This window comes from Trichosurus vulpecula, chromosome 4 (genome assembly GCF_011100635.1).
Source record: "Trichosurus vulpecula isolate mTriVul1 chromosome 4, mTriVul1.pri, whole genome shotgun sequence".
In the NCBI taxonomy this organism is placed as follows: Eukaryota; Metazoa; Chordata; class Mammalia; order Diprotodontia; family Phalangeridae; genus Trichosurus; species Trichosurus vulpecula.
Window position 1 is genome coordinate 45,697,100 of NC_050576.1, and position 60,948 is coordinate 45,758,047.

At 34.6% G+C, this 60,948-nt stretch overlaps 2 protein-coding genes across 6 annotated transcripts; both read left to right on the forward strand.

Annotated features, from left to right (window-relative positions):
- Window positions 1-8,503: 8,503 nt before the first annotated feature.
- Window positions 8,504-55,156, forward strand: LOC118847592 (SSX family member 2 interacting protein). 5 transcript variants are annotated; one of them, XM_036756130.1, is made up of 14 exons: window positions 8,504-8,560; window positions 15,572-15,705; window positions 17,812-17,981; window positions 18,179-18,391; window positions 20,674-20,784; window positions 22,481-22,616; window positions 30,699-30,774; window positions 30,867-31,044; window positions 45,267-45,417; window positions 46,797-46,933; window positions 47,106-47,279; window positions 49,459-49,573; window positions 50,986-51,148; window positions 53,932-55,156. In XM_036756130.1, exons 2-14 carry the CDS (start codon window positions 15,663-15,665, stop codon window positions 54,101-54,103), a joined length of 1,839 nt encoding a protein of 612 aa, XP_036612025.1. In that variant the 5' UTR covers window positions 8,504-8,560; window positions 15,572-15,662; the 3' UTR covers window positions 54,104-55,156. The 5 variants fall into 5 exon arrangements, with proteins under 5 accessions (XP_036612025.1, XP_036612024.1, XP_036612026.1 ...); XM_036756129.1 differs by having other exon boundaries at window positions 53,929-54,802; XM_036756131.1 differs by having other exon boundaries at window positions 47,109-47,279; window positions 53,929-54,802.
- On the forward strand, window positions 42,646-43,617 carry LOC118845908 (smad nuclear-interacting protein 1-like; the record flags this gene model as incomplete). Its single annotated transcript, XM_036754015.1, is given in 2 exon segments — window positions 42,646-42,965; window positions 42,967-43,617. Coding segments are annotated over 2 exon segments (954 nt in total), but the record flags the coding sequence as incomplete, so codon positions are not given.
- Window positions 55,157-60,948: the final 5,792 nt, after the last annotated feature.

The following is a 60,948-nucleotide window of genomic DNA, read 5'->3' on the forward strand; positions in this document are numbered from 1 at the left end:
AATATTGTGAATATTCTTGTTTGTGGAGTAGGATAGACATAATTTTTGCTTATAAGCAGTGAGTGGCTCTCTGGCTAAAATAACTCAAATATTTTCTAGTTTATTTGTTTTAATTTAAATATGTATATTCAAATTTTTATCCTTCATTTCAAGCCACCTTTTACTCTTAATTCATTTCAAGCATTTAGTGCTTAGGACTTTTTGCTAGGAATACTCAGAAATGAAATAGCCCTGTACTCAAGGAACAAACGTTCTGGGTGGGGAGGTAGGAAATTGTGGTCACTGAAGTACATACAGAGTAAAGGGGGGTGGAATGCAGAGAAGTTATCTTTAACAACTGGGAAGATCTAGAAAGGTCTCTTAAGGTTGTGGCACGGGTACCTAGAAGGGAGCTAGGAACTCAAGGAAGTGAAGGTGATGGGGGAGAATATTCCAGGTTTTAGGGGATGAAGGAAGGGAAGGGAGATAGCTGTACTAGGGCAAGGAGAGGAGAAATGGAATGCTTTGTGTTATTTCCATTCATTCAACAAATATTTCCTGAGTTTTATTTGGTAGTGCCCCATGGTGCACTATATTCTTTTGGAGAGACTGAAATAAGGTCTCTGCCTTCGGGAAGCTCAGTCCAGGAGGAGGATAGGAAAGTAATTTTTATTCATATGTTCATTTGTACTCATACAGCATGTTACTAATGTCTTATTAATTAAAATTCATTTCTTAACCACTTAACCATATTTAAGCACTGTCTTAAGGGGTTCCCATTTTAAAGGCAGGGTAGGGGTGAGGAGAACACATAGAGATTTCAGCTGCAAGAAAAAAAAATGGAAGGACTTCTGATAAAATCTCAGATTTTCAAAGTTGGAAAGGGACATCATTATCATCTGGTAATCTGCTCTTACTCCCAGTGCAGGCAGGGTTCCCCTCCCTCTATGACTTTGCAGATGGATGTGTGGAGTGTGTGTGGGGGGGGGGGAGGGAATCCCACAATCTCACAATCTTGGGGAGCCCTACACTCCTCTGTACAGCAGAGCTGGCTGACCCTTTACATCACTGCTTAGTTCTGATTGTTAATAAGCTTTTCCTTGTGTAGAATAATCTCTTTACCTATAATACCTTCCCATTCCTGTTTTTAAATTCATGTACCTAGGGCCAAGCAGAACAAATCTTGGGAGTACCTTGGAAGGTACCCTTGTATAATTTCAGAAAGAAAGGCTATACAGCCTTCCAGTTTATTTTGCCCAGTCTCTACCTATTGGAAGCTATCTTTTAAATTTTTTCATCTAAAAATGGGGCTAAGATTTTAAAAAATCTAATATTTTGAGAAATGGCCCACATAGCCATATTTTTATTAAACATGAAGTATGCAACTTTACCATTGTTATTTATTTCATACTTTTTACTCAGAAATAAAGTGTAAAGGAATATAAAAGGTAGTAAAAAGTATACTCTGAAACTCCACAGAGATGGACTTGCAGTAATTGACTCAGTGAAATTTTTCTGGACCCTATAATTCACCGATTTGAATCTCTGTGTGGAAAAAGTGCTTTGGAGCTTAGAAGGTTATGAGAATGCTTGTGTGGCTCTCTGCAACAAAACCTTCCCTATGCCGTTGGGAATACAAGAGAAAGAGGATACCTGTTTTCTTTCTTTCATGATTTCTTTGTAGGTCAGTTTTCCTTCTCTTATTGCCGTTTTTGAAAAAAGTTTAGAAAAAAGTTAACTTGGGCTCCCCACTTGTCTGAGTAGGATGAGGGAAATGCTTTATTTTTGTGAAGGAGAATTTTGGATTCTTAAGGACTTTTTTAATTTTTGGTTGTCATTTTCAAATTTACCTTTAACAAAAATGACAACTACCTTAATCTTGACCAAATGCCTACTATATTATATCATTAGTCTTAACAGTATTTCTTCCGAAGCTTTTAGGATAAAGTGAATTTGTGGTAGTGGTAAAACTTTTTAAAGCAGAGAATTTTTGTTGTTAAATTATGCTTTAAAAGAATCTTGAGGTTCTAAGGAGAATATATATGTATATATACATATATAATAGTAGAGCCCTATTATAAGAAGCTTTGTTGTTACATGACATGTATACATACTATCATGCCCTTGCAAATAAAATTATATACAATGAATGAATAATATGATGTGATCAGTTTTACAGTATTTCTCTGAAGCTTTTAGGACAAAATGATTGTATGGCAATAAGAATTTTTTTAAGTAGAGGGTTTTTTTTCTTTGAATCATTTTATCATATAATGAATCTTGAGTTCCTAAGGAGAATGTAATATTAGAGCCCTGTAACATTTGTTATTACATTAATTAGTATGTGTGTATATATATGTGTGTATACATATATGTGCATATTGTATACATATGTATATATACATGCATACAACACCATGCCCTTGCAAATAAAATTATATGTAACAAGTGTTTAATATGATGTGATTAGTTTTATAGTATCTCTTCTGAAATTTTTAGGGCAAAATGATTTTGTGGCTCTGGTATGTCTTTTTAAAGGAGAGATTTTTGTTTATGTTATAATTAATCTTGAACTTCTGAGTAGAATATAAAAATTTTACAATAGGATTCTATTATTACACAAATTGGTGCATATATATGTATATGTGTTTATATATATTTTATGCATATGTATGTACACACAGCATCATTCCCATGCAAATAAAATTTTATGTAACAAATGCCTAATATAATGTGACTAGCTTTTTTACATTATTTCTTTTGGAACAGATTTAAAAAATTTGAATTATAATTAATGTTAAGCTTTTAAGTAGAATATATGAAAACTATTTTAATAAGATTTATTATTACCATGAATTAATGTGTGAATATGTTTATAAGTGCATACACATACCATCAAGCCTTTGCAAATAAAATTATATATAACAAATGTCTAATATAATGTGATTAGTTTTGCAGTATTTTTTCTGAGGCTTTTAGAAAAAGCAAAAGATTTTGTCACTGGTAACTTTCTAAAAGAGACATTTTTTGTTTGTTTGAAATTTGTTTATGATGACACTTGAGCTTCTAAGCAGATTATAATAATAGAATCTTATAACAATATTTGTAATTACACGAATTAGGCTATATGTTATATATAATATTTATATAAATGCATGTATTTGTATGTATATACATACTGCATCATTCCCTTGAAAATAAAATTTTATATGAGAGATGCCTAATATAACATGACTAGCTTTTTAAATATTTTTTGGAACATATTTTTTTGTTTGAATTATGTTTTAATGACTCAAGCTTTTAAGTAGAATATAATAAAACTATCCTAACATGATTTGTTATCAACATGAATTAGTATATTTATATACAGACATACCATCATGCCTTTGCAAATAAAATTTTACATATAACAAATCTAATCTGACATTTTAGATATCTATTTCTTCTGAAGTTTTTAGGACAAAATGATCTTGTGGCAGTATTAAATTTGTAAAGCAAAGATATTTTTGGTTTGAATTATTTTGTAATATAACAAATCTTGACTTTTTAAGTAGAATATAATAGAACTATTATAATAAGATTTGATACTAATTTGAATTAGTATATACATATGTGTGTACATATATTTATATTTTTACCACCGTGCCTTTGCAAATAAAATTATATATGACAAGTGACTGATATACTGTGATTAGGTTTTTTTTTAACAATATTTTGAAGTTTTTGACTGAAATGATTTTGTGGCAGCTTTAACTTTTCAAAACAAATTTTTTTTGTTTGAATTATGTTACAATGTTATCATGAATCTAGAGCTTTTACATAGAATATAATAAAACTATTGTAAGAATTAGTATATATATATATACCCACACCATCATGCTTTGGGAAATAAAATCATATATAACAGATGCTTAACATAATGTGACTACTTTTTAAAAATTATTTCTTCAAAAGCTTTGAAGACAAAATGACTTTCTGGCTATGTTAACTTTTTAAAGCAGAAATTTTGTAGGTTCAAATTATGTTATATAATGAATGCTGACCTTTTAAGTAGAATATAATAGGACTTTTATAAAAAATTGTTATTAACATGAATTAATATATATGAATATATGTAAATATGCATACATACTATCATGCCTTTGCAAATAAAATTATATACAACAAATGTCTACTATAATGTGTGATTAGTTTTGCAGTTACTCTTCTAAAGCTTTTAGGACAAAATGAATTTCTGTCATTGTAAACTTTTTAAAGCAGATATTTTTTCTTTTTAAATTTATGTTATAATTAATCTTGAGCTTCAAGATTTGTTGTTAAAAGAATTAGTATATGTCTGTGTATATTATATACACACCATCATTCCTTTGCAAATAAAAATATACTAATGCCTAATATTAATATGATGAATTTTTAACAGTATTTCTTCTGAAGCTTTTAGGATAAAATGATTTTGTAGCAGTGTGAATTTATAAAAACTTTTTTTTGAATTATGTTATGATAATCAATTTTGAACTTTCAAGTAGAATGTAATAGAACCCTGTTATAACAAGATTTATCATTAAGAATTAGTATGTATATGTATGAATTTATGTGTGTGTGTATATATATACACACAGACATATATTTAGACACACATATACACAAATGCTATCATGCCCTTTGCAAATAAAATTATATAAAACAAATACCTAATAGAAAATGATTAGTTTTACAGTATTTCTTCTGAAGCTTTTGAGACAAAATGATTTTGTAACAGTGTTTAACTTTTTAAAGCAGGAATTTTTAAAAAATTATGTTTTAGTGAATCTTGAGCTAGATTCTAAAGAGAATATAATAGAATCCTATTATATAACAAGATTAGTTTTTACATGAATTAGTGTATACATATATGTGTGTATATGTATATATACTATATATGTAACATACATATCATTCTCTTTCAAATAAAATTATAACAAATGCCGAATGTTAATATGATTAAATAGTACCTCTTCTGAAGCTGTTAGGACAAAATGGTTTTGTAGCATTGTTTAACTTTTTAAAGCAGATTTTTTTCTTTTTTTTTTTTTGAATTATGGTGAATCTTGAGCTTCTAAGGAGACTATAACAATAGAATACTATTATAACAATATTTGTTTTTACATGAAATAGTGTATACATATATATTTGCATGTGTATATATAATGTGTGTATATGTAATATATATGCAGTCATTCTCTTTCAAATAAAATCGTAACACATGCCTAATTAATGTGATTAGTTTTGATAGTATTTCTTCTTTATCTTTTAGGACAAAATGGTTTTGTAGCATTGTTTAACTTTTTAAAGCAGATATTTTTCTTTTTTTTTTTTTTGAATTAGAGTGAATTTTGAGCTTCTAAGGAGCATATAGTAATAGAACCCTATTGTAACAAGATTTCTTTTTACATAAACTAGCATATGTGTGTGCATAAGTGTATTTATGTGTAAGAATATGCATGTGTATGTATTACAACCATCATTCTCTTCTATATAATATATAACAAATGTCCAACATGATGTGATTAATTTTATAATATTTCTTCTGAAGCTTTTGTGGCAGTATGAACTTTTTAAAGGAGAGGGTTTTTTTTTAAATTATGCTGTAATATAATCTTGAGTTTTTAAGGAGAATATAATAATAGAGCTTTATTATAACAAGATTTGTTAACTTGAATTAGCATATATGTATGTGTATATATATTTAGATTTATATAGACATATCATCATTCCCTTGTGCAAATGAACTTACATATGACTATGTCTAATATAATATGTTTAGTTTTACAGTATCTCCTTTGAAGCTTTTAGGACAAAATGATTTCGTGACAGTATGAATTTTTAAAAACTTTTTTTATTTGAGTTATGTTATAGTGAATATTGAGCAGAGGAGGATATAATAAGAACTTTTTATAAGAAGATTTGTTATTTCATGAATTAGTATGCTCTCTGTATTATATGTTTGTTTGGATATCTGTATCTCTATGTATACAACCATCATGCCCTTGCAAGTAAAATTATATATAACAAATGTTTAATATAATGTGATTTGTTTTCCGGTGTTTCTTATGAAGGATAAAATGATTCTGAGGCAGTGTGAACTTTTTAAAGTAAAGGTTTTTCTGGTTTAAATTCTGTTGTAGTATAATGAATCTTGAGCATCTAAGGAGAGAAAATAATAGAATTCTATTGTAACAAGATTTGTTACTGCACAAATCAGCATATAAATGTATGTATCTCTATATATAATTTATAAAAACATACTCTTGCAAGTGAAATTATATATAACAAATATCTAGTATAGTGTGATTGTGATTAATTTTACAGTATTTTTCTTAAGCTTTTAGGATAAAATGGTTTTGTGGCAGTATGAACATTTAAAGGAGTGATTTTTTTTGTTTGAATTATGAAATAATGAATTTGATGTAAAGAGAGTATAATAATAGAACCTTGTTATAGCAAGATTTGTTATTGCATTAATTTGTATGTATATGTGTGTAAATATATATGTATATAACCATGTTACTATGAATAAAATCACATATAACATGTCTAATATAATGTGAATAATTTTACAATGTTTTTTCTGAAGCTTTTAGGATAAAATGATTTTGTGGTAGTGTGAACTTTTTAGAGTGGAAAATGTTTTGGTTTGCATTATTAATTTCAGCTAAGGAGAATATAAAAGAAGCCTAATATTAAGAGATTTGTTACTGCATGCATTTTTATATATGTATGTATGTATACAACCATCGTGCTCTTGCAAATAAAATTATTTATAATTATTGTCTAATGCAATGTTATTAGTTTTGCAGTATTTCTTCTGAACCTTTTAGGATAAAATGATTTTGTGATAGCAAGAACTTTTTGAAGGAGAGATTTTGTTCAAATTGTGTCATAATGAATTTGAGCTAAGGAGAATATAATAACAAACTTACAGCAATATTTGTTATTGTATGATTAGTATATATATTTGTATAGCTATAAATCTCTATACAACCATCACATCCTTGCAAATAAAATTATATAAAACAGATGTCTAATACAGTGTAACTACTTTGACAGTATTTCTTCAGAAGCTTTGAGGATAAAATGATTTTGTGATAGTAAGAACTTTTTAAAGGAGAGGTTTTGTTTGGATTGTGTCATAATGAATTTGAGCTAAGGAGAATATAATAGTAGAAACTTATAGCAATATTTGTTATTACATGAATTAGTATGTATATTTGTACAGCTATATATGTATACAACCATCAAGTCCTTGCAAATAAAATTATATAAAACATGTCTAATACAGTGTAACTGCTTTGATAATATTTCTTCAGAAGCTTTGAGGATAAAATGATTTTGTGGTAGTAAGAACTTTTTAAAGGAGAGGTTTTGTTTGGATTGTGTCATAATGAATTTGAGCTAAGGAGAATATAATAGTAGAAACTTATAGCAATATTTGTTATTGCATGAATTAGTATATATATTTTTATAGCTATATGCCTATACAACCATTATGTCCTTACAAATAAAATTACGTAAAACAAATGTCTGGTAGAGTGTAATTACTTTGACAGTATTTCTTCAGAAGCTTTGAGGATAAAATGATTTTGTGGCAGTGCAAACTTTTAAAGGAAAGATTTTTGTCTATGAGAAATGTGTTGTAATATAATGAATCTTGGTCTTCTAAAGAGAGAGTATAATGATACAACCCTGTTTTTATTGCATTAATAAGCATATATGTATATGTATGTATATAACCATCATGCCCCTGCAAATAAAATTGTATATAACAAATGTCTAATATAATATGGTTAGTTGTAGTGAAGCTAAAACATTTAGGATAAAATTATTTTGTAGCAATATGAACTTTTTAAAGAAGAGACTTTTTTAGTTTGAATTCTGTTTTAAAGAATCTTGAGCTAAAGAGAATATAATAGAACATTATTATAATAAGATTTATTATTACATGAATACATACACTTGTTATGTATGTGTACACATTCACATATACGCACATACCTCATCATGCCCTTGAGAAGAAAATTATATCCGATAAATGCCTAATACAGTGTAATTTTTTTGAGCTTTTAGGGCAGAATGTTTTGTGGCAGTGTGAATTTTTTAAAGCAAAGTTTTTTCTTTTGTTCAATTTTTATCTGAGTTGGCTAAGGATTTGTCCAAAATGACTGTCTTTGGAAGTTAGAATTTGCCTTTTTGACTGTAATTGTAGCTGAATTAATAAACACATCATTTTGCTTCCTCAATCTCTAATCCCTTTTTAGAGCGACTGAGCTATAATTTTCATTTAATAGAAATCTTAGTATAATAGAGTTTGCACCTTTTAACAAAAGAAGATGTTTTTATACTTTTAATATGTGAAACAAATGAGAAGCCAAAATAGATTTTTGGCTTTCAAAGGGCAATTTGTACAAGAATATAGTGTAGGAAGGCATTTCAAATAGTAGTGCTGAGAATGCTCTGCAATTTGATTTTTTATTTCCTCTTTAACAGGACTACAGTGGAGACATCATTTCTGAATTTATAGATATAAGAAAAACCAAGTTCACAGGTAAGAATGAACTAGTTTAAAAGACAAGACATTTTATTAATGTTTGATTCATTAATTTAAATATAAAATAAACTAATACAAATTCATTGGCTTCCTCTTGCCAGATTTGGAGATGTCTAATTTTCTTCATTTTATAGCAGTGGTCTTTTAAACATTTTTTATTGTGCTGCCCCTGTCAGTCAAAATTTTTTGAGCACATGTTCCCAGTATATGTTTGCTTATTTCATATACACATACACACATTATATACAATACACATGCAAAAAATATAAAGAGAAGATGAAAATAAAACTGGTTTAAAAACTTAGTAATGAGTAAAAATTTTTCTTCTTTTAAAACATTAATAATTTTTAGTGAGTTGTTGTATGATTGTGCTTTATTTTTGAAAGTCTTATTTTAACCCTGCTTCTAAGCTAAGTTTATTTTGATAGTAAGTTTTAGTGGTTACAACTGGGAAAAGATAGCTTCAATGTGGATTTAAATGCAGGACATAATTGACTTCCTTTTACTAATTTGTGATGCTCATTAACTAGATATGTAAAGATAGTTGTTTAAATTTGCGTAGTGAATTTCCATTTTTCCTAGTGTCAGTCAGTTGTACTTGCAAACTAATTGCAAGGTGTTGGATTTTTATGTTTTTACCAAATGGGTTCAAACCCCCCTACTCCTTTGAAATGCCTCATTTGGAACATTTTTGATCAGATTTGATAATTTTTTCTCTTAATAGTATTTTATTTTTCCAATTACATGTAAAGATAGTTTTCAACATTTTTGTAAGGTTTTGAGTTCCAAATTTTCTCCCTCCCCCTTCCCCAAGACAACAAGTAATCTGCTATAGGTTATACATATATGCTCATGTTAAACATATTTCCATGTTAGTCATGTTATGAAAGAAGAATCAGAACAAAAGGGAAAAACCGTGAGAAGGAAAAAACAAAGTGAAAATAGGATGCTTCGATCTGCATTCAGACTCCATAGTTCTTTCCCTGAATGTGATTAGCACATCCTGGATCTTTATATTGCTGAGAAGAGATAAGTGTACCATAGTTGATTATTGTACAGTATTGCTGTTACTATGTGGAATATTGTGCTTCTGCTCACTTCACTCAGAATCAGTTCTTTCTAATCTTGGTTGCATTGGTTTTGTTTGTGCCAGAACTTTTTAATTTAATGTAATCAAAGTTGTCCATGTTGCATTTCGTAATGTTCTCTGTCTTTTATTTGGCCATAAATTTTTCCCTTCTCCTTAGATCTGGCAGGCAAATTATTCCTTGCTCTCCTAATTTGCTTGTGGTATTACCTTTTATGTCTAAATCATGTACCCATTTCAACCTTATATTGGTATAGGGCAGGGGTAGGGAACCAGCAGCCTCTAGGTCCTCAAGGGCAGCCCTTTGACTAAGTCCAGACTTCTTGTGTGGCCCTTTGGTCAAAAGGCCACATTTGAGGGCCTAGAAGGCCACATGTGGCCTTGAGACTGCAGTTTCCCCACCCCTGGTATAGAGTGTGAGATGTTGATCTATGCTTGGTTTCTGCCATATTATTTTCCGTTTTCCCAGCAGTTTTTGTCAGATAGGTTCTTATCCCAGAAACTGGAGTCTTTGGTTTATCAAACAGTAGATTACTATAGTCATTTACTACTGTGTCCTGTGTGCCTAACCTATTCCACTGATCTACCACTCTATTTCTTAGGCAGTAGCAAATAGTTTTGATGATTGCTGCTTTATAATATAGTTTTAGACCTGGTATGCTAGGCTACTACCTTCCTTTGCATTTTTTTCATTAATTCCCTTGATATTAACATTGCATGTTGTTAACAATGAATGTTGTTAATATTTTTTCTAGCTCTATAAATTAATGTTTTGGTAGTCTGATTGGTATGGCACTAAATAAGTGAATTAATTTAGGTGGACTTGTCATTTTTATTATATTAGCTCAGCCCATCCATGAGTAATTGATATTTTTCCAGCTGTCCAGATCTGACTTTATTTGTGTGAAAAGTGTTTCGTAATTGTGTTCAGATAGTTTTTGGGTTTGTCTTGGCAGATAGATTCCCAAATATTTATATTGTCTACAGTTATTTTAATTGGAGTTTCTCTGTCTATCTTTTACTTTTGGACTTTGTTAGTAATATATAGAAATGCTGATATGGATTTATTTTATATCCTACAACTTTGCTAAAGTTGTTAATTGTTTCAGGTAGTTTTTTTAGTTAATTCTCTAGGATTCTCTAAGTATACCATCATTTCTTCATTGCCTATTCTAATTCTTTTGATTTCCTTTTCTTCTCTTGTTGCTAAAACTAACATTTCTAGTACAATATTGAATAATAGTGGTGATAAATGGGCATCGTTGTTTCCCCCCTCTATCTTACTGGGAATTCTTCTAGCTTATCCCCATTATATATAATGCTTGCTAATGGTTTTAGATAGATACTGCTTATCATTTTAAGGAAAAGTCCGTTTATTCCTGTGTGCTCTAGTGTTTTTATTAGGAATGGATGCTGTATTTTCTCAAAAGCTTTTTTTCTGTGTCTGTTGAAATAATCATATTATTTCTTTTAGTTTTGTTATTGATATGGTCAGTTATACTGATAGTTTTCCTAATATTGAATCAGCCCTGCATTCCTGGTATAAATCTCACCTGGTCATAGTGTATCATTTTGGTGGCAAATTGCTGTAATCTCTTTGCTAATATTTTATTTTAAATTTTTGCAGCAGTATTAGAGAGATTGGTCTATAATTTTCTTTCTCTATTTTGGTTCTTCTTGGTTTAGGTATCTACACCGTATTTATGTCATAAAGGGAATTTGGTAGGACTCCTTCATCTATTTTTCTAGGTAGTTTATATAGTGTTGGAATTAATTGTTCTTTAAATATTTTGTAGAATTTATTTGTAAACCCCACCTGTTTCTGGAGATATTTTCTTAGGGAGTTCAATGATGGCTTGTTCAATTTCTTTTTCTAGAATGGGGTTATTTAAGTATTTTATTTCCTGTTCTGTTAATCTGGACAAATTTATATTTTCGTAAATATTCATCCATTTCATTTAGATTGTCAGATTTATTGGCATACAATTTGATAAAATAGCTCTTAGTTATTGCTTTAATTTCCTCTTCATTTATGGTGAATTCACCCTTTCATTTTTGAAACTGGCAGTTTGGTTTTCTTTTTTTTTTAAATCAGATTAACCAAAGATTTGTTTTTTCATAAAACCAGCTCCTTGTTTTATTTATTGGTTCAGTAGTGTTCTTTTGATTTTATTAACCTCTCCTTTGGTTTTCAGAATTTCTAATTTGGTATTTATCTGGGGATTTTAAAGTTGTTATTTTTCTAGCTTTTTTAGTTGCATGCCAAATTAATCGATCTCTTGCTCTATTTTATTCATATAAACATTTAGAGATATAAAATTTCCCCTAATAACTGCTTTGGCTGCATCCTATACGTTTTGGTATGTTGTCTCATTGTTATTCTCTTTGATGAAATTATTGATTGTTCCTATGATTTGTTGTTTGACCACTCATCCTTTAGGATTAGATTATTTAGTTTCCAATTAATTTTTAGTGTATCTTTCCATGGCCCTTTATTACACATAATTTTGTTGCATCACGATCAGAAAAGGATGCAGGTAATATTTCTGCCTTTCTGCATTTGATTGTGAGATTTTTAAAAGCCATAGTACATGGTCAGTTTTTGTGTCGGTGCCATGTACCACTGAGAAAAATATATTCCTCTCTTTCCCCATTCAGTTTTCTCCAGAGGTCTATCATATCTAACTTTTCAAAAATTCTATTCATCTCCTTAACTTCTTTCTTGTTTATTTTGTGGTTAGATTTATTTAGTTTTGAGAGGGAGCAGGTTGAGGTCCTCCTAGTATAATCTTATTGTCTGTTTCTTCCTGTAATTCACTCATTTCTCCTCTAAGAATTTGGATGCAATGCCCCTTGATGCATATATATTTAGTATTGATATTACTTCATTGTCTGTGATACCTTTTAGCAAAATGTAGTTTCCTTCCTTATCTTTTTTAATTAGATCTCTTTTTGCTTTTGCTTTGTGTAAAATCAGGATTGCTACCTGTGCTTCTTTACTTCAACTGAAACATAATATGTTCTCCTCTAGCCTTTTTCCTTTACCCTGTGTGTATCTCTCTGCTTCATATGTGTTTCTTGTAAACAACAAATTATACGATTCTGATTTTTAATCCACTCTGCTATTTGCTTCTTTTTTTATGGGAGAGTTCATCCAATTCGCATTCACAGTCTTGATTACTGTTTCCCTTCATCCTATTTTCCCCATTTGTACTTTTCTCTCTCCTTTTACCTTGTCCTTCCTTCTGATCACCACCTCCCTCAATCAGCCCTCCCTTCTATCAGCCCCACCTTTTCTTTTCCCCTTTCCCCTCCTACTTCCCTTATAGGGTAAGATTAATTTCTATACCCGACTGCATGTTTATGTTATTCCTTCTTTAAGACAAATAATGAGAGTAAGGCTCAAACAATGCTCACTGTCCCTTCTTTCCATCTATTGCAATAGGTCTTTTGTGCCTCTTCCTGTGGTGTAATTTACCCTATTCTGCCTCTCCCTTTCCTCTTTTCCCTAGTACAATTCTTTTTTTTCACTCCTTAATTTTTTTGTATCATCACATCAAAGTCAACTTATTACCATACCTTCTTATACCCATATACTTCTTCTAACACCCCAAATAGGGATACAGTTCTTAGGAGTTTTAAGTATCATCTACACATACAAGAATGTAAACAGTTTACTTATTGAATATGTTGGGTTTTTGTTTGTTTGTTCTTTTGTTCTTGGAAGCCACAGGTGAAAATTTGCTGGACAGCTGCCACCTAATGCCTGGATTCCAACTGTTTATTCTGCTGAGTAGTCCCCCACTCTTATACCTTCGCTCCCAAAGTGAGAAGTACTTCATATAGTCTCTGGTGTTCTCAGAAAGACTGATGTGTATCATATTGTGTAAGACAAAGGATTGGTGTCAGATTTGGATGACAAGTTCTAGAAATGGTGTATTGGGACTCTTGAGTCCAAATTGAACTCCAGAACAGTCTTAGTGGAACCATCTCACATACTAACCTTTGTGAAAGATGAAAACTCAACAAAATGTACTATTTTACTATAGATGTTTTCCTTATTTTAATTTTTAAAGATAGGTCCACTTTTAGTACTCATTCTACAAAGTAAATTTGAAGTTAGTAAACAGTATTGAGTTTTTTAATCTTAATTTCCTTTGACATGAAGATGTTAGGAGGTAAAACGATGAAGGTTTTCTCATTTTAACTTACAGATTTTGCTGACTGGGAAGCACAGAGAAGCACAATTATTTTGACATGGTTTTTACAGAGTGAATATTATGCTTCCCTTTTCCTGAATTCAAATAAAGCAGGCTATCACTTGTCTCTCCCATTTGCCTAAAAATAGTACCTAGACATAGAGGTAATAAAAATGATAAGGATGGATGGCCAGTAGAGGAGGGATGATCAGCTTAGATTCAGGGATAATTTGAAACCTTTCAATAATAGGATCAAAAATGAAAACCTCTGCTTTTAATGAGCTACTATATTTTATTGGGGGAATCTTCTCTTTATCTCCACCTGTCACTGTTTCAAAGAGTTGTATACAGAAAATAGGAAGAAAACAGAGGTTAGCTTCCTCTTCTTAGATCTTCATGGCATTTGGAGAGTGATCCAGGAGGAATTTCTAGGCATTGGTTGGCTTGCCCTTTATCGCTGTCCTTCCCCCTATACATGTTCTTTTATTTCATGTAGAAAAGTGGGTCTTTGTTCTTTAAAAAAATTATGTACTTGCTATAATGTCACCCTAACTGAAAAATGAATATTTTATTATTACATTTTATACATGCCTCTTTCCATTGTATAAAGTAAATAACCAGGAAAATAGCATTTTGATATTATGGAATTTTGTTTTACCCTGTTTAAAAATACTTTTAAAATGTATGTTAATATGTCTACATACACTCTTAACAATATTACAAGTAGGATCATAATTTAGTTCACTATGTTTTTTAATGTTGTTGTAAGTAAAATCATGATTTCAATACTTGGAAAATTCAGAATTACATAGCATGGGGGAGATTATTTTTGATTTAGCATGCAGCATTAAAAAAAACACTTCTGGTGCTGTAGGTTCTAGACTCCTTAGCTATTGCTACAGAACAAAGAATGGGCTTCATTTGTCCATAGAATAGGTTTTCTGGTCATTGTTGTTTTTTAACCTCTGGTGGACATATGTTTGAATCTAAGAAGAAATAAATATAAAAAAAATCTATTACAAAGTACCTTCCTGTACTAAAGAGGTTCATTCTGTAGGCTGCATCATCACCTTCATAGTATATACATTTTATTATAATGAATGAAGGCATTTATTAAAAATACCCAAGTGCCACACAATATAACATGTAAAACCTATAAGGTCATTGAGGGGTAGGGAATAACCATTTAACCGAGTGCTTATTATGTGCCAGGGACTGTGCTAAATGCTTTTTAATAATCATCATAATAATAATCCTAGCTAACATTTTCATGGTGCTTACTCTGTGCCAAGTATTATGCTAAGAGTGTTACAATTATTATCTCATTTGATCCTCACAACAACAGACTGTAAGGTAGGTGTTGTTATCCCCAATTTTATAGTTTAGAAAACTAAGGCAGATGGAGGTTAAGTGACTTGCCCAGGATCATGCATTTACTAAGTGTCTGAGACCAAATTTGAACTTAAATCTCCATGCCTGCAGGCTCAGTAGTCTCTCTACCCTACCACTCAGTTGCCTCTTGTCTTGAGATAGTAAGCCCACCATAGTAGGATTCTACAGTATATGCTGATTTATGTCTGTTCTTGTTCTAAATAGTTGTTACTTCCCTGATTTTTTGAAGACCTTAAGTTTAATCATATGGTTAGGTATTAGGTTTTCATAGTCTGTATCTTATGGCTATATCGGTTACTATTGTTGCCAGAATGTTCTTTCTGTTTTTAGATGATGCCTACATAGAAGATTTTCAAAACAGTTGGACTGAATGCATTATTGCTGAGCCAGTCACTCAGGTATCCCAGCTGTCTTGGTTGCTATGGGAGATTGGAAGACTATTACAGTGCCAATTCCATCATCAGGTAATTATAGTTTGTAAAAGTAAAGTGTAGCATCTTGAGTGAACGTAAAGTCTTATCTGGATTAAATAGTTTGTTGAAAACATGGCTAAAGAGATACCTAACCAAGAGGTAATTGTGTGTTACACATTTTTTGACATGCCCAATGCTGGAATCTGCTTCACTTAACTTTGCATATTTGTTACGGTTTTTTTCTTCTTGTTTTGTTGTAATTCAGTGGAGGATAGGGAGGAGATGGGAGGAAAAAATATAACTATTTGTAAATATACAGTAAAATTACATTTTTAAACAATCATGTTATACAGCCTCACCTTGGCTCTTCTTGCAGCAAGGCAGCCAATTTATTCCTCCCTAATTGATTGCCTAGCTCACGCCCCATACAAACTATTACAGAGTTTCTCTTCCCTCTATCTACCTCCTATACCTACCTCTGCCCTCTCTTACTTCTCTCTTGTCTGAGGACTTTACCCTTTACTGAGATAATTGAAGCCATTTAGTAATAGCATCTTCTTTTCCCATTCTCTTCATCTCAAAACCCTTTGACATCATCTTCTGTCTTCTCCTTTCCACTTTCTTTGACAAAGATGTGGTCCTCTTTGCCAAGGCCAAAATCTCTCCATAGATACTTGATTGTGAGCTTCTTGAGGGCAAGGACTGTCCTGCCTTTCTTTGTATCCCCAGCACTTAGCAGTGCCTGAGTAGGCACTTAATAAATGCTTATGGACTGACTGCTTCATTGGAGCCGGTATTTCACTAAGATTTGTACTCCCTCTCCATCAGTTCCTATAAATCTCCTCCAAGTAGTCCACTGTGTCCTTGAGACTTTCATCTAGATTTCATAACATTGCATCATTACCAGGGGGTCACATGGGCTGTCAGTTGGTTATCCCTTTCACTATATAACCAATCCTTTTTTTTTCACTAATCCTATATTGTAATAGCTAACATTCATGTATTTTTATCTCATGTATATACATACATATATACATGCATGTATGTATATGAGATCGGGACTATACACATTGTCTCCATTTTACGGATGGGGAAACCGAGGCTCAAAAGGTTAAGTGACTTGGTGATAGTCATACATATGTGTTAGGTGGGGCTTGAACTTGCTTCTTGTTTGATTCTAAGTCTAGGACTTTCAGTTTTATGCTGTGATGTATAAAATAATCTAATTGTCATTTCAAGTGCAATTCAGAGGGTGTTATATGTTGCAATGATAGGTAGAGGTTGAGATGAATGGTGAACTATAGATGCTAAGATATTTTTGACAGTTCTCTGCCTTCTAGATACTCAGGGACAGTATCACAATTGTCTACATATATTACCTCTTGGTCAATTAACAGTTCCTTGAACACAGCACTCCATTGCCTGGAATGCTCTGTTCCATTACTTCTGCCTCTTAATTTTTACAGCTTCCTTTAAGACTCAGCTCAGGGGCAGCTAGGTGGTGCAGTGGGTAGAACTCTGGCCCTGGAGTCAGGAGGACCTGAGTTCAAATGCGGCCTTGGACACTTGATATGCCAGCTGTGTGACCTTGGGCAAGTCACTTAACCCCAATTGCCCTGTTGTCCCCTCTCAAAAAAAAAATGACTCAGCTCAAACCCTACATGTTACAGATCTTTCCCAGTCCTTCCTGCTGTTAGTTCCTTGTCCCTTAACATTATCTTCCATCTACTGGATATATTTATTTACATGTTATCTCATCCATTAGATTATGAGCTCCTTGAGGGCAGGGACTAACACATAGTAATTGCTTAATATAAATGCTTGTTGACTATCTGACAATGTTTATAAATTGTGTGTGGTATGGGTTGAGTAGATTTTTGTCGTTCATTAGGACCAAAGTGATGGGAATGAAGTGTTAAGGTGCAAATTAAAGCTTTATACCTTAATTTAATGGTGGTTGGGATAGAAGGAGAGAAAATGGTTTAAAAACTGTTCTATACATCGGCTCCTCGTGAGAACAAATATAACTATTTTTCTAATCAAAAATTCTCATTTTTATTTTATTTGGAAATACTCTTAAAATCCACATAACTTAGAGTGCTTTTTTGGTAAATATTCTAAGTAATTTATATTAAGTATTTTTTTCTTGACTTTCAGAAAGCAAAAATATTTCTCAGTTTACCTCAGAAACCAATATGTCTCCTTCAAGTTTATACTCACAGCAAGTTCTGTGTCCTTCTCTACCTTTGGCAAAGAGTGTGCACAATTTTTTCAGGGCTTTCTGCACAGAAGAGAATGTTGACCAGAGTATATCCTATCTTGATCAGGTAATTTTAAAAATAAAGAACTGGCAGAAATCAGTTTATTCAACCGTAGTGTCTAATAGCTTGAAGAGAAAATTTTATAGTAAGGACAAGTATATTATGATGTTTAAGTGTTTCGGGGATAGTTTTGAAAGTCATTATCTACTTCTTAAGTTTGTTCAACAAATGCTTTTAGAAAAAAAATATTTTTCTCCTACCAGGAGCTGACTACTTTAGGTTTTCCTTCATTATATGAAGAGTCCAAAGGTAAAGAGGTTAAAAGAGACTTAAATATAGTTGCAGTTTTAAATTGTATCCATGAACTACTTGTACTTCATCGAAAGAACCTTCTAGCTCAGGAAAATGTGGAAACACAGAATTTGAAACTGGGAAGTGATATGGACCATCTGCAGAACTGCTATTCCAAGCTGAAGGTAGAAATTATATTCAATTTACATTCAAATTATGTTATGTAAATTAATGCTAGACATTTTCAATTGTTTTATTTGCCAAACATGTTAAATAAACTTTAGTGATAATTATCTTACTATTATTGCTTCTGTGTTAATGCAAGTACTTAATGCAAGAAGGCAATGATTTCTACATCTTAATAATTATAATGAAGATGTTTACTTTATGAACTGTTTCTGTGACCATCTGGATATAGCAGATACAGTTAAGGAATAATAATGATGAAATTTATGATTTTAAAGAACTTGTTTCCTAACAAAGTGGATGACACTAATGAAAACAGTCCTGTTTAGAAGCTAGAGCTGAAACGCTGAGAAAAAGCATTTGTATTTAAAGGCTGCTTGTACCAATTGAGCCAATGCTTAATGTAATAGTGGGCTAGGAGTTAAAGTAATCATAGATGATGAGCTATTCCTTCCAGAAGTCTCCTGGGCCTTCAGATGATAAGACTGTGGCAAAGTGTTATAGTAGCTCTACTTGTCTCTTTTTTTAATGGAAGAAATTTTTTTTCCGGGTCATTGATTTGCAATATCACAATAGCATTAAGAAAAAAACATCTTTTGAATTAGTTGTATAATAGATGTCATGTATTTTCTTTTGTTTATTAGGTATGTTATATAATAAAAATCACAATATTCAGTCTGAATATTTCTTAATATAGTCTTATGATCGAATCATCTTCCTTACATATCTATCTGTCTCTCTGCCCTGCACCCCCAACACATACAACTTCCTCATATCTGTCTCAGTCTGTTCCCTGTTTCTCTTGAACAATAACAAAAAAATTAACTTTTTTAGTATTCCTTGCCAGGAAATGGTATATTGTGGATGTTAGGATGGTGGCTGATCTGTCCCTTATGTGACCCTTTGGATTCCTTTTGGATTTAGAGAGGCTGCTTCTTGCTCAGCTGCTAACACCTGCTGCCTGCCTGGCCCTCTATAGCCTAATATTGGAGAATAGTATCAGTTGCTTTTTAAAACCATTTTCTCTTGAGCTCAACTCATTCACAGTAACAGTTTTCTTTTTTTGTTGTTTATTTTTGTTTTAAGAGTGCTTCCTCATTCTTTAACATCCTGGAGATCTTTTTGAGATTAGCTCAATGTATAAAGCTCATTGTACAGAAAGTTCACAGTTTGGAAAATACCACAAAGCCTTGGTCAGTGCTCTAATTAGCGCACTATCTATCCCCCACAGGACTGTCGAAGTTGCAGGCCTGAGTTAGCTGTTTAGAGGCTTTCTAAAAGGTCTGTTAGGGTTCTGGGCTGGTTCTGTGGTTCTGGAGGATCCATGATAGTTAATTATGAGAGTCACTTCACAGGACTAAAATTTATTTGGAAGACCTCAGAACTACAAAAATGGATCCCTGAGTTCTATTCCTTCTCCATTTTTCCAAAATTGGATTGAGACAGTAATTGCTAGAACTAGAGCTAATCTACTTTCCTCGATAGTTTGGGCCCAGAACATAAAGGGGGAACAGTAATCTAATAGTTATTTCTCTGCAGGATTGGAAAAACAAACATTTCAAAGGGTTCTCATCAACTGAGCATATAAGATGTGACTATAAAGTATATACATATGTGTGTGTGTGTGTGTGTGTGTGCGCGTGTGTGTGTGTATGTATGTATATTTAAATCCACAAACACCAAAACTTATGCACCCCAATGCATGTTGTTCCCTTCAAAGGTAGGCACTTTGAGCTGTTATATATTTTGTTCTAATCATGTTCTTGTGTAAAACATTTTATAATTCCTCTTTGGGAAATTGCCTTTAGAGTTAATAAGCTGTATAAGAAAATCAGTTAAATTACTTTATAGTCACACCTAATTTTGATTCAAAAACACGTTGTCAACTATCTTCACCAAGTTTGACTCTTACTCATTTTTGCCTGTTTCCAAAACCAAATTGAACCTGAAAGAGTTAAGATTTGTCTCTTCTGAAAATGCTTAAGAGACTATGGCATAAGCTTTGAAGCCTATTCGAGGAGTCACAAAAAAACATTTTGAGAAATGGTGGCATTATTAGAGTGGAAGTGCTTAATTTGCAAGGAATGACGCTTCTTTGGCTGTATAAATCCTGCTGTTTAAACCCAGTCATCTTCCTTATTTTATAGCCAGTCTTCTAGACTACATCTTTTATTTTAGAGGGCAGAATGTCAATGTATCTATAACTTATTTAGACTCTTAAGAGTAAACTAGATTTGAATTCTATGTCAACTTTACTTAAGGCTGAATATGGATGTTTTAGGAACAACTAGAAACATCTAGGAGGGAAATGATTGGGCTTCAGGAGAGAGACAGACAGCTGCAAGGCAAGAACAGAAACTTGCACCAGTTACTTAAAAATGAGAAGGATGAGGTGAGTCCATAGCTATTATTGATTAAGTCCTAGTGAAATTTTTTCTGCTAGTATAAGGTATATGGATTTTGTGCCCATTCTTTCCTTAAAGAAGGAAAGAACAAAATCTCACGCCCCACATTGCCAGTTGGTGTGCCATGTTTCAGTTTATTCAGTAAAGTTTTAACTCCGTATTTACCATCCCTTTTGGTTTACTTGTCATAGCTAATTGACTTCTCTTCCCTGGCTAACTGCTCTTCTGACTTATTTTCACTTCTTCTTAAAGTTAAGCCTCTAATGTCCACCAGATGTTTCCAACTCCTGTCCCATGCTCCTTTTCACCTAATTGATACCCTCAAAATTGCCACGTATTGGTGATTTTTCAGATAATAAGGATTAGTGCAAAAATATTGAATATTGTCTCCCAAGTATCATTTTAGTCACCAGGCCATAATGTCTTAGTTCCAGCTTTTTATCTAGACCTGCTGATTTGCAACTTAAGTTTGTAGAATTGGTTATTAGAGTTCAGATTTTTTATTGATGTATAAGAAAGCTATTGTCTTAATTGCCCTACAACATAACCTGTGATGTGTGGTAATTCAGAAATCCAGAATTCCTGTTTATTTTCAATAATAGTATAAAATTCTAGTTTGAGAGAATAGTTAAAAAACAATTTTTGGAATGATTTTACCTCAATACATACACATGTGTATATTATATGTATATAATACACACACATATTAATAGGTGGTAAATAAGTGGAAACTATGTAATACTTTGGTTTAAACAATTTTCTATAGAACTCTGAGGTAGCACTTTGGCTTGAGGGTAGTAAGACCTAAATGTTCTCATTTGGAGAGTGATTATAGATGGAAATATCATCTGTTGTCATAGGAGTCCTACTCTTGACACACAAATACTAATATTGAACAAGAGTTCTGTACTTTTTTCCTGTATAGACACTGGACTTATATTAATAATCTGTGAGCTATGCTTTAGAATTGGGGGGAAAGGTTAGACTATTCATTGTGGAAAGGTCTTAAAATAGGAAAATTGTGGCCTTTATGCGTGTGTGGCGGTGGGGGATTACATAGCTAGAAGGACTACTTCTGAGTTGATGATTAAAACAATCTAGCATTTTTTCATCATTTTTGAATAAATTAAAAAACCCCAAGGATTTGTGATTCATCCAGGTTGTATAAGCAGATTACATTTCCTCCACAGCTTATTAGTGGTGTGATGGGTTGTTTTGGACAGAAAAAAACCTCATCACCTAGTGGTGACCCACCATATCAGTTAATGAGCTCTTTGAATTTAGCTAAGCTGTTCCTTGGACAACAGGCACAAAGTCTTTGCCCCTTCGTTTGAAGCCTTCAGTATAATCTTATGAAGCACCTTTGAGATTCAGGCAATCACCTCTGTGCCATAATAAGGCAGTATTTCAGTTGATAAAAGAGAAAGTAAGGCTTATAACTAGTATAGTGGTTTGCACACAGGAGGTATCTGAATTATTTCTTGAGTTGATATAAGATTAATTTTTTAATTCTTTCGATTTGGCCTCTTTCCAGTTAATATAGACTGGTGGGATGAATGAGATAGTCCTCATCCAAAATACCCAAGGGAGAAAGGTTTTTTACTTATTTATTTTTGAAGTTATTAATACAAATGCATACGTTGTTTAAAGAAACCTATTTAAAAGCAAATACCTTTTTTTAAGGTACAAAAATTACAGAATATCATTGCGAGTCGGGCAACTCAGTATAATCATGATATGAAGAGAAAAGAGCGTGAATATAACAAGCTAAAGGAACGTCTTCATCAACTTGTTATGAATAAAAAGGATAAAAAAACAGGTAAACATCTGACAAGTAGTAAAGAGGTAAAGAAGTTGTAATTTTGGGGGGGATGTGTTTATTTGAGAACTCAAATATAAGGGCTATGCACATTAATTTGAAGTGTTGTCTTTTCATGCTTTATACATTAATGGTTTTAGATGAGGAAAATCCATAAAGCAGTCAGAGAGTATTGCTTTGTGGAAAAGGAGAATTGTCTACTTTGCCTGTGAGCAGCTAATGGTTGTTTATTTTTTAACACCGAAGAGGAGGTATAGAAACAATAAGTCTTAAAGATAATATAAAACAGCCTGCTCTGAATTCATTTTGGTCAAAGACCATTACAAAACTGATAAGGCAAGGAACAGTTGTGACGTGCTCTTCAGAATAAGTTAGAACAGGGTGAGAGTAAATTACAGAGTAAGAAGGATGTGATTTTTTAAGGGTAAGTCCATAAACACTTGAGTGCCTTCTCTGTGCCTTTCATTGGGATAGTTGTTGGGGGAAACAGATAGGCGAAACGTTTGTCACTTGCCTCAAAGACCTTATAGTTTAGTAGAGGAAAAAATATAATTTAAATGGCTACTTATAAAAGGAGTGTTAAATCCTATGAAGTTAGATCACTTCTGGCTTCAAGAAATCAAGGAAGAAATTAAAGCATATCAAGTGTTGTCCAGACTGTAGCTCTGGCTATTTTTTTTTAAATCTGTTTAGAAGTTTTTGTGTTAGGCAATAAGCAACCTCTTATAGTATTGTTTTTTTTTTAAATTCAATTAATAAACATTTATTTTTACTTCATCCCCCTTCTGCCCACATGCCAGTTAAACAACCACCAAAAAAAAGAAAAGAAAAAGAAAAAACTCCCATAATGTATGCCTAGTCAGGCTAAGCAAATTTTTTATTGGCCATGTTAAAAATGTGTGTTTCTTTTATTATGAGTCCATCACCTGCTTATGTGATTCATCTATAGTCATGTGGTATAGTGGCCTGTTATTGCATAGATTAGATTTCCTAAATTCTTTCAAAGTTATTTTTTTAATGTTGCTGTCATTGTATAAATGTTCCCTGTTGCTGCTCACATCACTATGCATCAGTTTATATGCATCTTCCCAGTTTACTCTGAAACTGCCCATTATTTTCATCATTTCTTATGGCACAGTAAATAATATTAAATTACATTCATATGGCATAATTTGTTTAGCCATTCCCCAATAAATGGACAACCCCTTAGTTACCAGTTTTTTGCCACTACAAAAAGAGATTCTATAGATATCTATAAATATTTTTGTATATATCTCTTTGGGTTATGTGCCTAGTTGTATTATATCTGGGTCAGACTATATGCACAGTTTAATAACTTTACAGACATCTTTACAAGGTGTTTTGGAATAGCTAGACTAACATGTAGCTCTACTATGTACATTATGATCGTTTTCCCCACCACCGTTTGTCATTTCCACTTTTGTCATTTTTGCCAACCTGATAGGTGTGAGGTAGAACCTCAAGTTGCCTTAATTTGCATTCCTCTAATTATTAATGATTTTGATCATTTTTTTCATATTGATAGCTTATATTTGTTTCTTTTAAAACTTCATATTCTATGTGTAGCTACTGGTGAATGAAATATAAATTTGAATTAGCCCTTTATATCTTAGATGTGATATTTTGTTGCAGAAACTTTCTACAGAGATTTTTTTCTCCAATTACATGTTTTCCTTCTAATTTTAATTGCCTTGGTTTTTTAGGCAAAAAACTTCTTAATAATAACAATATGTAGCACTTGAAGATTTGCAAAGTGTTTGCAAATAATATCTCATTTTATCATCTCAACAACCCTTGTAGGTAGATGCTATTATTATCTTTGTTTTAGAGATAAGGAATTTTATATAGTCATAATTGTGCTTTTCATGTTATTTGATCCTATCCCTTGTTTGGCCACAAACTCTTTCCCTGTTCACAGATCAGGAAGATAATTTCTTCCTTGCTCTTTTGCTTTGCTTTTGAAGTCACTTTTTATATCTTAAGTCAAGTCTCCATTTGGAATTTATTTTCATCTATGATATGAGATGTTCATCTATATCTAATACCTACCAGACTGCTTTCCAGGTTTTCTAACATTTATTGCCAAATAGTGAGTTTTGAGATTTATTGAACACTATGCCTCCTATGTTTATTTGCTCTTATCATGTGTAACTAATCTGTTCCACATGATGAACTGCTTCTGTTTTTTTAACTAGTACCCAGTTGTTTTAATGATCATTGCTTTATAGTATCATTTGTAATGTAGGGAGAGATCTGGTACTGATGGGTGCTGCTAGGCCCTGTTTATTTCCACTTTTTTTCATAATTTCCCTTGATATTCTTAGCAGTTGGTTCCTCCAGAGGACCATTATTTTTCCTAGCTCTGTAAAATAATCCTTTGTTAGTTTGATTGGTTTGGCACTGAATAAGTCAATTAGCTCAAGTAATATTGTCATTTTTATTATGCTGGCTCATCCTACCCATGAGCAAGTAATATTTCTCCTACTTACTTAGAGCTATCTTTGTTTATGTAAAGAGTATTCTGAAGTTGGATATGTAGTTCCTGATTGTGTCTTGGTAAATGGACTCCTAAATATTTTATATGTTATTTTAATTCAGATTTCGCACTCTGTTCCTGAATGATTTTGTTGATAATATACAGTACTAGTGATGATTTATGTGGATTTATTATATTCCACAGCTTTTGCTTTTAACTTTGTGGATTATATCCTGCAACTTTGAATTTATAGTTACAATTAATTTTTAGTTGATTGTACGGTTTTAGATTGTATCATCCTGCAGAAAGCTATGGTATAGTTCCTCTTCGCATGTTTTATTTTCTCGATTTCTTGTCATCTTACCGCTATTAACTAGCATTTTTAGCACTATGTTGTTAAACAGTAGTCATAATAATGGACATTCTTGTTTTTCTAATTGGAAAGTCTTCCAACTTTTCTCATTTACTTTTAATATTCTTGGTTTAAATGATAGGACTGTTTGCTATGTTAAGAAAAATTTATTTCTACCTTTTAAAATATTTTTAATGTATCGGGTTTTTTTTTTTTTGGAGGGGGAAAGCAGGGCAGTTGGGGTTCAGTGATTTGCCCAAGGTCACACAGCTAGTAACTGTGTCAAGTGTCTGAGGTCACATTTGAACTCAGGTCCTCCTGACTCCAGGGATGGTGCTCTACTCAACTGCTCCATTTAATGTTTTTAATAGAGACATTGGGCTATGTCAAGTCTTTTCAGCGTCTCTTGAGATAATCATGTGCTTTTTGTTATTAATGTTACTAATATGGTATGTTATATTTATGTGTTCCTTACATTGAATTAGCGACTCCACATTTCTGGTATAAATCCAAATGCCTATAGTGTATGATCTTGAATACTATATTATTGTAGCCTATTTGCTACTATTTCATATTAAGATTTTGGCATCAATGTTCACTAAGCATATTGATCTGTAGTTTTATTTCTCTGCTTTATCTCCTATAGTTTAGTTATAAAGACCATATTTGTGTCATGTAAAGAAATTAGAAGGGTCCGTTTCCCCTCCTATTTTTTGCAAACAGTTTATGTAATATTGGAATTACTTATTCATTGAATTTTGATAGAATGTTTTATAAATTCATCTAGTCTGGGAACTTTTATCTTTGAAAGTTCATTTTTGACTTTGTTTAATTTCTTTTTCTGATAATGAGGTTTAAATAGTCTTATTTTCTTTTGTTACCCTACCATTTTATATTTTTGTAAGTATTTGTTAATTTATTCTAAGGTAAAAGTTTTGTTGGCATATTATTGGATAAAGTGGTTTTTAATATTTTTATTTATTCTTTAATTGTTGTTAATTTTCCATATCCATTTTTTCTTTTCCTTTTTTTAATCATTAACTTTTTATCAATTTTATTAGTTTTTTTTTCTAACCAGCCCCTAAGCTTACTCATCAATTCATTTTTGTTTTATTTTGTTTTCAGGTCTCTTTGATTTTCAGAAATTGTTTATTTTTGAGGGATTTTGATATCTTGCTCTAATTCTTTTAGTTGCATGCCCAACTCATGGTTTACTTTGTCTCCCTTTTGTTGATGAAAGTGTTTATAGATATATTTTCCTCTAAGGACTATGTTAGCTACATTCTAAGCATTGGTATGTCGTCTCATTATTATCATTTTATTGAAATTTTCTGTTGTTTCTATAATTTGTTCTTTCACACCATTTTAGTATTATTTGGTATACAATTAACTTTGGATTCTTTCATCATAGAGTTTTTATTGCATTGTGGTCAGTAAATGATGGGCTTAGTATGTCTACTTTTTTGCATTTTGGTGAGGTTTTTTTCTGTTCTCAATCAGTAATCGTCATAGATCTGAGATTTTTAATTTTTCTAAAGTTCTACGCAGATACCTAATTTCTTATTTATTGTTTTGTTAGATCATCTAGGCCTAAAACAGTCCATTAGAGGGTCTGTTACTATTATAGTTTTTTACTCTCCAGTTCCACCTATAATTTGATTAACTTTCTCCTTAAGTATTTAGATGCTAAGCTATTTGGTATACATACATATGTGTGTATGTGTGGAGGGGGGGATGTATACATGTTACATGTTACATCATCTATGGTGTTTGTAAAACTAATATAGTTTTCTTGCTTGTCTCTCTTCATCATATCTCTTGTGGTAGCCTTGTCTGAAGTCATGTTTCCTACGCCTTTTTGAGTTCAGCTGAAGCACAGTAGATTTTGTTGCAGTTCCTTTAATATGAATCTTTTACAGTTTTTTAAAGTGATTATTAGTTGATATTACCTTGAAGCTTTTGTGTTATTTTAGATAACTAAAGCAGATTGAAGGTATTAATGGAAAGTCCTCTTGTCTCAGGAATACCATAAAAGTTTGCTAGATTGTCAAGAAGAGGCACAGATTGAGATAGTCATCCAAATCTACCTTCAGTTATTTCAGTGGGCATGGTTTGGAGATTGGTGACCACTGTTGGAGTTTGGGATAGTGAATATTTTGCTCACTTTTGATTGTAATACCATCTGGGAAAGCTTGTATCTAATATACCTAACACAGAACATTTTGATAGAAGATTGTTAAGGTTGGTTGATTGCCAACTTGTGAAATGACCTATGAGCAAATGAAATTTATTAAATGCCTACCATATGCACAGCACTGTGGTAATAAAAACAAAACATCAATTGTAATTAAAAAACTAAATCCTTAAAATTCTGTTACTAGCATAGCAGTTTTGATGTTTCTTGCAAGAATCTTTCAGGACTGTTTTTGAAGATCATACTAACTTGGGTTCTGGTTGGGCAAGGAGAGTTTAAATTCTTTGGGGATCACAGATGTGAAAAGTATTGAGGGGCAAAATACTTTTTAGGGGATTATTTTATAGTTTCCAGATTCGCAAAGTATCTCTTTAGTAGGTCTTTTTCTTTGTTTCATAAAAGAGTTTGAGCTCTGCTTTAGCAGCATTATATTAGCAACATAACCACCTTTATAGTAAGAAAGCTGAAAACTTTAAAAAAAAGTATAATTTTAACTTAGAGTTCTAAATGTTAGTTATACAAAGTGATTTAAAATGTGTGTTTGGGAGAAGGGGAAGATAAAAAGACCTAGAAAAAGAAACATGAAACCTGAAATATTTTCCATGGCTTGATACTCTAGGATCCTAAAGTGTATATTAGCAGTATTAATGATAATATCATCACCATCAGTTATTCACTATTAATACTGTTTAATAATAACTAAGTAACTGGACCAGCTAGCATTTCTATAGAGCCTACAATTTGCTAGGCACTGTGCTAAGCACTTTACAATATTATTTCAGTTGATTCTCAAATCAGCCCTGAGAGATAGATGCTATTAGTGTCATCATTTTAGAGTGGAAGAAACTGAATCTGACAGAAATTAAGTGACTTGCCCAGGGTCACACAGCTATTAAATGTCCAAGAGCAGGCCCAGCACTCCATCCACTGTGCTACCTTGCTGCCTCAATAAATGTATGCCTATAGGATGTAGAGCTGGAAGTTACCTTCAAGATCATCTATTAAAATTTTTAAGGGTATAGTAGCTGATGACTCTTGACCAGTTTTGAGATTTTGTATTCTTTATAAGTAAGCATTCAGTAGTATATAGTTTATACTTTGTCTAAATCATGAAAGACTTGGAAACTTTACTCTTTTGTTCATGACTCTGCATTCATGGGTACTCCATAAAGAAATGAATGTTGATGAGGCAGGATAGTATAAGGAAATGACACTGAAGAGGTAAGAGGTAAAATCTCTATTTTGTAACTTACTAATTGGCAAATCAACTTCTCTGAGACTTAGTTTTCATCTCCAAGGGTAGGACCTTTTACACACTCATTTTCTTGATCAAGCCTAGAGCATTGCAGAGCTTCTTAAGTGATATCTGTAATCAAAACATTCAACCTGACACTCTCCCCACTGGGATAAAAAAAGGATAGAGAAGGCTTGTTTTCCTTAATATGATATGTTTAGTTGGTTGGTTTATCCCTTGGAATTGATCTATCAGCATATATATCTTGGATGAATGCTGAGCTGGGACCAGAATTGAACAAGAAGATGAGAGTAGCCTTGATTTAAATTGTCTTTGGGAAATTGTGTTGTTCTTTAATGATTCCAGACTTCTCCTTGAAACAAGGCTGGTTTTTTTAACACCAGTATTTTTCTGTTATTGTGAGGCTCTGTGGCTATGAGTCATTGGATACCAAAAGCTTACAGTTACTCAGAGGATAATGGGGGATATGAGGTGCATAGTGTGTGTGTGTGAGAGAGTAGGCTAATGCTTATTGCTGAACAAGAATTATCCAAGAAACATGGCATAAAGGATATTATTTGGTGCACAACTGGAAAAGGTGTGGGCAAGTTATATAGCAAGAACAAGAACTGATGGATCGCTATATAGTTTGAAGAGCTGAAGTTGATGTGGAAGAAAGCTCCTTGGCGTGTTGGATGGGAAGCTCCCATTTTCTACCCCCACCCCCATAGACAGGAGAGCATGGACAAAAGGCTCAAGCATTAAAGAGCCCAGAGATACTGTGATCTACATGAGTGAAGAAATACCTACATTGATGAGCTCACCAGTCCCCTAGCACTTATACTGCCTACATTAGGAAGATGAAGTAAATTAATCTAGGTAAAGTACTTGGTAATGGCAAAGTTTTAAAATGGTAAACCATCTTTTTCTCAAACCTTAGCTATAGGTTTTGGCTTAAACAGTTGGATGTGTTTGTTTTGTTTGTAGCTTTTTTTTGTCTTGGACCCTCTTGGTAATCTGCTGAAGCCTAGAGGCCTCTTTGGAGAGTAATGTTTGTAAATGCATAAAATAAAATGCTTAGGATCATAAAAGAAATCAATTATATTGAAATACATTTATCAAATAGGTATTTTTAAAAAGTTCATAGACCCTGGATTAAGTATCCTTGGTCTATTTCTCTTGTTATGTGACAGCTGTTCAGATGCTTGAAGTTAGCTTTCATGTATCCCTCCCTCGAAGTCTTCATTTCTCCAGACTCCATATACCCAGGTACTCCAATCAAGACTCATATAGGCATGATCTTGAAACTTTTTTCCATCTTGGTCTTTTTCTTCTGGACAGTCTTCAGTTTGTCACTGCCCTTCCTTAGAACAGTATACCCAGAACTAAACAAGGCAAAGCTGAATCATAGAACTACCACTTTCCTAATGGTGGACATTATTATGCCCCAACATATCCTAAGATACATAGATTTTTTTTTGGCTGCCATTTGTAATGAAGTATATTCAACATGTAAAACAGGTCATAAACACACAAGTTTATATCAAAGCTTTTGATCTTTATTTTACTTCTGATTGGGCAATAGCTTTACCTCAACCCCCATTCCTCAGTGTTTCCATTTTATCTTCCCTCAGAAGAAGTTCTGAGGGGAAGGAGGTTGGGCTGGCACATGAATCGTGTAGTATGAAGCCTGGTGAAGATTCAAGTTGACCTATAATCCTTTCTTCCTCTCATCATATGGTATAGATTCTGGTTTCAAAAAGTTTAAAACATGTAACATGTCTTTTCTTTTTTCTTATTGATAGCTATGGATATTTTAAATTATGTGGGGAGAGCAGATGGAAAGAGAGGTGCCTGGAGAACTGGCAAAACTGAAGCTAGGTAACATTTACTTAAAATTTACAAATATATGTGTTTAAACTCGAATTCCTTTTTATAATATACTTCATGCTGACTGTTTCCCTCTCTCCCAGGAATGAAGATGAAATGTATAAAGTTCTGTTGAGTGACTATGAACAACGCCAGAAGCAAATTCTATTGGAAAATGCTGAACTCAAAAAAGTCCTTCAGCAAATGAAAAAGGAAATGATTTCTCTTCTGACCCCACAAAAGCAAAAACCTAAAGAAAAAGCTGAAGACAGTCCTGGGACTGTAAGTATCTATTTAATTTTTATTCTGTCATACTAAGCATTGTCTTCCTATATTTCTGATACTACCCCTCTTGCTCCTTTGTTGATTTCCTCCTCTTTTCTACTAAACATGGATGAGAATAGATCCCCAGAAATAGGAAAGTTAGGTGGGGTCAATGCCATCCTGGACATGTCTGTATTATTGTTAGCAGCCTCCTTTGCCCCTTTACAATCCATTCTTTAGACCTCTTATGTAAGTCTAATCATGTGATTGTCACCAAAAATCTGTGGTTCCCATTGCTTGCAAGAAGAATTACAAATTCTGCAACCTGATATTTAAGGCTTTTATAGGTCTAACTCAGTCCTATATTTTCAGCCTTATTTCATACTATTCTCTTTCACACTTTCTACATTATGGACAAACTGGGGCTTTCTCAACCCCATGCGTTTGTTGTGCAAATTGTTTCCTATTGCTAGAATGGATTATTTTTACATTGACCTCTTGATTTTTTTTTATTTAGGTGGTAAAGTGGATAGAGCACTGGGCCTGGAGTCAGGAACATCCTGAGTTCAAATCTAGCCTCAGACATTTACTAGTTGTGAGCGCTGGTAAAGTCACTTAATCTCTGTTTACTTCAGTTTTCTCAAGTATAAAGTGGGGATAATAATAGTATCTAGCTCCCAGGGTTGTTGTGAGGATCAAGTGAGATAATATTTGTAAAGTGTTTAGGACAGTGCCTGGCACAAAGTAGGTGCTTAAGAAATGCTTATTTCCTTTCCTTCCTTCTGTCTCTTTCATGAAAGGTCTGTGCTCATTTTTTTCCTGTATCCCACCTACAAATAATCTTGCCCTTCCTCAATCTCATGTCTGTTTTTGTTTATTATATCATAAGCTCTTATTCCATTCTAGCCTATATTTTATTTTTTTAAATGTATCCCTCCTAAATGTATTAGCTCCCATTGAGTAGGGAGTATTGCTTATGTCCTCAGTGCCTCACACAGCTCTTTGTAATATGTCATGGAAAAAAATACCCTCTCTCTTAATCAGCAAGCATTTATTAAGTACCTACTGTGTGCTAGGTACGGTGATATAAAGACAAAAAGTTAAACAGTCCTTTCTCTCAAAGAGCTTAGATTCTATTGGGAGAGACAACATGTCCATATATAAGTGTTACAGAATATATAGAGAATAAGTTTAAAATAAATACAAGGTTGTAAGGAAAGGTACTGGGAGTTAGGGGGTAAAGATTAGGACAAGTTTTGTGTAGAGGGTGGTTCTTGAGCTTCATTCTTGAAATTGAAGGCACTTATAAGGTGGAGGTAAGGAAGTGCATTCTAGGCATGTAGACATCTAGGACAGTCAGGGCAGAGCAAAGAGGGAAGAGATGGAGGGCTCTTTCTTGTGCAACATAGAGGATGTCAGTTTGGGTAGGTGTCACAATGCGTGGAAAGCTAAAATGCATATGGAGACAGGAAAGGTAGGAAGGGACCAGTTTTGTGAAGGCACTAAGATGCCAAGCCAGTAGTGTACATTTGATCCTAGAGGTAATAGAGGCCACTGGAGTTTGCTTAAGTTGGGAGGAAGGCAAAATGTGTTGCTTAATCCAAACTTCACTTAAGGAAAATCACTTTGGTGGCTGTGAGGCAGATGAAGGTAGTGGGGAGAGGCTTGAGGTAAGGAGACAAAAGAGTTTTAATTATAATATTCCAGGCTAGAGGTGATGATGGCTCAATGAGTAGAGAGTAGGAGACATATTTGAGTGATGTTGTGGAGAAAGAAAGGTGATTTGGCAACTGATCGGATATGTAGGGTGAGAGACAATGAGGAATTGATTACATCGAGTTCATGAACCTGGGTGACTGGAAGATTGGTCGATGTCCTTGAACAGTGGAAGTTCAGAAGAGGGGTGCGTTTGGTGTGAGTTTGATGACTAGGACGTCCAGCTCAAAAGGTCTTGTAGGGACAATTGTTAACTCAGGATCAGAGCTTCACAGAGAGAGAACAGGGCCGGATGTATAGGTTTGGGAGCCATCTGCATAGAGATGATAATGAAATCTGTGGGAGCTGATGAGGTCATCAGGTGAAAAAGACCCATCTGCGAGGTGGGTCTTATGAATTGTAGAGGGAAACAAAGAAATTAGTTTGTTGGCTTGAGTAGACCTGGAAGAGAGATGTATTTGTCCAAGATGTTTAAATAATTCAGAGCTCATGGGTTGTATTATTTTAATCTACTTGTACTTAAATGATTTTTATTATTGTTTGTTTCAAGGTTAGCTGTATAGAGAGATATACTATATACATAATAATACTAGTAACATTGTTCATCGAAGAATCTTCAGTTTTATAACAGTTGCTTAAAAAAAACCTTTGGGGTGAGTATTATACTTCTCTAAGCATTTTCATAGATACATAATCTCATTTTGGTCTGATGGCAGTATTGTAAGATAGGTATTGCTTGATTTTAGTATTATCCCCATTTTATAGGGGAAGAAATAGAAACACCAGAGGTACCGGCTAATTAGTGATAGAATCAGCATTAAATTTACTGCTTTATTTGACTCCTATTTCAGTGTTCTTTCCATGAAATAATTTTGTTCCCATAGCATATGGTCTTTACCCAGTAAAGGTTATTCTTCATTTAAAAGAATAAATGTTAAAAACCTAATATTGTACATTAATACAACCAAATTTGCTTAAATAACTTTTTGTTCAGATTAATAATTGCAAAGATTCTTGTAAGCACTGACTTCTTTAGTATAAATGAAAAATAAAAAGGCTTTTAGAAAGAAATTTTAAGTTTCTTTTTGCTTTTAATACCGGTTATTTTCCCTTAATTGCTACCATCTCCACTGAACCCTTTCTTCTAACAAACATTTAAGCCAAGCCAAATGACACAGCAGTGGATTCTAACAGTTAGATGTTGTATGAATAGTTATCCCTGTGCTGTGTCCCACCCTCTCCTGAGAGGAGAAAGTAATAATTTCACTCCATTAGGAGGATCATAGACCCAGTGCTGGAAAGGAGTTATTGAGCCTGACTCTTTCATTTTACACACGAGGAAACTGAAGGTCAGAGGGGTTTAAATGACTTGCCCACAGTAGTACAGGTAGTAGGAGCTTGAGCTGTGAGAGTCAAGTTCAGGTCCTGAAACACTCAAGTTCAGATTGCTCTTTTCACCATAGAGCATTCCTGCTTGCTTCATTAACATGATAGATCTGTTCCCCAATTATGGAGCACCTATTTTGTTTCCAGATTTTGCTGTCACAATAAATGCTGTTACTAACAGAGAATCTTCTCTCTGTCCGTGCTCCACCTATCTCTGATCTTTTGGGGGCATATACTAAGTAGGATTTGGGGGTTAAAAGGTTTGAACAGTTAAGTGACTTTGACAGTTGCATATTGTTTTTTAGAATAGTTGGACTAATTCATAGGTCTACCAACAGAATGTTACTGTTTTTGTCTTCTCACAACTGTTCTAACATTGATTCCTTTCATTTTTAATACCTTTGCCAATTTACTTGGTATGTGATGAAATCTCCAAGTTGTTTTAATTGCACTTCTCTTACTAGTGAGATGGAGCAAACTTTTGTATGATTGTTGATCGTTTCTATATCTGCTAATTCTCTATTTGTCTTAGATAGTAAGCTTTTATCAGAGCTTTAATGAAAGATTTTTTTTCATAATCACTTGTTTCTCTTCTACATTGAGTTTATTTATGCAGAAATTCTTTTAATGTGACCCAAACGATTTTTCTTTTGTGTTCTTATTTGGTTACATATTTGCTTCCTGCTTTTTGTATGTACTGCATTCATTATTAAAAATGTGGTTTTTATATTTTGGTTTTGCATAATTTTGGAGCTTCCTGTATGTACATGGATTAAGATGTTAGTCAATTCAAATTTCTGGCAAGCTTCCATTCAGTTTAGTTTTCCCAACAGTCCAGCTTGAATAGGGAGTCTTTGTCCTCTTCATTTGGTGTTCTTAGGTTTATCAAACCCTGGACTTACTATATTCACTTATATCTGAGAGTTACTGTCCAATTTGTTCCACTGATTGTTTATATTTTGTAATTAGTATCAAATAATCTTGAATATTACTTATTGATGATGCCTTTGACCCCTCTACTCCTGCTTTTTCTTGATTGTTGCCCTTGAGATAAAAGACTTCTTTTGTTCTTTCAAATGAATTTTGTTACCTTATTTCTATAAAGCAACCTCCCTTGGTAGGTTGGTATAGCACAAATCCCTAAATTAATTTAGGTAGCATAGTCATTTTTATTATAGTGGCATGATTTTATCATACACAAATGACTGTTTATTTCTAGAAGACCTCCTTTTATTTGTGTTAAAATGTCTTTAGGTAGCTATTAATCGTGTGTATATATGTATTTACACAGCACTTAATCATTTCTGTGACCCACTCTTTGTTCAGGATGTCCTCATCCTCTTCATTTAGGTCTGTGTCTTTTTCCTCCCCTTTCTGTAAGAACATTTGAGGATGCCTCCTGCTTCCCCACCCAGGTTGTTACTGACGTTATTCTTACCCTACTCTCCCCAGAGTCCTGCATTCCTGAAGTTCATAATTTTGAGTGGGATTTCGGTTATTTTCTTCTGGTTTTTGTTGATTCTACAAGTACTAATGATTTTTATTTTTTTTCCTCCTCTTTTACTTAAACTTTTGTCTCTGTTCTTGTTTCTCTGGAGATTTTTAAGTAAGCTATTTTATCTTCAGCTAGAGATAATTTTTTTCTGTCCCCTTAACTGTTATGTTTTGAAATGTATACATACATTCATTTATTAAAGAAGAAACTTTCCATGGTTATGCTTGTTAGTTTTGTTTTAAAACAACATAAATGAATGCTGTATGTTATAACCCTAAATGCGCTTTTGTTTATGTGATTGTTATGTTGATCCATCTTTGGTGTCCCTAGTATAATACAACTTGGTCTTAATAAAGTGTTTTTTGGTGAATAGTTTTTTTTTGATATATTGCAGAAGTAGCTTTGCTAAGGTTTTATTTCACATTATTTGTGATAGTATCCTAGTGAAATTGATCTATAGTTGTCTTTTCTCTATTTTGTAATTTCCTTATTTAGGTATCTGAATTTAAGGAGCCTGGGTAGAGTGCCATATTTTCCAATTATTGAGAATAGTTCTTTGTAACAGGTATTAATTGCTCTTTGGAAATTTGATAAAATTTACTTGTAAATCTGTCTATTCAAGGGATTTTTTCCCCTAGGGTAGTAATTCATTTATGATTTACTCTTTCTGCGGTTGGGATGTCTTTGTTAATTCGGTCATTTTATATTTTTGTAAAAGGTCCAGTCCCTTTAAATTCTCAGTTTTTCTGGCCTATAATAGAGTATGGTAATTTCTAATAATTTTTTATTATTACATTTTATAATTCATTGTGAATTTACCTTGTTCGTTTTTTATTCTTGTAATTTGATTTCCCCCAGCTGTTAGATTTTTTTCCAAAAACAGTCATAATTTTATTTTTATTTCTATAATCTTTTTGTTTTTAATCTAGTCTCTTTATTGTATGATTTTGACAATTTAGTTTGTGTTTTCTTAAGTGTTGTTAATTTTTCTGGTTTTCTTTGGAAATTATATGCTCTTTCTCTCTTTTATTATGCTTTCAAAGATAATTTTGCCTCTGACAACTCTAAATACCTACATTCCTAATCTTTGGTATATAGTTATTTTTTTACATAGTTATTAATCATTTCTGTGATTTGTTCTTTGACCCAAGGATATCATCATTCTCTTTAAATTTGTGGTTTTTTTTTCCTTCCCTGTTCTAGAAGTACATTTCAGGATGCCTCCTGTTTCTTCATCCCAAATCCCTCTCAACACTTTTCTTATCCCACTTTCCTCATTTTCCTTCCCTTTTTATAGTGAAATTGCTAGAAACATATTCCAAACCTTCTTCTATCATTTATCTTCTTTATCTTCTCCTGAAACTGCCCTCTTAATACCAACACTTTTCCTCCTCTCAAGCTCTGCCTGAAAAAAAAAAGTAAAAAAATTCATAAGGTAATGTGTTGTAGTCCCTGAATTATCTGCCCATTCCTTTCTTCTTCCTTTCTCCTGACTTTTTTATCCCCCTCAGATTATTAGAACTTCTTAGAGTCTTTTTGTCCCTTGATAATAAATTTATGTTCTCTTTGCTCCTTGATCAATATAATAATTTTCTTTTGAAACAATAGTTTAGTATAGCTCTAGAAAATTGGTTTCCTTTTTTTTTTAGAATTTTCTTATTAATTTTATTTATTTGCATTTCTTGTGTTTCTCCCATTTGAATTATTTTCACAGCAAATAGTCTCTTCATTTTTTGAAACCTTTTTAAGGAACAATTCTATTATCTCCCCTGTTAAAGTTGTTTATCTTGTTGATGAACATATAATAGATACAGTTTTGTAGGATATGTTTTTCTTTGGTACATCCTGATCCCTTTTACTTTTTGAAATGTTTCAATAGTTTCTTCTTTTCATTTTAGACAAAAAATAGGGCTGAGCTACCCAAATTTACTTTCTTTGAGAGCATAAGTACTTTTGCTTGATTGTTTGTAGTATTTGTTTTGATGGGTGAAATTCTACAGTTTAACCCAGTACATTCCTTGGTCATCAAAGCTGGGTATTTCTTTTATTCAGTGTCCTTATGGATTCTTTTAAGCACTGTTCTATTTTAAATTGTTTACTGATCTATAGTGTTTGGGCTTCTTTGCTCCATGTTTTTCTGGCAGCCCTTTGACCTTCAGATTATCTCTATTCATTACATTCTCCAGGTCAGTTACTTTGACTTATATAGGACTCAGGTATTCTGATTACCCCCTACCTCCTGCCATTTTTGTTTGGCAAGTTTTTTCTTTAGGTCTATATTTTGAGTTATTCACCTGCCATTCTCCTTTGCAGAACCTCAGTTCCTTGGAGAATGTCTGCCACATGTTGAAAATTGTCTTGCATCATTGTCTGAGTTATTGAGAGCTCTTTTCCACATTAATATTAGTCCCATGTTCTTCTACTCTTGCTTCCTGTTTTAATTTTTCTAGTTCTTTTTTGAATCATTCTAAAGTCTCTAGTGGTTGCTCCATTATATCTAGGAGACCTGCCAAATTTGTCACCTTGCTTTGTTTTTCTTTTTTATATGATTTTTTCAATTAATTAATTTTTTTTAGTTTACAACACTCAGTTCCACAAATTTTTAAGTTCCAAATTTTCTCCCCTTCCCTCTCCACCCCTCCCCCTGATGGCATGAAATCTGATACAGGTTCTACATGTTACCTTCGCATTAAACTTATTTTCCCAATAATCAAGTTATAACCAATGAAATGAACCATGAGAAAGATGTAATAAAACCAAAAAATAAAATTAAAAAGAGGGAGAGCAAATAATTTGCTTCAGTCTGAATTCAGATTCTGTAATTCTTTCTCTGGATGTGGATAGCCTTTTTCCATCATGAGTCTTTTGGAGCTGTCTTAGAACCATGTATTGTTGAGAAGAGCCAAGTCTATCAAAGTTACTCATCACAGATTGCTTTGTTTTTCTTTAGGAGTTTTGTTTTTCTTTGGAAGCTTTCAGTATATGTTCCATTACATAATATTTCTTAGTTGTCTTGTACCCTGGGCTGCCAACCCATTTTTCTTTATGTTTCCCTGCAGGTTTTTTCCTCCTGAGAGAAGTTGGACTCTTCCCTACCATTTTCTCTGGTCATCTTGCTCTCTGCCACTTGCTGTATCTGTACTTTGTGGCTTCTCTGTTAGTCTCCTTCCCTAAATCTTTTCTTGCTCCAGATTGTTGAGTTAGGAATGGAACAAGTACATCTAGTTGCCTTCTGGGTGGAAATTCCAGGATAGGTGTGTGCTTCAGTTGGTGGTTGGGTGGGGATAGGGAATGGTGGTTAGAGATTATCTACCCCAGCGATTACTATAAAGGGAAGATTGTGTGTTCAGTGCCAGAGTGTGAGGAGCCAGGTGTTGGTGGGAACAAGAATTCTTAACTCATCTATTTGCTCTTATTTCAGACCAGAAGGTTTTTATATCGTATGGAATGTTTCTTGTCATTTTCTTGCTTCAATGTTAGTAATGTCTGGCAAATACTGATTTTTTTACTAAGCATATTTATATTACTGTTACAATTTAAAATATCCTTAGATACTACCTACTTTAAAGGCCAAGTAAATGACTGATAAGAGCCTAGAATTTTAGAGATAAAAGGATACCTCTAGATATTATATTATTTAGCCCCTTAATTTTACAGATGAGAAAAGTAAGACCTAGATTAGTTAAAGGACTTGGCTAAGGTGTAACAACCAATTTATAGCTTACCTGGGCCTCAACTCAAGTATTCTGATTAACAGTTTATAGATTTTTCCATTATAACATATTCTTTGTCTAATTCTACATGCATTATTTTGATATAGTAGCTTTGCTGAGATCTTAGTACCAGATCTCTATGGCCTTCACGGTCTAATAGAATGTAGAATTTGTTTCTCAGTTTCTCCCTGAATGTATTTAGGGGAGTGATTGATTTTTCTTGATTATAATAATTTGATGTGAAAAGCCTTCTGGTAAGACTAAATACCTAGCCTGTAAGCAAGGTGCATGCTGTTAGAGGTAGGTGGTTTGGTGAAAAGAATTGCTTAATTTGAAACTTGAGTTGTATCTAAAAAGGACAGAGACTAATCACTTACTGGCCAATATGGTTATTCTCTATATCTGTAGAGAGGCAGCAGTGGTTTATTGGAGACAACACTGGTGTGACAATCATGCCCAGATTTGAGTCTTGCCTCACATATTTACATAGCCAAGTCATAACCCCTCAGAACCTTAAGTTTCCTCATCTGAGAAATGGGGATAACACTTGTACCCAAATACATCATAGAAAAGTACTTTGTAAACTTTATTGGGCCACATGTAAACATTAATTTATCATTATTACTAACCGTTTATGAAATAAAAGCTCATAAAAAAGAGAGGCAGTGGGGTATAGTTGATAGAGTGCCAGATTTGGAGTCAACACCAGGGTTCAAATTCAGATTCTGTTGTTTATTATCTAAGTGACCACAGATGGGACATTTGGCTTCAAGTCTCAGGCAACTCTCTTAGACTCTAAATTTAGGGGACTGCAGTCTGTATCAGAGGAGGAGGGAGTTTTCACAGTGATGAAATCACAAGTCCTTGACATTAATACATAAGATTGCATGAGGTTATTTTTGCTTCCAAATAATGGCTACCAGAGGACACGTCCTGTGACTCTCTTTTCAGTAAAGTTTATTCAAAAATTCTAGCTCTATCACTGTATTTCCAGTGGGGTATAGGTATTGTTCTTAACCCAGGTCTTCCTATAAGTATTCTTATTTGCAGAATCCAAGTCTTTGTCTATTTGGATTGACCCTTCTTCTGAGTCTCAATCTAGAACTTCATGGTTTTAGAAATTGTAGTGTCCTGAATCCTTCTAGGTTCTGTTCTTTAGAGGCCAATATACCAATGTAGACAATTTTCCTGGATCATTTCTGGGACTCCAGTGCACTTTTTAAAGTATAGTTAACATTTTGATTCTGATCTGTATCCAAGTAGTTTTACATATCTGATCTAAATTGAGCCATAATCATTTTTATTTTTCTTTAGATATTTAGGGGTTTTTTTTTTTACTTTATAAGCAAATTTGGGAATTACATCTTGCTGCTTTCTAGATTTCTGTTGCTTTCAAGCAAGCAGGAATTTTACTAACACCAGTAACCTTATGCCTGTAGAATTACATGTGACCTGTATCAGTAAAGCCCCCTCAAAAGTCCTTCCTTTGCCTAGCTGGCAATGTTGCCATAGTCTCTTTTTAGGCAGATCTAGGAGATCTTAAGCCAGGGAGCTCTCTTCCATTGATAGCTGGGCAAAGTAGCTACAAATCATCCATTAGCAAGTGGGTAGCATACTGTATATTTTTAGGGTCTAAGTATTTAACTTTGGAGAAGCAATAATACCTAAGTATTCTTGTGGAACTCTTTTCCTGTCTTCCTTTCCTCCTTGAAACCTAGCTTGAAGCTTTTGTATTTTATCCTTTTAAACATGCTTAAGTATTAATTTAATTGCATGATGGACAATTGTATAGGATTTTTTTTCCTTCAGTTTATATGCATGACTGAGTAATCTCTAGAAAGTGCAGCCTGAAACCAATGATTTGTTTCAATTCAGCAAATATTAAATAAATTGTCATGGTGTTTGAGACACTGCTAGGTAGGTCCTGATGATGCAAAGACACAAATAAAACATTTTCTCTTTTTGCTCTGGAACATGGCTGATCAGTATGTATTGAGGTGAAATTTGGTAAATGTCAAAGGAAAACATTCGCATTTTAAATTTCTCTAGGAAGAACCTAGAGATTCTGGGTTTAAAAAGTAGCATGATATAGCACTGTTTAGTATGGATGAATTTTTTTAGTTTTAACTACGATGGGTAAACTGGCAGTGAGTACAAAGTTCCCTTAACCTCGATAGATGAAATTTTAATATAACAGAAAACAAATTTGATGTCATTCATTAAAATGCATCTTGACCTTGCATCTCTAATTTTTAGGAGGATAAAATTAAATTCCTGATTGGTCACTTAAAAATACTTCATATTGCTCCTATTTATCAGGCTGGCTTTATCTTCAGTATTTGGTTTTTGATGTTTTTTGAGTTGCTTGGGTTTAGGTTGTCTTTGATTCAGTACTATTAACATTGCAGAGAATCTCATTAAATGTGATTTGGTGTGTTGGCTGAGGAATTTTCCAAAGAAATGCATCTCAAGTTACAAAGTGAAAGTCAGTTGGAAAGCAGGGGCTAAAGTGTGTATTTTGTTTTATAAACAACTTCATGGGTTTTTTTCCCTCCTATTGTTAAGGAGAGCTGTATTTGGATAAATACTGGTTTGATTAAACCTGGTTTCTACCAGAGGAATAAAAAGAATATTAGGAAATTCATTATTCCCTTTGCTGTGAGGTATATAAAGTGTATAGAACCTTAGAACTGGGAGGGATCTTATAACCACAGGAAGTGCCTTGCCCCTCAATTGTTATCTAGCTAACTAATTAGGAATGCCAAAAAGCAAATCCCCATGTATTGCCCCCTTTGTTCCATAGCACTTAGGGGTTTGTTGTTCATTTAGTGTCAGGACCTCCTGCCCCCCATCTGTATTGGGGATCCTTGAAGAGTTTGGCCTTTGTTTCCTTTGATTAATTCAGTGTCTTTGATTGAGTCTTACTAGGTGCTAAACCCTAGGCCCAAACTCCTAACTATTAGGCGCTGAGCCTATGTGGGTGTGAATTTGTAACTATGGTGGAGCCCCAGGTGGGGCCAAAGAGGGGAGGTGCTAACTCCAGAGCCATGCCCTATTAGGTGTTAACCTAATCTATGTGACCCTCCCAGGGTCTGAGGGGAGGGGCCAACTCAAGAACCAATCACCAGAGCCTAAGCTCTGGTCATTCAGATGACGTTTAATGACGTCTGAAGCCCTATAAGAAGGGAGGACAGAGCCATTTGTGCAGGGATCTTGAGATGGTGTTGATGAGGAGATTCTGGGCAGCTGTAGCTAAGGAGCCCTCCAGCTTGTAAACCCGGATGCTGAGACTTTGTTGAACTCTGATCACCAACCAAAAGGAAAAACAAGTCCTTTGGGAGAAGAAGCAGATCTCCTTGGAGTGAGAGAAGCCGTAGCCCTCACCATCCCGTAGTCAAGGTGAAACAGGAACGTGGTGAAAGTGAAAACCATCCCAGGAGAGGAAGAGATGGAAGGCAACACAGGGAGCAATCGGAACAAGAACACACACGGGAGAGAAATGGTGACCGGGACAGACACCATAGCCATTCTAACCAGAGGAAGACTGCTAGTGAGAGGCCTAGTGGTGGGTGGAATCGAGATGCCCAGAACCTACAGGAACAGAAAGCAGAAAGAGAATTTTATAACTTGTCGACGGGAACGTCGTCAGAAGAAAGATGTGGGTGGCAGCAGTGATGAGAATCAGGAGATTGTTCTGCTGTCTGCTGGTGGCCACAGTAAAGGAAAAGACCCACCAAATAAAGAGAAACCCAGCTTTGAACTGTCAGGGGCACTCCTTGAGGGTACCAACATGTTCCGTGGTGTGGTGATAAAGTATAGTGAGCCTCCAGAAGCACGGATCCCAAAGAAACGCTGGTGCCTTTACCCTTTTAAGAATGATGAGGTGCTCCCTGTCATGTATATCCACAGACAAAGTGCTTATCTTCTGGGCAGACACCAGCGAATTGCAGATATTCCTATTGATTACCCCTCCTGTTCAAAGCAGCACGCAGTATTTCAGTATCGGCTTGTAGAATACACCTGTGCTGATGGAACAATTGGCTGAAGGGTAAGGCCGTATATCATCGACCTTGGCTCAGGTAATGGGACCTTCTTGAACAACCAGCGCATTGAACCACAGCGTTACTATGAACTAAAGGAGAAGGATGTGCTAAAATTCGGGTTCAGTAGCAGGGAATATGTACTGTTTCATGAGTCTTCAGACACCTCTGAGGTGGATAAAAAAGAAGATGAGGATGAAGAGGAGGAGATTTCTGACAGCTAGCAAATTCAGAAGAAGCTCCTGTAGCTGCTAAGTATTGGGATTTGAATCAGACAAGGTCTGTCTGTTGGTGTTTGTGATTTGTTTGTATTTTGTTCTGAAGTTCAGTGTGCTGGATTTTTCCCCTGAACTAAGTGAATGATATTTGTATGCTGAATTAAAGTAAGCTTGTCAACCGCTTCACCTTGCTTTCCTTAGTTAAGCAGATCAAAAGAACCTGTGCTGTTGGCAGCTTTCTGGGTGCTGGCTGTGGGTGGATCTTACACCCCCACAGAAGCTGCTAGCCTTCTGGGTGCTGGCTGTAGGTGGATCTTACACCCCCACAGAAGCTGCTAGCCAGATTGTTGAAATGGTGATGGTTGATGTTGATGGTGATCCCTGCAGATTGAGATACCTTCAGACCATGGAGTATTGTTCCATTTGGATTTGACTATGATTCTTCCTTAGGAGGAGACTCCACCCACTAATTCAGATCAGCATGTTCTCTTCAACTTGAAGTCTGAGAGAGCTCCCTGGAGCACTGAGAGCTTCAGGAATTCTATAGAGTCTAAGGACTATTAAGGGGTCACCTCAACTTGTTTTTTTGAGTTGCCATATTTTCCTGAAACACTGGACCTAGAGCATGCAGGAGGCCCTGAATGTGTCAAGGATGAAGCACCCCCACCCGCCTGACCAGACATAATTTGTTCTTTGCATACCAAACTGGACTCCCTGCGTGTCCTTGGGAGTCAAGACAGGTGCCAGTCATTCTGTGCTAGGCTGAGAAACTGTGCAGTTGGGACCCTGTAGATACGCAGGCCATCTAGTCTAGGCCCTAGCAATTCCTAAGGGAAAAGAATGTGGCTTTTGCCATTGCCTTGCTCCTCCCGTTCAGGAGGGCTTTTTTTTTTTCCTTTTCCTACCTTTACTGTCCCTTTCCCCTCCCATACCATACACTTTTGGGTGGAAATTTCTTCTTCCTTTGTCCTGCTCTTAAAAAAAAATATAAACTTCTATATGGATTGTGAACTCTTTGGGTTCCACATGTATGTTCATTTCTTCTGTATTGAACCTAGTTTTCACATAAGTTTTATGAAGTTGTGATTGCCCGTTGACAAATCACACAGTTAGTGTGTGTCAGGACTTGGAAACCAAGTCTTCTGCCTCAGACCAGAGCTGCCTGTTTTTTCACTTTCATTATGCTACACTGCCTCTTGCCTTAGGACATGGAATCTACAGATTCATCCTCCTGCAGTCACCCTGGTGATGAATGACTCCAATTTAGCTAGACCCTTCCTCAGACCACAGCCAACCCTGGGACCCCGTAGGATCATAGACTTGGGTTTGGAAGGGATTTTCATGGCCTTTTCAGTTTGTTGTAGGACCTAGCCTGCTCTGGGGCTCACATTACTCCTACACTGCAGCTTTTGAATTGCCAGGGTCACCTCCACATTATGTTGAGGTGTGAAGATAGAACTCACTATACTTGCCAGCAGGACTAAGGGAGAGAAATGGGACTCATGACTTTGTGGCCAGATGACTGATGAGAGAAAATTAATTTACAAAAGTCCATGTAAAAATGACAGAGAAAAACTGATAATGTTCTCATTAGTCTGAATTAATGACTTACAATGTTGATGTATCCTAAGTTTTTCTGTTTATTTCTATAAATTCTCCCATTTATGTGTAGGTCCTGTCGGATGTCGAAGAAGATACTTCAGAACTAAGTAAAGAAAATATGTGGGAACTCTCCTGTGAAACTGTGAGAGAGCAGCTTACTAATAGCATTAGAAAACAGTGGAGAATTCTGAAAAGTCATGTTGAAAAACTCGATAACCAAGGTGATTGTGGCTTCTAGCTATTTTTAGCTAAATTGTGACACCGAATATGATAACACTCCCCAAAGAAGTGTTCAGATGAATGTGTTCATAAATCTTACAGAAACATCTTTGAATACAAATATTTATTGCAAATGTTATAGTAGTATTAAGTTCATATATAATGTTTAATCTTTGTTGAATAGATACCTGGAAAGCTAGTTATGGGGTGACATTCATATGTTCTAGAACAAATATTTAAAGCATGATACTTAGAAATACAAAATTTTGTCTGCTTTTAGGCATTATATTAGAGTTGTTTTGCCTGGAGAAACATACTTTACATATACAGTAAGTCTTCTTTGAGAAAAGCATATTTGGGTTCCTGTAGTATAGTCTATCAATGGGAGTGAATCAGGTCATTTTGTTTTTAATTCTAAACATTTTTAAATCAAGCACTACTAATAATGCAACATGTTTCCATCTTTCCTCATGCCTTAGACATTTCTTAGTGTAGATTTCTAGAAAACATTCTTTAATATTTTGTATGTTTACTTCAAACAGAAAATACATAGGAGTTTTAGTTATTAATAAATTGGTTATTGGGCAAACCTATTTGTTTGAAGGAGTTATTGTTCTACAGAAAAATATCATCATAAATTGCCCAGCTATAAACTCAGTGCTGACAAATGTCTTCAGCAGGGAAGAATGACTAGTAAAATAATGTTTATACTTCTATTCCCAAAACTAAGTGTTTAAATATATTACTTTGATTTCAGCCATTATCAGCGATAAGTAAACTGTGCTTAGATTTTACAAGTAGGCTTAAAGTTTATAAATCTTGCATTTAATACCAGAGAACAAGTCTCAAATAACATTTTCATGTGCTGATGCCTGTAATGAAGGAGTAAGTCCCAAGTTAAATAATTTGCTTTGAAATAAAAGTGGCAACAAAACATAATTCATGAATTTTATTACAAAATCTTGCTGTAATAACCACAGCAGTGAAAATGATCTTTCTTTAGCCAAGATAAGTGCTTGGACAAATGAATATAAAAATCATATATTAGATGTACAATTTGTGGGAGACTGTAATATACAGGAGGAACTATTTAATTTCTAACATAGTAAGGTACATGCTAGCTATAGCTTCAGTGGAACCCACTTGTTTTTGTATGTGTGTGATATTGAAGACATTTGATCTTAAGTTTAGGTTTATGGTAGATTTTGACGTTTAGAACAGCAAAGATCTCTTCCTTTAGAAATGGTTAAATTTTATAAAAATCTATGAAAATCTTGAATGGCAAGAATCCTGAAATGCTTATTATTTTAACATATGCGAGAGAACCTTAGATAACCTTACAGACTTTTATACCAATATTAAATCTATTTTTGAATCACAGTATCAAAGGTACACTTAGGAGGCTTTAAGGATGAAGAAGTTATCTCAAGACAAGATCATGAACAAGAAACTGAAAAACTGGAGTTGGAAATTCAGCAGTGCAAGGAAATGATCCAGACTCAGCAACAGCTTTTACAGGTAGACGTCAGTTACCTGGTTTAACTGCTGTGCCCTGTGATCCCAGAAGCTGGGGTTCTTTTCTTTTAGTAGTACTTAAATCGTTGGTTACCCTTTTCCAAATTAACTTGTAGGGAGGGCTACTGCAAGGTGAGCATCTCTGAACTTAAACAGGCTTTCTTCTGATTTGTAGCAGCAGTTCACCACTACATGTGATGATGACACCTCCTCATTATTACAAGACTGTTATTTATTGGAAGAAAAAGAACGTCTTGAAGAAGAATGGGCCTTATTTAAAGAACAAAAAAAGAACTTTGAGAAAGAAAGACGGAGTTTTACAGAAGCTGCTATCCGACTAGGACTAGAGGTGTGTAAATGACTGGATTTCTGGCAGGTTTCAATCATAGCATAAATTTAGAGCTGGAATGGGCATATTTGAAAGAGTCAGCATCAAAACATGTATTATGATCATTAGTGTGCTTTAAAAAAATAGAAACTGTTCCCAAAACATGTATTATGATCATTAGTGTGCTTTAAAAAAATAGAAACTGTTCCCAAAACATGTATTATGATTATTAGTGTGAATCAAACAGATTGTCTGTGCTCAAACCCTTTAGAAACAAATTAGGATATTCTTGGATTAGCATGGATATTTGTTTTTATTGTTTAGTTCATCTAAATAAGCTATGCACTGGATCTTTTGAAAACTCCTCTTCAGACAATTTTTAGAACAAGTTTCCCTATTTCACCCAAGCTTAGATGTACAGTGGCCACTCATGCATGGGCCTGATCCAAACACCATTTGACATGGAAGATTTATCTTCCATATTTCTGACCTGGATCAGTTTGCCCATCCTTAGGCAGCCTGGTGTCTCTCTTCCCTTGGCGATTCCCCATATTGGTGCCAGGTTTGGTTACAGGCCCCAGATCAGCTTTGGCCGTATTGCAGTTCAGAACCCCATTGCCCAAGAGATCCACCAGCCTCAGCCTTCCCCAGTGGCAGAAATTATAAGGATGTTCTACCATGCCTGGCCTCTTCACACGTTTCTAACTTCTTAATGGTTGACACTCTGATTTTAAACTGGTACTCTACTGATCAGTGTCAGTTATCTCTTGTCGGAAATATATGTTGTGTTAAGAGGTGGCATCCAGCAAGAGTAGCATAGGACAAACTACTTTTTGCTTGACCTCCTTATTTGACAGTAGATATACTATCTTTTTTTTTTTTCTTTTTCTTTTTTTGTCAGGGCAATTGGGGTTAAGTGACTTGCCCAAGGTCACACAGCTAGTACATGTGTCAAGTGTCTAAAGCCAGATTTGAACTCAGGTCCTCCTGACTTCAGGGCTGGTGCTCTACTCACTGAGCCACCTAGCTGCCCCGTAGATATACTATCTTATGGAAGGAAAACAAGATTTATTTTGTTCCATGTTTTTCTGCTGTCCTCTGCTCTGTGAGGTTATTATGGGAAGAGTGTTTCCAGAATTGACTCACTCGCAAATGCTTAGAAGCCTTAGAAGCTACTGGTAACCACTTCTTTGGCCCTTGTCCTTTATAGCTGGAATAGAAGTTTGCCAGTTTTTAGTCCTCACTATGTTCTAATGATCATAAAGGGGGACAGTTTAATAACACTGTAATATTTAATATTGGTAAATGCGTTAACATTTATTTTTTCTAATTTTTAGCATTTGTTTAAAAAAATTTTGAGTTCCAAATTCTTTCCTTTTCCCACCCCTCCCCTGCCCATTAAGAAGATAAGTGATACAATATCCATTATACACATGAAGTCTCAGAAAACATATTTACATATTAGCCATGTCACATACCACCCCCCAGAAAAGGAAAGAAAAATAAAGTGAAAAATAATATGTTTCAGTTTACACTGAGAGTTCATCCATTCTCTCTCTAGAGGTGGATAGCATTTTTCATCCTGGGTCCTTTGGAGTTATCTTGGATCATTGTATTGATCAGTCATGCTTTACATTTCAAAAAGTATTTTCTCTTATATTGTTGCTTGATCCTCACAACACCATGTGAAGGAGAAAAGGCAGATACTGTCTTCATCTTACAGATATGGAAACTAAATTTGGTTTGATTGGTATGATTGTAATGATCAAGATCACACAGCAAGTGACTGACTGAAGACTCAAACCTTTATCTTTGAACTACTCTAATACTTTTCTCAATACAGATTACTACCTCCCATTGATAACTGATAATGTACAGAGACTTAGAATCTATCAATGTATTCTGCTGTCACCTGAAACTTTAGATTCTTAACATTTTATAGTATTTACAAGCTATACACCACTTTGCCTTGTTCGTATATTTAAACTGCTTCATTCAGAGGACATTCATAATTAGACCAGAGGGTAAATTTTGTCTGTAGCAAGTTAGCTCTCTTAAATGAATGAATAGATTTTCCTTAGATTTCTAGGAAACTTACTTTAGCTAATATTTCCAAGAGTGACCCAGAAAATAAATAAAACAGTGACATATATAGAGGTATTTGTTTAATTTTTATGTGATTGTGTCTATCCTTTCATAGAGGAAGGCCTTTGAAGAAGACCGAGCTGGTTGGCTAAAGCAGCAGTTCTTAAACATGACTTCTTTTGACAGTAAGAACTCAGAAAATTGGAAACCTCAAAGTGCCTTCTCAGGAAGTAAGTAGTTTGTGAATGAAAAGCAAACTTGAGGATATTTCATTTGGATGCATGTTTATTGATGCAAGCAGTTACTATGCAGACTTTATTTTTGTTTTTCAAAATCAGTTTGGATTTTTATGTTTCTCACAATCAGACTCATCAGTAATGATAACCAAACATTTCAGAACCTTCAAGACAGTTGTGGTATATAAATATTCTGAAGAATCTTACTGAGCTCCTCCTTTGATGCCTCATTTTGGTATGAAAGTGAGCAGGACATAGGAGGCCCTGTTAGTAGAGCACAAGATGTGGCAAATCCTTCTCAGCTTACAGTTGCAGTGATAGGTATGGTGACTGCTGTCTCAGCACCAGCTTGACTTGAGTTCAGAGAGCTTCATTGCAAGGTTGGCTATATCAGGTGATGAATTTTCAGGCAAAAGAACTCCTAGTGACTATTTACTAAATTCCAGAGGGGGTTAGAGCTGTGTCAATGGAAGAAGTATCTACCCAGACACAATTATAGACCCTTTTGAAATAAGTTCAGAGTAGCTCATTTTAAAGTCCTACGCAATTTTTGGCAAGTTCTGTGATTTTATCAATTCAGGGAACAACTTCCCTGCATGGAAGTTCCCTTTAACATCACAATTCAATGACTGATGTGTACATCAGATTAATTATAGGTTAAAATTAACTGAGTCACTGAAGGATTAGTTAAGTGTTTGCCCAGAGTCACACAGCCAAGTATGTGTCAGTGCAGTTCCTCACTCCAAAACCCTTCTCAAATTTATATTTTAATAACAGAATAGCATTCCTGAGGAAGTTGGAATCCTGGGACTAAAAGGATAGTCAACTTACCTTATTAGTCCCAAGTCTATCAGTAGGCCAGGGGTGGGGAACCTGTGGCCTCAAGTTCCTCAAGTGTGCCCCTTTGACTGAATCCAGACTTCAGAGAATAAATTCCCTTAATAAAAGGATTTGTTTTCTTGTGATTTTTCCGCTTGCTTCTAATTCTTATTTACAACATGACTAATGTGGAAATATATTTAATATGAATTGTATATGTAGAGCCTATATCAGATTGCATGCTGTCTTGGGGAGGGGAGTGGAGTGGAGAGGGAGCAGGAGAAAATTTAGAACTTACAGAAGTGAATACTGAAAAATAAAAATAAATAAAATTAATAAAAGAAAAAAAATAGAAAAAGAAATGGTGAATGTTAATTTTTTAATTTAATTAGAAATATTTAATGTAATAAATAAAATATTTTTAAGAATTAAAATTATTTGTTCTGTAAAACTTGGACTTAGTCAAAAGGCTGTACCCAAGGAACTAGAAGGCTACACCCCTGCATTAGGCCATTTTACATGATTACTCTCTTTGTCGTTCAGAATCTCTCAAGAAATGAACATTTTTACTCATTTTCTTTTTTCAGGTTCTGATCGGGACAATCTAATGCTGCACCCCAAGCCTGGACAGAAATCTTATTCTGTGTCTAGCGAATCTTCAGTACGCGCATCTAAACTCACTAAATCTCTTCCCGTTTCTCCATCTACTTCAGAGCTTTTCCAGACAATTCGCCATATATCCGAAAATAGGTATTAAATAGGTCACCTTATTTCCATATACTTCCAAAAATTGCTGGACAAGAGCTGCTATATCAAAAAGGCTTTGCCCGTGGAAGAACTTTCCATTGTTCATAGAAAGTAATTTAGTATATGACTAAATACAGGCATTACATACAGACATGATAATGTTAGTTCAGTTGCTTAAAATCCTTTTAAAATACAATGATTTAGAATGAATAACAGGAATTAGTTAGCTTAAAAGTACTTCAAATACCAAATCAGTTCCTAATAATTTGAAACTTGTTTAGGGGGAAATGTTCTATATCTAGTGTTAAAATTTCTTTAAATGTACCCTTTTAAATAGGAAAACAAGGAGCATATAACAATCTGCTAAGTGTGAGCGGTGAAGAAGAGTCAATCCGAGGATAATAATATGGGAAAATAACTGTACTGCCTCAGAGAGATCTATTGATGTGTTTTAGATTTCACCCTTTCCACCCTTTTCCCCTTGTCTCTATCTTAAGATACCCTTAAGATTTTCATTCTGTTTGTTCTCCTTTGGATTTATATACTACACTTTGGGTTGGACTTTTTCCCAATGGACTATTATGAAAATGCCTGATGGATGATAGAGGGAAAGGGTGAGCAAACAAAAGGGAAAGTAGAGCGTTTTAGAAGAGACAAGTACTGCTAGAAGCAAGGCCAGCGGTTGACAGCAGGGTGGAGGCTGATCAGTGTGTCCTGCACCAAGAAGCCATGAGCTGAAGTGAGGGGACTCTGTGGAATATTTGGGGTGAAGGCAGTGGGGCTGCTGTGGGGAGAGAGTGAGTGAGTGCTGAGCAACAGAAATGCTGAGAAAGGACCCTCCTTCCCCCAAGTAGTCATGGGATTGGTTGGCTTTGTTTAAAGAAAAAATCCTATCTGGGGAAGAAAAAGAATAGCCTTCAGTATTAATTTGTAGATTTGGAAAGGATGAGAACTTGAGGGAACATAACAGTGCAGTTACAGAAAAAAAAAGTGTCAAAGGAAAAAATGCATGTCAGGTTGTTGAAAATGTCAGCAACAACATGAGGGTTTTGGCCTATCATTTAAAGTAAGTAAAAAAGTAATTGTTGGTCAAAATGGAAATACTGTGAGTCCAGAGCATATACTTGTGGAACTCTTAAAAAGCCTTCTACCAAGAATAAACAAGAAGAATTGTGTAGCATTAATTGTTAAGTACCTTTTACTTAACCCATAAAATTAAGAATTTTCTTTTTCATGGAAAATTTGAGTTTTATTATAACAAAACAGCATGGCTGGATTAATTATCCTCTTTCCACAGTTATCTTTGAGTTTGATTAGTAATGTAAATTTATATCACATAAAATGGATAATAACATTTCCTCTTCTGCTATTCTGAAGGCCAATATAATGAAAATGTTTGAAGTGGATATTATTACCTTATTTTATACTTAGGGGCCTTTGAAATTTGAACAAAACTATAAAAAGTCTGTTTAGAACAAGATTGTCAAAAATATGTTTATAAAGTGATATAACTTCACTATGAGGCACATAATTCAGTAAGAAGTCTCTTAAATCCTCTCGTGTTGGGCATCCCGTTATTAAATGACCTAAAAAACCCTTAAGATAATTTAATTTATCATGTATCTTCATGGCATGGAGTTCAAGGACATTATCTCGGGGAGGTCCAATTGTGTATTTGTTATAATATTGGCAGATTAAGAAGTTCTAGTTATTAATAGAGATGGCCCTTTTTTCTAATTCACATTTTTATTACTCAAGATTACTCTTATTTGAGACCTTTCCACAATCTCTTTGAGTAGTATATCATAGAACATTGAACAGGGAGAGGGACCTTAGGGAATATCCAGACAACAAAGCTCATTTTACCATGATGATGCTGAATGCCGGAGAGACTCTGGTGGTAGCAGAGTCTCTTCTACTTCCAAATACAAGTGCAGATAGCATATAGGAAGCTAAAATTAAGTCTTAAGAGAAATATTCTAAACCAGGAGTGGGGAACCCATGGCCTCAAGGCCACATATGGCCCTCTAGGTTTTCAGATGCATCCCTTTGACTGAATCCAAATTTCACACAACAAATCCCCTTAATAAAAGGATTTGTTCTGTAAAACTTGGACTCAGCCAGAAGGCTGCACCCAAGGACCTAGCCGACCACATGTGGCCTTAAGGCAGCAGGTTTCCCATCCCTATTCTAGACTGTTGCAGATAACTTTATATTAAAAACTGTTTCCATTGAAAAAAGAATACTGTAGGATGCTTAGTTGATAAAGTATCAGACTTATATATGACTGTTCAATGGGTCAATACCTTTAGTTTAAAAAAAGAAATAAATAGCTTTCATGTATTTCTGAGCGACAATAGTAGAGACCACTTTAACACTCTTAAACTATATTATTGAAATTGTGCTAGCCACTGTAAGTGATGATCTGGAGAAAGGAAGTGGTTATGTGCAGAAGAAATGAAATGAGTGGAACACTGGTGGTAGACCCTACAGGGACCCCTGGTCTCTATTAAGAGTCCTGGTCTTCATATGGATAGCTCGTCCCCAGAATTGACTCCTATGTATTGTGGTGTTTTCTGGGGGCCAGGAAATCGGGGATTACAGGGAGTATTCAGATACTGCAGTGAAATAATTTGAGGTACTTCTTTGTCTGCCTTTCCAATTAGCCTATAATTTTGAAACTATGCTTGTGAGATAATGTGGGATTTTTAAGACGTCTGGAAATGAAGTACGTAGGTAAATAAAACATAGTAATACTGACATTTTTTTTCCAATCGTTCAAGCAGTGTACTGAATGTAGCTACCGAAGACACTACACCAAATCAGGGTGGAAGGGGATATACAACTCAGAAATGGAGCATGGCATCGAGATCCGACTCACAGGAAGGAGGCTGCTCTGGTTCGCGCTCTTTGGCTTGTACAGATTCATCCATAGAACACAGAGATGGCTTACCATAGGCAGACCGAGTGGATTTGTGCTTGGTGAAGTTAATGTGTTCATGAATCTTCTTGTCTAAGATGCAAAGTGGGATAAACTTGATCATATTTAAAGGTTTTAAGAAAGGTTGTCTGAGTTGTTTGTTCTGACTTCCCTGTCCTCTATTCCCCAAAGAATTGAAATGTTATCTATTGAAAAAGATACAAAAGCTTTGGATTTTTAGTAACAGAAGCTTCTGGTTCTGTGAATAAAGGAATGTAGAGACATTTCAGATGGCAATTGAAGCACTAGAAGGAGCATTTCCTTTTATAGATATAAAAAGTAGCACTTTTAGGAAATCGATTATTGTAAATGTTTAATTTTTGTCTCAAGTGTAACTGGCATTGGGAGTTTTGCCTTTACTTGAATGTACAATGTAGATTTTTAACAAAGCAAGCTCTATATTTATTACGTCTTGTGTGATTTGAAATTGCCTCTTTCATATGTTTTAAATTGATATTTATGTATGTTTTGTACATAGTTATACATGATTATGTTAAGATGCTTTAAAATTTAATAATTTCATGCATCCATAATCATAGTATTTTACATGCCAATTTAAACCTTTTTTAGTAATATTCTGTTTACAGATGTATTAGGGCTATTACCATATTACATTAAAGGACTGGACTTTTTAAATATATCTGGGCAATAAATGTGAAAAAGCTATTCTTATGAAACTGAGTTTCTACAATGTTTATTGCTGATTACTGTAGAAATTAATTACTTGGTTTTCAAACCATGGATCAATTATTTAAAAGGATAATTTATGTATTATATGTATGTATGTGTATACATATAAATGTTGTATATACATACATAAAAATTTTTATATATACACATATCATTTGGGGGGATGGAATCAGAAATGCCCTTAAAATAAGGCATTTCAGAATTGTATTTCTAATGGTTAGAGTATTGATTATGATGATATTTGTTTGGCACAGTAGCAATTATCTACCATTAGCTGGAACAGATGCTCTAGCTAATTGTATGTTCCCTGTTTCTTACATAAACTTTTATATAAAAATTGAGTTGGAACAATTTCATTTGAAAAAGTTATTTTAATATGTATCTGACTTCTACTGTAGAGCTGTAGCCCTTGATTAAAAAAAAAAAAACAAAAGCATAAAATTTCCAAAACCTAACCAGTGGAACTGATATGCTCTGTCCAAAGGAGCAATTTACTTTCATCATTTTCCCCTAGTTGCCAGACTCTCCCCAACCCCCAACAACACCCTCCACCAATACTATTCTTTGCTCTCATTTTGTTAATATTCCTGTGTCTAAAAGAGCACTTTTGACTAGAGTCGTAGTGATGAGAAATAACTTTCTGTTGTGTTCAAAGGTCCACAAGCCTTTTGTAAGTATTAAATCATAAAAGATCAATGTTAAAGTAATGGACGAGTGAATTTCAGAAAATTCTCTAGAATTTCAAAGAAAATTATAAATGCAGGTCAGTTAAGACTTTGCAGTTTTCTTAAAGGAAATACAATCTAATATAGTTAACAGGCATTGAGACTGAGTTTTCAGTTGGTGAAATGTCAAGATCCTTTTATACCTTATCAGAATATTCCATTAAAGCAGGATAAGCAGTTTTCATAATAACCAACTGAGGGGGAAAAGCATGGAATTGGTCTATTCTCTGACACAAAGAGTCATATCCTGGAATTTTCCTTCAGCCATGTAACTCTCATTTACATCCGCTATTCATTTGACGTTGGCATTCTAAAGCAGTGTTTTAGAATCTCTGCCTTCAAGTGGTAGGAATTCTAATGCTCAACTCAATCTCTAACCATGATAGGGCACAGAAACTACTCGAACACTTATTAAGTACCTATTGTGTGCAAGATTATAATAGATTTGGGTATATAGGCCCAAAAATGACACTTCTTAGGGCACTTCCATTCTGCTAGAACTACAACACATACATTAGTATAATATAAGTTAAAATGTGATGTGGGCAAAACGAAGATACAAAGTGCCATAGGAAGGTTTCATGTAAAAGGTGATGTTTGAGCTGAGTCCTGAAGCAAGTTAGGGATTCCATCCTGATTAGTGGAGCTGGTACACTCTGCCCAAAGGAGCAATTGTCTCTCTTTGTTGTTCTCTAGTTTGAAATGTCCAGTACACAATTTGTGACATGGGACTGAAATTCAGGAGAGAGAAGCTGGAGCTGAATGGACAGGTTTGCTATGTGATTAAATGTTAACTCCTCAAGAGCAGGGATTCTGTCAGGTTGTCTTTGCATCCCCTGGACCTTGTACAGTGGCTGGCAAAGAGGAGGTGCTTTAAAATGTTTGTGGACACAAAACAATCGAAGATGAATGTTGTGGAATTATAAAGAACAAGCTTGGTCCCAAAGAAGAGATATGAGAAGATATCTCCCCTTGATCCTTTGCAGAAAGAAGGAGGCCATGGAGGCATGGGGGGGGGGGAGGCAGAACACTGGATATAATATGTTTGTTTCCTCTTTTTCTTTCAAAAATTCTTTGTTATAAAAGATTGCTCTTTGGAAGTTGGAAGGAGATAGAAAAATCTCGGGTATATAAAAACAAGAGAGCAGTAATTGATTTTTTAAAAATGCTTGTTGATTGACCTGCATAAAAGTAATATTTAAATCCATGGGAGGTGATGAAGTCACCGAATGTGAAAGTATATGGACAGAGATAAACCAGAGCCTTGAAATCTGTCAACATTTGAAGGGAATGATATGGATGATGAGCCAGTAAGAGAGTTAGAAAAGTAGGACCACAGGGAGAAAGTGCCATAAATACACAGAAAAGAGAGTATCTAGGAGGAAGGGGTGGTCCTCTTTGTCAGATATAGAGGTGAACAAGGAGAAGATTGATAAAAGACCATTAGATTGTAGGTTAAGAAATTTTTGTTAACTTTGGAGAGAACAGCTTCAGTTCAGCGATGAGAAAGGAAGCCAGATTGCAAAGGGTTGAGAAGTGACTTGAGAGGAGAGGAAGTAGAAGCAATAAGTATCAGTTTTTTTTTTTTAGGAGTTGCCTGAGGAAAGGAGGAGCTACATAGGTCCATAACTTGAGGGGATGGTAGGATCTAGTGAAGATTTTTAAAGGTGACGGACACCGGGACATTTCTGTAGGCAACAGAGAGAGAACTAGAAGACAAGAAAAGTCAATGACTGAAATGGCAATCAACCAGAAACAGATGGGGATGGAACCAAGAACATGTACAGAGGGATGTGGTGTTAACGTGATTAAAGATCTCCCCCACCCATTTAATAGGTCTCAGCTGGGGCGCTTGATTAGGGGAGGCTTGTTTGTAGAGGGGAGCCATTAAGCCCAGAGAGAGAGAGAGAGAGAACTACAAGGGCTCTCAGAACTTCAGAAGAGCGGAAACAGGAAGCAGACAGCTAGGTTTTGTGAGTGAGTGTTTATAGGAAGGCCCCAGCAGAGAGGAAGATTATGGGATGGCTTGTCTCCTTGCTACGATATCGTGTTAATTTCCTTGCTGTTACGTTGAAGTGGACTTAACTGGTTTTGGGATGCAAGTGTTGCTATGTCAAATTGGAATTATTGGTTTTACTACTTCTGCCTCCTGTTTAGAAAGTCTCGTATTCTGTGATTCCAAACTATATAGGCATATTCATGATCACCATTGATATCATGAATTTTGCCTTACTGATACAAGGGATTGGCCTAGGCAAGAAGCAGGTCTACCTCAACTGTGGGAAGAAGGGTGGAGAAGGAATAGGAGGGTTCAAGAAAGAAGAAAAGTTTTCGAATATCCATGGTGAATAGTGAAGTGAGAGCTGACTTGGGAAGAGTAAAAAGATTCCCTTGCATTGAGATGGGCGGTGAAATTAGGTGACATAAATGTGCAATGTCACCCAGTCATCTCAGTTCAATGAAATCCTTCAGTTCTGTTTCTTAGCATGTGAATAGGGGTAAAGGAGGTATATGGTGTAGGTCATCCATGGTTAGAATTAACAAGACATGAATGAGATATGATAAGGGTTCAAGGTATTCTAGAGTAGAAGGCCATGACAAATACATTTGTCAAGTAAGATGAGGACTGAGCAAAGACCATTGGATTTAGAAATCGTGAATTTTATTGTTGGCCTTGGAGAGAAAAGTTCAATTGACTTGTGGAGTCAGAAGCTGCAAGGGAAGAAAAGGTAGTAAGTGAAAACAATTAATACAGATTTTTCTTTCCAGAAAAACACACAAAATATTAGTGATACTATCATTCCAATTGAATAAACGTTAAGTGCCTAGTATATACCACAATGCCAAGTGCTGGAGACTATGCTAAGCATTGGAGATATAAAAAAGTCAAAAGACAGTTCCTGCCTAATAGGAGAGGCACCATGCAAAATATGAACATATATGTTACACACACAAGGCAAGCTATATACAGGATAAATAGGAAATAATTAACAGGGAAGGGACTGGAATTAAGAGGGGTTGGGGAAAGTTTCCTGTAGAAGGTGAGATTTTAGTTGAGAGTGAAAGGAACCCAGGGGGATCCAGTGGTTAGAATAGAAGAGGGAGACATGAGGGATAGCCAGAAAAAAATGGCTAAAGCCAAAAATGGAGAGTCTTCTTTGTGGAATATCCAGGAAATCGGTGTCAGTGGATCAGAGAGTGTTATGTTGAGGAATAAAGTACAAGAAGAGTGGAAAGCGAGAAGAGGGCCAGATCATAGGGACTGAGTGCCAGACAGAGCATTTTGTATTTGATCCTAGAGGCAATAAGAAGCTACTGGAGTTTATTGAGTAGGGAAGTAAGATGATTGAACCTGTGCTTTAGGAAAATCACTTTGTGGTTGAATGCAGGATGAATTGGAGTAGAGATGCTTGGAGCAGGCTATTGCAGTAGTCAAGGTGTGCAGTGATGAGGACCTACACCATGGTGGTGGCAGTATCAAAGGAGAGAAGGGTTCACACTCCAGGGATGTTGCAAAGGGGAGCAGATTGGATATGGAAGGTGAGAGACAGTGAAGAGTCTAAGATGACTCCTAGGTTGTGACCCTGAGGGACTGGGAGGATGGTATTGCCTCCTACAGTAATAGGGAAGGGGAGGTGGGAGAAGGGCTTAGGGAGGAAGACAATAATTTCAGTTTTGGACATGCTGAGTTTAAGATATCTACTGGATATTCAATTCAAGATGTCTGAAAAGCAATTGGAGATAAGAGATTGAAGGTCAGCAAAGAGATTGGGGCAGGGTGGGTTGATTTGAGAAACATTAGCATAGAGAAGATAATTAGATCCATGGGAGATAAGATCACCAAGTAAAGTATAGAGGGAGTAGAGAGGAGGACCAGGACAGGCACTGGTTTAAAAACAGAGGTAGATCAATGGGATGTCTGTCAATGGATAGACAAGGTAGATTCAGAAACCATAGAACTTTATAACTTAGTGTTTGATAAAGTTGAAAACATGAGTGACCTAGAGAAAAACTTCCTATTTGATAAAACTCCTGGGAAATCTGGAAAGCAGCCTGGCAGAAATTAGGCTTAAACCAACATCACAACACTTAAACCACATTCCACAACACATTGAAAATCAACATGTGACTTCAATAATGCTCATACTAGATGAATACTAGCAGAGAAACATTATGTCCCTGTCATAGCTATGGGTAAAATAGGTATTCTTGACCCAACATGAAATAGAGGCAATAACAAAAGATAAAATAGATAACATTGATTACTTGAAACTGAAAAGCTTCTGTAAAGACAACATTAATGCATCTAGGATAAGGGAAGTAGTCAAATGGGGAGGGGGGAACCTTTGTATTATATTTCTCTGATAAGAGCTTCCAAGATATGTAAACAATAAATATGTATGTATGTATATGCATATACATACTATAACTAATAGCCATTCCCCTGTATCTTAATGATCAAGAGATTTGAATAAACAGTTTTCAAACTGCAAAATATTCACAGTCATTTTAAAGATGCTCTAAATCACTAATAATATGAGAAATTCAGATCAAAACAATCCTGAGGCTTCACTTCGCACCCTACAAACTGGCAAAAATGACAAAAAGTGGCAATAGTCAATGTTGAAGTGGCCATGGGAAGGTAGACATACTAATATGTTGTTGGTGGAACTATGAAATGGTGCAACCATTTTGGAAAGCAACTTTGAATTATGTGAGTAAAGTGACTAAAATGTCCATATCCTTTAAACCAGAGTGTCTATTACCAGGCTTAAACTCCAAGGAAGCCATCAATAAGAAAAAAGTCCCCATATTCTCCAAAATATTTAATAGAAGTGCTTTTTGTGATAGCTAAAAATTGAAGATAAAGTTAATTCTCATCAATTGAGGGATGACTTAAGCAAATTGTGGCAAATGAATGCAATGGAATACTCTACATTACTGTGAGAAAGGATGTGTGTGATGAAAACAGAAGAGTAGAAAAGACGTATAGGAACTGATGCAGAGTGAAGTAAGCAGAGACAAGGAAACAATATACACAATAACTGCAGCAATGTAAATGGAAAGGACAACAAATGTACCAAATTATAAAGCTCCAATGGGACCCGAACGAAGAGATGTGAGAAGACCTCCTAACCTTCTCCTTGGTGGAGGTGGGAGGTGTGGAGGTTGTTGCCCATGTTTTTAGAATTTCTCCATGTATTGATCAACCCCATCCCCCTCCACACTATTTATCATGACTTTTGGAGAAGGGATAAATGAGATCCTCTAGTGATGTAAGAAACAGAAAACATCAATAAAAATTTATATCTTTAATAGAGAGTGCCCCGGACAGAACCCTGAGCAACACCTACAGTTAGAGGACATGATCTAGAAGAGGATCCAGCAAAGGAGACAGAGAAGGTGTG

Excerpts from the sequence above, each read along its gene's own strand:
- LOC118847592 (XM_036756129.1), top strand. The coding sequence starts at position 15,663 with ATGGGAGATTGGAAGACTATTACAGTGCCAATTCCATCATCAG. Across the intron at positions 30,775-30,866 it reads ACTGGCAAAACTGAAGCTAG|GAATGAAGATGAAATGTATA; the intron begins GTAACATTTACT and ends CCTCTCTCCCAG. Across the intron at positions 46,934-47,105 it reads CTCAGCAACAGCTTTTACAG|CAGCAGTTCACCACTACATG; the intron begins GTAGACGTCAGT and ends TCTGATTTGTAG.